Source organism: Glandiceps talaboti, chromosome 17 (genome assembly GCF_964340395.1).
Source record: "Glandiceps talaboti chromosome 17, keGlaTala1.1, whole genome shotgun sequence".
NCBI lineage: Eukaryota > Metazoa > Hemichordata > Enteropneusta > Spengelidae > Glandiceps > Glandiceps talaboti.
Window position 1 is genome coordinate 15,185,174 of NC_135565.1, and position 72,089 is coordinate 15,257,262.

Sequence of the window (72,089 nt, forward strand, 5' to 3'; positions counted from 1 at the left end):
GAAACTTAAGTCAAAAAGTCATGAAATTTAGATGACAATTTACCTGATATATTTACCTGTGTTAGATAATGATATAAAAGTAATGTAATACCTTCCGGCTTACAAATCCTTTGCTGATACAAATGAATTTAGTCACACTTATGTAATCAGCAAAATATACATTTAAGAAAAATTATATCAAATATACTTTTGATGGATAGCAATTGCTGTTGGCAGGTAAGAATCGAACCGTGGGTTCCAATCAAATGCCCAACAGTTAACTACATCTGTGACATTATACTTGGTACAAGTCACTACGAAATATTTGAGTCAGTCCGGCTAACTATCAATATTTTGTCGAAATTAAATTAATGAAACATGACCAATAAATTGATATTCAAATGTTTAACTGTCTAATATAATAGAATATTTTCTTTGATTTTATGTCCGCATTTATTACAGGAATACAACTCTCTACACTTTCTGCCCAAGGATTTCCGTATGATTATTCCTCTTTCTGCTATCCACAACCCAGTAACTTTGCAGGCATCTGTCATTAATGAAAGGGATAGTAAACCAAAACTTGGTGATTTAGAGTGTCTGGAATCTGACGTCATCAATATCTCACCCCCTAACTATGTCTTCAAAGACCCAGTGAAGCTCAGTTTGAAGTTGACACCTGATGATGAATCACGAGAGTTTGTTTTCCTGAGAAGTGATAATGGTGCTAAATGGGAAGAGTTATGTTCAACTCAGGTAAGCTTCTCACCAGTTTAACCCTTAAAAGCCTGACAGATCTAGAAACCAAGTCATTAGCCTGACACCCTACATTTAGAGTGTAAGACAGAGTTACAGAAACTAAGTTATTAAAAATCTGATACCCTATATTTAGGGTGTAATACATAGAGTTACAGAAACCAAGCCATTAAAAAGGTCATTAAAGGGTTAACTTAAACATATTTCTGAAGTGATAGCTGTGAATTATTAATACAATCATTATCTCAAAAACTAAGACATCATACTATTTTGATGTGGTTCGCATTGTGTCATTATGTCTACATGAATTAATTTCATACGTAAATTACCATTCTCAGCATAACTGAAACAGATTTAATATCGTTTTAGAGATAGTGCTGCGTCACTCTGATGTCTGTGTCACTGTTCTTCGCGCAATGTCTTTGAAACGACGTATTCCGATTCACACTCATAGCGTGGGTCTTCATCTTTGAATGGTGAGGCCAAAAAAGAGAGAATTGTTCCTGGTCAGCACGCGCATCACTTAAATGATAAATGACCCCGTGTCGGTTTGTGTGTGTGTGTGTGTGTGTGTGTGTGTGTGTGTTTGGCCAGCCCATGTAGTCTGCACATCCATGGGGAAACACAGAAATAACCCTCTCTACTTCAGTGAAGACAATTGGTAATCATGAACAAGCAAATGACATCTAACCCACATACATATGTACACTTGCTCCAAAGTACTAAATAAAAAAGAACTGTAACTGTTATAAACAGTAGACTGGGTGACAAGTTTGTTCAGAGTTATAAAAAAGAATTGCATCGTACACCATTTTAGACAAACTGTTCTGACCAGAAACAAATATCTTTTTTCTGGCCTAAGATGTGTTCTTGTTTTGCAGGGAAAGAACGAAGTGAATACTGAAATCTTAACATCTGGCTTGTATGCAGTGATTTCCAGAACATACAAAAGGAAAGTCACAATTGACCACACTGGTGGAGAATTTGTGATTGGCGGGAAAAGACTGGCTAGTATCAAGGTCCCACTGGGTGCAGTCAAGAATCCTGTTGCCGCATCTATTGAGGTATGTAGCATGTTTTGCCACTTCTGAATCCAGTAATACCTAAAACTTGGAAAAGTTAATTGTGTTAGTGACGTGCGTAATCAAAAACCACTTATATAACCGATTGCCTTAATGTAGAAGTCGGCGTTATGCTTAAGTTTAGGTGCCTAGTTTGGCAACTGAGATTGTGGAAGAAATTGTAAACTATGAGGAATTATGGAGGCTCATGAGAAATGAAATATGCCATTTTTGAAAACTAAACACAAATAATATGAAGATGTCATGGATTTATACCATTTCCTTCCGTGGATTTTCATTTTGGCTTTGTATTTCTTTGTAGGTATGTGGGCCATCACTCTTACCACAACAAAACAGAATGGGCCATGATTTGTATTCCTGTGGTTCATTCATCTACATAAACAGACAGGGAAGAAAAATCACCAACCTACGAAAATCGGTCTCCATTACTCTGAAATTACCACTAGGTGGAAAGGCAGTGTTACGAGTCTTGAAAGATGAGAATAATGACAGTGACTGGGTTGATATCACACGAGAGATTTCGTCATCGATGGTAGTCAGGGATGACTATGTTACCTTTAAGGTTAAAGGTTTCAGTGGGTGAGTGAACAATAACAATTGAACTCTAAAATCAACACTACCTTAAAATCAATGTATTCAGTTGCTGTAATCAAGACACAGATTATCCATAATTTTATGAGTGATTTGATTTGATTTATTCGTATTTTCGTAGATATGGTGTAATAGAAAGGATAACGTCCTTCATATCGAAGATACACCTGAAATTCGGTAAAAAGCATACAAGTCTGTTCAAAATACTCCTATTAAATTATGAATCGGATACCTGTATGTTTGCAATTGATGTTTGTCCACGAGACACAATGAAAGACAAGATTCAGGAATGGAGGGAAAGGAAATACAAGTTATCCTTTGACGCTCCCAGCTGTGATGTGGAGATGAAGAGTGGAGATAAGATATCAATAACCTTGGGTGACGACTTTTGCTTTGAGGGAGAAAGAGAACAGAAGATTTCTTTTAAGGGCGACAACAATTGGTCTATTAGAATCACAAAGAAGAATCCATTGCACAATAGTATGACATATGGATGCGTTACATTTTATAGAATTACCAATGACAGCAGAGAAAAAGTTGCTTCTTTACCATTTGAAATCGAGGTACCTTTGCACATACTGTAATTACACGTCTTAGATAACATGCTAATGTGGTGTTCGTGTAAATTCTGTTCTACAAACACATTTGTTAAGTAGAAAATATGGCAAAGGTTTCCTTAATCACTAAGTTATGAATAACACCATTGTAGCTTAATTAACGGTATTGTTTCTAAAAAGGGACGGGACAGAAATTACGGGGGGGGGGGGTGTTCAAAAGACCGAGTCATGAAAACTATAGACCCCTCAAGTCGTTGCACAAAAAATCCTGACCCACCTTTCTACCATGCATGAAGAACGTGACCCCCACCCCCATCGGCGATACGTCCCCGAGTCGATACTTAGTTGAACCTTGTGTTAAGACGTTTTGGACAGGCTGTTCCTTCATCAGTCGCAGTTCTGCCTCACAAGACAGTGTTCCCGCATATGGTTAGCTTAAATCTTAATTTTGTTCATTAAACAGAGATGTTAGTATTTCGACCATAATATGATCCGAAAGGCTTTTTTCAGCCTTGCGTTAGAGGCAGAGGACAACCTTTACATTAAAGACTCAACAGATTTCATAAGAAAACTTGAATCTGTTGAGATCAATGAAAATGTAACACTGGTTACTATTGATGTGATATCAATGTACATGTACACCAACACGTTCCACAGTGACGCAATGCAGTCAATAGAGGTGGCATTGAACTCTGTAGAATGTCAACAAGCCAATTTTACGATTCCTAAACCGCCAACAGAATATCTCCTTAAAATATTAAATGAGATCCTAACACACAACACATTTGAATTTAATGGAGATTTCTACAAACAAACCTGCGGTTGCAGCATGGGCTCGCCAGCATACCCAGAGATAGCTGACACCCAGTTTACACAAACTTGAGTGTCGCATTATTGAAACGTACATGCATAAAATATCACTTTGGACACATTTCAGAGATATTATATTCATGCTATTCCATGGCACACAAACTGAACTCAATATTCTGAGTGAAAATATAAATGGAATGCACTCAACAGTGACCCCCCCCCCATCCTTTGCACAAAAAATAGTGACCCACCCCTTAAAAACACCCCCTGTAATTTCTGTCCAGTCCCTAATTTGGATGTTTATCTACATGCAAATCTACCCCGGTTGTTTAATACTCATGATTACCAATGGTTTACTTACCATTGGTTAATTAGTTGTTGGATATATTCACTGGCCTACCCATCCCTGTTTGTATGTTTGCAATATGTATCATCATTTAGCAAGTGCCATGGGCTTGGTCTTGTTGTTAGGTATATTTGCATATATTTTGTAATGTTTATTCACTTGTCTGCCCATCCCTGTTTTTTATATTTGCAATATATAACATCATCTGACTATTGTTAAGGGTGTGGTGTCATTGCCAAGCACATTTGAATACATTTCAAAAAAAGGTTCTTCACTTGCCCACCCAACATGTTGGGCAAGTGAATATACTGGCAATTGGTTGTTGCCATTGGTTGCTGAGGGCCAGTTGTGTCAGTATGATTATCTGCACATCCCTAATTGCGTCATCGTTAAATTTCTGCCAAATCTTCCAAGTAGTTTTGGAATTAATAAATAACAGACATACAAACGAGACAGCCATTTCACCATGCCTATTGCACCACTGAACCTCAGTGCATCATTGTGCCAATAGGTATGATGTAACTCCATAACATACTTGAATAGATGTTGAGATCACCAATCTGATATGATGTGCTTTTATTTCAGCCGGATAATCAGGGGGACCAGTCATCAAGCTCATCACCATCACTGCAAATTACAGGTGCAATATCAACACCGCGTACGAGAAGACAAGGTCTTTCATCTGTCCTGACTGAATTAAATTCAGATCTGTGTAAGACACAATTTTGTCTCTTAATTGGACATGGTTATAGGTGTGTGTGTGTGTGTGTGTGTGTGTGTGTGTGTGTGTGTGTGTGTGTGTTTGTGTGTGTTAGTTAAGTTTGTGCGTGGATGTGAGGATGGGTATGAGTAAGTGACTTAAAAGTCAAATTGCTTGAATAGGAGGTGGAGGTTGTTGAATGAATGAATGCAATAAGATGATTTTTTAATGTTTAATTAAATACTCAACTCTAAATTTTGATATTATAAACTAAACAGTATTGCATCACCTGTGGGTAAACATTTTTTTATGATTTATAAACGATACATGAAAGAAGATTAATTTTTGGCTCCACACCCAAATGTCTGCACCCTCAACAGCAATCACGATCGCAACCCGTTTCTTTACTGCTTATGTAGTTGGGTTGATTGGAGTAAGAGGTTCACGTCTTGCCTACCCTGGGACTTTAGACATAGAGTTGTCGCCATGACATTGAATTAATATTATTATGAATATGCCAGCAACTTTTATCATCCTGTGCCATACTTCTCAATGTGTTTTATATTTGGTATACATACAGCCAAGGAGGATTTGCTTCGTGTATCCAAAAGAATTTCAAGTAGAAACTGGAAGTTTGTGGCGAGATACCTTTGTTTGGAAGAAGAAGACATTGTCGATATTGAAAATGAATATAGAGGAGTAAATGAACAGAAATGGCAAATGCTACTACTCTGGATAACAAGAAAGGGAAAGAAGGCAACAAAGAGAGCACTTAAAAGGGCACTCAAAAAGGCAAACAAGCAATTAGCAGCATCTCAACTCTAATTTGTGTTACCTTAAAACTACAACAAGATGATACATCAGATACAGATGTGTAAAAAGGCAGCTACTGTGGTAGTTGTAATTTAGGAATGTTTATTTCGTGGACTAGTTCAGTGCTGAAATGTTTGATTCAAGTCCATTTTATATAGAAATGAACCTAGGCCGACATTGGGGTAACTTTTACCCAGTGTTTGATATATTTGACTCTTTTGAGTCCTGACATGTCTAAATAGCAGCATATCTGATGTGTCAGGATACATGTTGTCAGAGAATTCTATTGTAGTATTCAATCTACTACTGTATAGTCATATATTTATGCTTGCATGTTATCAGATCTAATGGTATATAATATATATATATAAGACTATATAATCTAATAGTATATAATATCTAAGACTATGTAATCTAATAGTATATAATATCTAACACTGTATCATCTAATGGTATATGATATCCAACACTATGTAATCTAATGGTATATAATATCTAACACTATATAATCTAATAGTATATAAAATCTAACACTATATAATCTAATAGTATATAAAATCTAACACTATATAATCTAATAGTATATAATATCTAAAACTATATAATCTAATAGTATATAATATCTAACACTATATAAATCTAATAGTATATAAAATCTAACACTATATAATCTAATGGCATATAATATCTAACACTATATAATCTAATAGTATATAATATCTAACACTGTAATCTAATAGTATATAATATCTAAAACTATATAATCTAATAGTATATAATATCTAACACTATATAATCTAATAGTATATAATATCTAACACTGTATCATCTAATGGTATATGATATCCAACACTATATAATCTAATAGTATATAATATCTAACACTATATAATCTAATAGTATATAAAATCTAACACTATATAATCTAATAGTATATAAAATCTAACACTATATAATCTAATAGTATATAAAATCTAACACTATATAATCTAATAGTATATAATATCTAACACTATATAATCTAATAGTATATAATATCTAACACTATATAATCTAATGGTATATAAAATCTAACACTATATAATCTAATGGTATATAATATCTAACACTATATAATCTAATGGTATATGATATCTAACACTATATAGTATGATAGAGTATAATATACCTAATGCTGTGCCATGATTCGCTAGAATCAGTCACGTGATAGGAAAATAGAATCAACTATTACATGGTCACGTGACAACCGCGCGTTCACAGCAGGTCAAAATGGCAGCTTCTGACGATGTCGTCACAGCATGAGGCATATCATAAAACACATATTGCCTGGCCTATATTCGGGCTATAGCACCCGTTCATTTCCCCCTCATGACTGTGAGTTACCAGAATCACATGCTATTTCCCTCGGACTTCGGCCTCGAGAAATATGTGAATCTGGTAACTCACAGTCCCTCGGGTGTAATAAACGGGTGCTTTAGCCCTCATGGCCAAGCAATATGTGTTCAATATAATATCTAAAACTATATAATCTAATGGTATATAATATCTAATGATATATTATAGTAACATGATTTCTTTGGTCAAGAAACTATGATTGTCAACTCATTTTCTACAATTTCTCTCTCTCCATGTATAGCCAAATGGACTAATTCTGCTGAAAATCTAGCTAAATAGATAAATTGCTGCTGGGGAAAGGGTGAACAGTGCATGTCAGTAGTAATCCATCACATACTGACAGGTGGTTGTAATTGGTTACTTTTCGGTTAACTACATACTCAAACTCCAGTCTTAAAGTAAATCATATGAGAACAGTGATAACATCAATAGCATTAAACTACTGCTGTCGTCGGTGGTGAGAACAGAATATTGGGGAAAAGATATCCACTTGACTATATGAATGAAGATGATTGTAGTGTGTCTACTTACTAGACTTACGATTTCACATCAGACACGGTCTGTATTCTGCGAAATTAATGTTGTAGAATTTGTCCAATTGACTACACATGGAGAGAGAGACCATGGAGAATGACTGCACGTATAGTAACTAGATGGACCCCCCCCTCAAAAAAAAAAAAAAAAAAAATTGTTTGTAAACTAAGTTACACTACCACTGAGAAATGGTAGTTTTTGATAATTGTGTATATTTATTCCAAACATACAAAAGAAACTTATACCCCAAGATGTTCAACTGAGTACTTCATATGATGACCAACACAGGCTGTAGTGCTGTCCCAAATTTCAGGTACAGTAAAGTGCAGATATCCAAACTGGAATGCTTGAATTTCTTCAACATAAAAATAAAACATGGGCAATTTTTATATACCAGTAACAGAATATTGTTCTCTGGTATCACATGATATGGAGTAAGTTCGACAGTCAAGATTACTATGGTGCCCTCTAGTGGCCAAATCTATAATCACATAAAACTTTTGTTTTCAGTTTCTCCACATCTACTACAAAAAAGGGGCAATCACAGGAAAAGAACTTATTTCTTTTCATGATCTTTATCGTCGCAAACCACGGCCTGTTTTACGGCAACATTCTTAACGAGCCTCCCACAGCCGTAACTCCCGATGCTGTTAGACTTGTATGCACATGGCATGGCCATTGCTGTTATGATTCTGTAACGTGCATTCTTTGAAAGACTTTGATTGGTCGGATTATCATGTCATCATTGCTTATGAATATGTATTACGTATACGTAAGACAACTCTTTGCTTGACAGCCGTAAGATGCCAGAGTTATTTCGAAATGTAGTGGTAGAAATATTAGCTCTGGCTTGCGAGAATGATGCTCTTTAGCACAATTGTATGAACAAGTGCCTACATACATTGAAGTATTTGTCAGTTTACTATTGTGCTAGACCCCCCCCCCACACACACACACACCCATCATCATCATTCACCGTTACTGGTGGTATATTTGTCTTTAAAAGATGAATATTCATTACACTCTCACATTGTTTGCTTATATAAAATTTATTGATAACTTGGTTTAACAATTTTATAGTTCCAGAGTTTGCTATGAAATTGTATGGGTGGAACAATAATGTACAGTTACTTACAAAATAACAAACCACTGCAACTGTGTGTCGTGTCAATTCATTTTGGTTTCCAAGACAACAAGCTCTGACAACAGCTGTATATTGATAATGCAATAACAATAATGACAATGTTGATTTATTTTCTTTCATTAAATAAATATAAAATATGTGATTGTAAATCAAACGATTTCATTGCTAACCTCCAAACTCCTAATAGCTTTAGCAATGGTTTATTAGGCAAGACCCATGTTCACTTTTCTAAACAAATTCTTGAAGAGTGATTGATTAATACAAAGGTTTGATTACCAGGAACATTCTGTGAACACTGAACAAACTGTAATTAAATAGAAAGCACAGTCAACAGTTAATATTTGCAAACAATTTGCACACAGTGATGGCAGTTTATCACAATTGAGTCAGACAAAACATAAATATAAAACAGTATTATATTTTTATTTTTAATAATATTGTCTGTATCATAACATCTCCAACACTGGAATGTATAATTTTTCGGTTCTAAGAATCGATTAGACAATGAAATATAGTCGACTTGGAACAGTATACTGTGAATTAGAAATAGATGTACCAGTTTGATCTGTCCTCTACAGACCTTAATCACAGAGATATTGATACTTAATAATGCAATATTTGCATGATCAAGGTAGCCTGTAGAGTAGGCAATGTCAAAAATGAATGTAACAGTTTGATCTGTCTTCCAATCCCCTTAAAAACCGAGATATTAACACTAACTATTTCATGAAATAATTGCATGATCAAGGTAACCTGTAGAGTAGGCTATCTGATTAAACATTGTCAAGCCACTCTCCAAGGCTTGGCTATGATCAAGGTCCATAGTAGTCTATCTGCTACACCTCGGATGTTCTTCCGATACAATACGACACACGACCGACCATCACTATCAAGCCCTCACTGCGAACTTTGTTTGCTTATAGTATCGAAAGAAAGCCTGAATGTCTAGCAGCAAGACTAGGGCCATAGTAGACAGATGAAAACGTCACATTCATTTCAAATTTACTATTCCAAACTACCATATTTTTTATTGTGTAATTGCCTACTCTAGTAGTAATGTCAAGTTCATTGTGTGTGGGTTGAAAGCAGCCTACAATTCATAATGTATTGGGACTAGTGACTATCAATCAAGTTATCTCTATTACTGACATTTAGGAATGAATTACACACAAAACTATTAATTAAATGCAAACTGCAACAAACACACACAAATTGAGATAATGCTAAATTTAGCAGCAAACAAGGAAAAGTTGTAAGTATTAAAAAAACCTAACATTGCATTAACAACTGTATTACTATGCAAGTGCAGAACACAAAACTGATAATATCAAATATGCGATTTTTCTTAAATTCAAGTATTCTGTGCAAACAGCAAATTATATATTCAAGCATTTCATATAAAATATATTTTACAAATCTAGGGTATATCTTAGTATTAAGCTTTCCACTGGTACATAACTGTTAGAAAAACAGAATCTCTTCAATAACAAACAAATGAAAAATTATGGAAGCTCCTCTTATTTGGAAATGAATGTAAATTTGAAGACTCTGAATACAATATTTGTAATCAATGCATTGACAAGAAATGTTTCTATATCTGAGTGTATATATGTGAATTAATTTTTACAGTAAACAAATAAATGTGTTCAAAATACTGGCAGGAAATTGCATTATTAGCAAAGGTTAAAGTGGTCATATGGATGAAAATGTGGTATTTATTTTGGATTTTTATTTGATAAAACAGCTTCATTATGTTTTTCTACTTGAAAAAATAATGTGAAATAACATATACCAAGTCTATGTTTGTAACTCAATAAACTACAAAACATTAAACAATGTATAAAATGTTTGTTATTGTACGTACAATAACAAACTGTTTGCACTTTTTGCATCTTTTTGCAATGTATTGAGTTGCGAACATGGACTTGGTATATGTTATTTTACATAATTTTTTCAAGCAGAATAACATAATGGAGCTGTTTTATCAAATACAAAACCAAAATAAATACCAAATTCTCATCCATATGGCCACTTTAATATGTATATGATTACTAATTAATTGGTGTTATGTACTACATTAATTTTAGCTGAAGTTTGACAAGTATATATATATAATATATATATATATAATACGATTACATCAGCTTGATACAGTCATGGACGGATAATTTGTCATCAAGTTGTAAAAACTTTCGCATTTCATTTTAGAAGAGTAATGGGTGTTTGTTGTTTGAAGTTTAAATATTGTTACTTTTTGCTTTTAAGAAGACAGATAAAAAAATTCATCATTGTGTAAATTCCTTTAATCTCTTAATCACTTTTAACTAATGATTTTTTATTTAGTCATGTAAACAACAATAAATTTTTCAGTCTGTTTAGAAAACTATTCGTTCAAAGTTTCAACACTTTCAATTTTTACATTTTTCTCCTTAGGCAAAATAAAAGAAATTGCGTTTCCAATAACCCGACCCACCAAAGTTTAAGCCGCCGACCCTAAACATTTTTTAAAACATTCAAAACAAAAAATATGAAATTCTTTGTCTTCTTGACCTTCATGTATGTCTGTTTTCTTTCCGAAGTGATATCTGTACTTTTTTTGTCAAAACTATCACAGAACCAACATTCCATTTGGCTTTGGGTCGAAGCAATATTTTTCAAAAATAAAAACGATTAAAAGGTAAAATAAAATAAATTAAATCCTAACCTACCTACCCTATTCTCTGAGGCCATGTTATTGGAAAAACAGTTTTCTTTTTTGCCTTAGGCTTAGATAGTGATGGACAACCACTGCTTTATCAAATTGTAAGAAATTACAGTGTTTCCATGGACGGCAATTTTTTTATTTTTGAAAATAAAAATGTAGATTTTTTGCTTAGGCTTAGAACAATGATGGTTTATCATCATTTTATCAAATTGAAATCACTTTCCATAGATCACATTAAAACACAATGGACAGCTATTGTTTTATAAAAGTACAAATATTCAAAGGACGGAAAGTAATTAAGTACCATATACAAATTGTGATCATTTGTAACTTTTCATGAATTATGGCTGATTCACGTATATTGTAAATTACAAAAATATTGTTGATTATCATAAATGAAATACAAAACTTATAAATAGAAGACTTTGGACTGTGACATTATTTTGTACAGAGATTTACATTAATGGAAAAATCCAGTCAAGCTTATATCTGTCTTTAGTACACTTCAACTTCTATTCACAGTTGTCAACTTGTACATGAATTTTGCTGATAAAATGCAGTTCAGTAACTTATCCAGTACAAAGAGATTGTGACAAATGTGATGTCATCACCAAAGGTTTTCCCATAAACCCTTGCTGGAAACCCTAAAAAAATGGCTGAACACATGTCAAGTGCAGCAGAGCTTCTTTACAAGATTTCAAAGTAGAGTAAGTTACCAAGGTGCTATTTTACCACCTAAAATCATATGTAAGGTGATAGCAGTTATAAATAAAGGTGTACTAAAGGCAGAAATGTGTTTGACTACTTTTCTTTAGGCAAAAAGTAAGTTCAAAATAAATTGTCTTGTTGCACTTACATTTATCAATCTAACTGAAAGCATGTATCATTTCAAAATTATTAATTTTCAATGTCCGACATGTAGTCATTTTGATGTGTCTTCCTATTGATTGCTTAAATCTATTTTTTATGCAAAATTGAAAGCTGATTGGTAACGGAAGGGTTTTCTACTGATTGTATATTTACATAATAAAGTACTGTTCACCTGGAAATTAACATGTTAAGAATTCAATTTGCATACTGACATCCGTAAACCTGGGAAGGATGACATGTCAATTTGCATACTGAAGTTATTATATTCAGTTGGATTTTATGACATAAATCGGTCTATTTAATGTATTAACCTAAGCTATAAATGACATTAATTTGCACCTTGTACACCTGGAAATGATATTAATTTGCTTAAAAAGGGTGCTTACCTGATACACCTGGAAATGACATTAATTTGCATAATACATGCTTTTCACCTGGTGGTTTTGGTTATAACAGTATACATATGTATGTAAAGATTTTGCACAATTATCGTTTAGATTGATCAGATATTGGTAGAAAAAAAGTACATCTATTGACTGAATTATTATTTGATTACACCAATAAAAGAGATTAACATTACATAATGTTTTCCAATTGACTGAATCCTTCTGAGGGCCTCAAACCAGCCTTGCTGCGTTGTACTTGCTATATTTTCTTGTAAATGAAAATGATATAAAGTGAACAAAAAACTTTGGTTATTCAATTTCTAACAAGATGAATAGTTACAAATTATTCCCAAATATTTTCGTCATTTAACAAAGGAAAATATGAGTGACCTAAGGGGTCTTGTCATTACGAGTCATAAGACAAAGCATATCTATCAACGCATACCCTCTCTAGAGGGCAGTATACTCTGTAATCTGGATTTGTTACATGCTTGTACATGGTATAATTATGTAATGTACATGTACTACGCCAGAAAACTGACCTGGTATGATTATTTCTGATGCAGTGTAGTACCAATATAAGATTAGTAAATTTTTAATTGTTAACTCTCGACAGCTTTCTTTCAAATGTGTATAATTAGTAAACACAACGTTATTTTTGCCGACTAGCTTAAGTACAACTACTTAGTATTAGAGTTAACTATATGACAGGTAAGTTTATTCACTGGGGGACTGCTTAAGTCGAATATTTAATTTCTTGGAGTCCACTAATTGTTTCATCTTTTTGTTGTTTTTCCAGGATTTTTTGGCAAACCGTACTTCATTCTTGCCACGTTGAAACTCTTCACTGCCTTCAGTGCCCTCTGCCCCTTGACCTTTACCCTTTTCAGGCTTGGCAAGTGCAAGTGAGAGCCTCTTCATGGCACTGGCGGTTTGCTGTTCTTCGTACTGTGAGGATCTATTCGGTGGTGTTTTAGATCGTGATTTCACTGACGATACAGGTGATCTCGAACTCCTGGATTTAGATTTTTTCGCTTTTTGTTCTTCTCTGGAAAGAACCGTAAATTGGTCATATTCACTTAAGTCCATTCCGTTGAGTTTAAGCTCATCAATGTTGCTCATACGGTTGCCAAGGACACCAATATGACTGAACCTTTGACCTTCGAGATCAGACTGTCGTCTATCGAATTCAATCCCATGATCCTCATCATCACTAATTTGTCTGAGGTATATATCTCTCTCTGCTTCTTTGGCAGTCTCCTTCTCGATCAAGTAGTCATGTAAAACGGCCGCTGTTCCAACACGTGCACGCTTAAACTTCTCCAAATCAGACCTTTCTCTGTCCATTTTTCTTGTCTCTAAATGCCCAGCCATCCGTGATGAAAGTAAATACGACTGAAGTTTCAGTGAATCTGTATAAATGTTGCCTGACTCAATACTTCCCAGATCTACACTGTCATTCCGTAGATGTCTACTAAACAGACGGTCGTGTTCACTTGATGCTGCACTGTTTCGTTTTGTATCTCTTGGTGTGGACTGTTTGCGTTCTCTCTTTCCCTCTCTAGAGGGAGCTATACCTAAGGATCTTGCATCACATTGCTTTTCATGTGTTGCTAGGTATCCTCTGTAATCTGGATTGGTTAGTCTCTTGATTTGCTCCTCTGTTAAGCCTTGCTTTTTCCTTCTGACCTGTGAAACGTGAAAATACACAAATTTAAACCATTTTCTACTTCATACTCTGATAACAAATTTGTAAAACAGACTGTGTCATCATGTTTAGTCAGAGCAAAAACAGAAATTAAAATAGGTCTACTTATTCAGGGAGAACAAGCTGAAATTACAAGAGGGCTCAGTAACCCTGTTACCTAGTTCAGCGAGAACAAAAATTTTACAAGAGGGCTCAGTAACCCTGTTACCTAATTCAGAGAGAACACAGATTTACAAGAGGGTCCAGTACCCTTGTTTCAGCACATCCATTACAAGAGCTAAGGCTCAGTGTCCCTGTTACCTTGTTCAGAAAGAACACAGAAATTACAAATGGCCATATCACCTTGGTTAGTAAGAATACTGAATATACTATATAAGGGCTTGAAATTAAATGTTGTCTTTGGTAGTCCTAGTAGCCTACCCATTTCAGAAAGTGGTAGCACAAAGATTGTGACCAGTAGTCTCAACAATTCCTGAACTGAAAACAGAGTTCCTCTATCGGAAATATGTGCATTATCAAAATACTTGCATGTCCGTAAATCTTCCAATATTTAAATCATTGCATAATCAGTGGTAGCCTGAGTGAACTACCAGCTACAAATTATGGTAGCCACATGACAAAAATTGGTAGCCTGTGGACACAGGACTACTGGTAATTTTAAGCCATGCACATGAAAAAGAAACATACCAGTATAAAAAGCAGACTAGTTTCCTTCAGTACTGCTGCATTGCCGTCATAGTAACTCTAATGTTTAACATCTAACACACACACACACTCTCTTTATATCAAGTCTACAGGTAAATTGCCACTGATCATAAATTGAAAAATAATTGAGTTTATTTTTGGACCATAAATTTTAAAAGCTAACTTTAGTCACCCGGGGAGATTTTCAAAGAGAGAAATCATACAGTTTCATTAAGGGTTTCAATTGTCCAGGAAGTAATAGTCCTGAGTAAACAGTTAATGTACAATTAGTGTCAATGAAACCCAATAAATGGTTACCATTTTATCATGTATAGTGTTTGTGATACTGTAAATTAATACATTTCAATTACCAGATTTACTAGCGTCATTTATTGCTATACATTTAGTAATTGAATTCTAATATGATGTAAGATGTTGCTATGGTAACTAGGTTGGATGCTCTGTAGATAGAGAATGCCAATATCTAATAATATAAAATACACATTATCGCTTCCACGGTAATTAAATGAAGAGTGTGTGGATCAAACAGGACAATAATTTTCGGTATTACGCCCTGTACACTTGGCCCAAATATGGTAAGGGGTATGTTTGACGATATCGGTTCGCTCAGTGATTTGGTTTTGATATCTGCTCACTGTCTTTATGTTTGAGGCATAACATAAAGTTACAGTATCAATTTATGTGATTTAAGTAATCTTGCCATGCCATTACAAGGGTATATGATAAAACCTTTACTGCTTGGATATGGGTTTTGTAGACCTCAGTAAGTATGGCTTACATTCCTTCCTAAAGTCAGACCAATCTGGCATCTGCTGTACAATCTCAATCCACAAAACTCATATCCTGACTGGATTCAAGGAGTTCAAGGTTACGAGATATTTTACCTTTTGCTGTCATCATTTAAGATAATAATTAAATAACAAAGATGAAATAGTTTACCTTTTTTGGTGGCAGTGGTGGTTTCCGGTTCCTCAATCTCTCATCTCTCTTTTTCCTGTATCCTGGCAACAGTACATCTATTTCCTCATTCAAGACCTGGACTGTCCTCTCTTCCTGTAGAGCAATAAAAAAAATGTATGACAAAAAAGAAATCATCCAAGTAACAAAACAATTTAAAGCCACTCACTAAACAACTGTTCCTGTATACCAGAGACCATACTATTCTAAACCCCTGGACACCAACATACCAAACACGCTAAGCCCCTGGACAACATTCTAACTTCAAGACTAGACATCCACAAAAATATTGTCATCTCCCTGGAAACTGTAACTGTTTACTTTAGGACTTCTGCCTATACCATAAGATCTTGGTCCACTCCATGATCTATGCCTGGTCACATAATTAAAAGTGTTTTTTTTTAAACTTTCAGATATTCACAAATGCTCTCTGTTATCTCGCTGGACACATAATTACAGTAACTGTAACTGTAACTGTTTATTTTTTAGCACTTCTCTCTGTACCATAGACTCTAGTCTGCTGCACAATTTATACCTGGACACAAAACTAAAGAACTAGAAACTTTAGGACTTACGAAAGTTTCAGCTATTCACGAACACTAACTCTCTGTTGTCTTCTTGGACACATAACTGCCTAGTTTAAGACTCAGAAATTTACAAATACGCTATACTGTACATCATCTCCATGGACTACAGCCCCTCGTCTGCTCCACTATCTATACCTGGAGGCTGACACCTGGACATGTTATATTTTAATGGTTTTCACTTGGACTTTCACACAATCGCACATACTGTCTGTCATCTCCCTGGACACACAACTGTAACTGTTTTCAGTAGGTCTTTTAGACATTCACAAAACACTCTGTGTCATCTCCCTGGACGCAAATAACAGTCTGTTGACTATTAGGATTATCAGACATCAATAAATACTGTCTGCTAACTATTGAGACAATCAATAGTCCAAAAAAAATCCCAACCTGTGTCATCAAAACTCACAAAGTTCCATACTTAAAGTTTAACATCAGAAAACACTGCCTATTGTTCCTGTAGTTCCTGCAGGCTCCAAACACTTCTGACTAGCTTTCATACCAGAGCTTCATCAGGTCTGCAACACATTCATACAAGCCAACAGATCATCTTCTGAATGATCACACTGACTGCACTGACTGTTATTAACTGTTAACAATCTTTCACCATTTTAAGACTACCCACAAACGGATGAAAATGGAAACTAGTAGATGTCTCAACCAACTCAACGCAAAAGGTATCCACAATCCTCACCAGTTTAAAGCATAGCACCATCAGATTAGCAACACATTCATGCATACAAACCATAGTGTCATCTTCGGAATGATCAAGGACATACTACACTCACTGTGTTTAACATTCTTACTCACACTAGAAAACTAGATGTCTCAACCAAATTCAACTCTCAAATTTAAGGTATCCAAAACTTCTGACAATCTTTCACAGCACAGTATCATGAGGCCTGGGGTCAACAAAACATCCACACAAGTCACATCACAGTCTTCTGGAATCCACACAATACATTTAACTGCTACATTCAACATTCTTTCTCCATTTTACGACTACAGGCATAGAGGATCTGAATGACACAGAAGATTGTTTTCCACAGCTATGGTTTAGTCTTTGTCTTTAAATTTCAAAAGAATTAATTACTATACCTACACCACTTAAAGCAACAACAGAACAAATAGTTTTAATCGGAAATGCAAATCAGTTACAAATATTATTTATAGTTCTAATTTATTCCTACTTTTATATCTATTTTACAGTACTTTTTGTATTTGTCAAGATGTGAGCCCATGACAATCTTGCCTCTACATTTTGATGAAGATCTGTTATTTAAAAGTCCATGATACAAACAATTGATAAGGACGGTATATTACTTGTAACTTTTGCACTATAGAAGTGTAGATATATTCATTAAATGCAGATATCCATTCCCCACCCCACCCTACCCCAACCCATGGTTCTGTACACTACACTGTCACTGTCAACTGCTTTTACTAAACCAGCACACATGGTATTTCATTATAAAGTGTGTCATGGATCACACACTCCACAGGAATCCAAAGTCTGCCAATATTGACAATAGGTCGACTTGCGTCTTTCATTAAAGAAACTACTTACAATTTTAATGGATTTTCAATCATCCCTAAAATAAATTGTAACCCGAAATAGCAACTCTTTCTCCAGGCTACTCTGTTTTTTCTTCTCAGTTGTGTGTACTAAACTTGTCAGCCCTGCAGGCAAACACATGGTCTATTGTCTTTCAAATACGATTTTATTTCAGGGACCAATTCTACTGCTGGAAACAAAGGCATGTTTTCTCCATGTAAACTTGAATCTAAATACACAGGAATGTTGTTAACTTTAGGGTTCTTTACATCAAAACTTTACGAGGAATTACAAGGGAATACTCAGTCATACTGGGCTTGTTGCTAAGACAATAAACTCTGTAAACAGACTTGTAAGTGATATAATATTGCCTCAATTCTGTGCTTTCCTAATTGTTTTCCTGTATGTTGTCATGACAACATGAATTCCATTCTGCTCTACCTATTCTCTGGATATATCAAAGCTAGTAATAGTATACTTTACTGGCAGATTTTGACATTCAACTTGTCTTCCACTATTCATGTAAGCAAAATGCTTGTAAATTAATTTTTTTCAGAATGCATACAATCTATATTAAGATTTTACATTTACCTACCAGAATTGCAACTTCCTTCACTCTTCAAGTTGTTGGGACACATTCAACTTGGACAACTGTAGCCTGACTCAAGTACACAACAGACAGATGGATAGATAAACAGACTAACTTCTCTACCAATCAATCACAAAGCTAGGACTTAACTGGATGGAATCCAGTTACATAATTCCATTCACAAAATTATCCTACCAAACAAGTTCAGTGTCAGGACTTATAACTGGCTGGAATCTCAGGAAAACTTCATTTTATACCAATCATATAAACTGTTACATGATTCCAATTACTGCTTATCCTATCAAACAGTGGCAGAGTCAGGAATTATAACTGGACAAGAACTCAACAACACTTCATTTCACACCAATCATATCAACTATTAGAACACATAATTCGTAAAACGTTTGGAGACAGGACATTCAGTGTTCAAGGTCCTAAAAAATGGAACGCATTACCACTGGACCTTAGAAATGCAGTCACCTATGATAAGTTTAAGGCGGAACTTAAAACTCACTTGTTTGGTAAATTCTAGAGCGGACAATCACTAGCTGGTATCGAGAACATTGCTACACACCATGTCCATTGTCGGACTGTTATATCTATTATTACGAACCCTGCTTAGACTATTTACATTTATATTCTTTCTGAATGAGTTTGGTTACTTCTGTCTTCTTTTACATTTGCGTATTATTGTAAAGCGGTGTGGATAATGTTTTCGTTGACATATCGCTATATAAACAAACTAATTCTAATTCTAATTCTAATTCAAATCACAGCCTAACCACCGAACAACAAGAGTCATGACTCGTAATTGGGTAGAATTTAAAGAACACTTCAGTTTACACCAAAAGATGTGCTCTACTTCACATCGAATCTACTGTACACAGCACATAATCACATTAAATGTGAATGAATAAAATCCTTTTAATTCTATAAGCCAACTCAAATCAGATTAATGTGTATTCTAACTCTCTTTACGCTCTGTGTGATACACTTCATATAACAATGTACATTTTGTACATTCAATCTCCTCATAGAGCAGCTCACTGCCTATTACAACAATGGATATATATACACCAGACAAGTGACTTAAAACAGACATGGGTGCCATGGCAACACTAAACAGAGGTTGAAATGCAAACTTTCAAAGTCTGACAACATGGATTATTGAATTGATTTCTTGGTGTTAGTATGAATAATAACTTACATGTCTGTGGCTGAGTGCAGCTGGGGTTTGAGCCAAGTCTGAGTTTGATTAAATTTACCACACTGTATTAAAGTAAGGAGAATGTCATTCACCTACCAAACAACACAGGTTTTTCCCCTAGGCACTCCCTGCACTATTAACACTAAACCTCCAAGGGTTGGCCCCTCTCTGGAGGCAAGTTTATACTACAAAACCAGAGTGACTATAGAGTTTCAATTAGGCAGAGACATGGTGTTTTTAATGTCTTACACAACATTTTTTGTTACCAATAAAGGAAATTACAGACACATCATGCACACAAATAAAGTGTTACATTTTACCTCACTGTGAATCTGTACATGATCATACAGTTGAACACATGTATAACAAGCAACAGTACTATGAAAGCAATGTGTCCACATTTCTGTACGTGAACTCATACAACTGAACATGTCAAGAACATCTTCTCCAACTTCAAATACACATACCTGTGTATGTGATAATCCATACTCGGACGTTTACACAGTATTCTACGATACAGATACAGATACACTTCATAAAGTAAACTTTGGTATACTCACTTCTAATATGATCCGATAACATTAACAAATACACCAGGTAGAGTTTGTACACTGAATGGGCAAACAACTAAACTGTAACTACCACTAGTACTGGGCAGTTAACAAATACATTATAACTACCACAGTAGTTTAGTTCCTCTACTTCATTACGATTTACACCTCCACTCATGGCATCCAGACTACTACCACAGTAACTGCATTGTAACTACCACTGTGTGACAGTAAAGTTATGTGGTACATAATAGATGAAACATTTGAGAAATAACATCTGTGTTAATTGCCTTGCTGGTATCAGGTCATGGTATGTCAAGCTTGGTCATGAATAGCATTCTTTTGATACTTTGACAATGTAACAATTAAGATAGCATTGTAATGTATTGATCTGATGTCGTCATTTGTACTCTATGCTTGATTAGATAGACAAGGTGACTGCACACACAGTTTGAACTATTTAAACATTAATAATATGTACCATTCATAGTAACGGAACACCTAGTAGAATACTGTACCACCTTAGCTTTGATGCACACAGTTAAAGTTCAAACAATGTATGATGGACATCCAGTAGCTTCCTCTTACCATCTTAGATTTCATACACACAATCAGAGTTCAAACAATTGACTATGGACACCCAGTAGCTTCATGTACCATCTTAACTTTGATGCACACAAAGTTCAATCAATATACCATTCATGATACCCGGTAGTTTACTGTACCATCTTAGCTTTGTTGCAAACAGTTAGAATCCAATCAATATACCATTCAATGATTCATGGTCATGAACACCTACTACTAACTAGTAGCTTACTGTACCAGCTTAGCTTTGATGCACACAGTTAGAGTTCAATCAATAAACCTTTCATGGCAACAGAACACCCACTACTAACCACTACTATAGCTACATGTACACCAATGTACCTGTACTATCCAAACATTGATGCACATGGTCTGACAATGAGCTGGAGCAATATACACAGGAACGTATGACATGATTCATGGTAATGGAACACCTTTTAGCTAGAGCTCTCTGTATCATGTCCTAACTTTGATACATGCATGTAGTTTGGGTTAAATACATTATTCATGGCAATAAAAATCTACTTGCTACCTGTATACCATCCTAATTTTTATCATACATGCACAGTTTGGGTTTTTAATACCATTGTTCATGGCAATGGAACCCCTATTAGCTAGCGCTCCCTGTACCATGTTAACATCTACTGGCTACCTGTAATATCCTAACTTTGACACACACACACACACACACACTGAAAATGGCCATATGGATGAGGATTGTGTATTTATTTTGATTTTTAATTTATAAAACAATTTGATCATACTATAGCTTCCTACTTGAAAAATCAATGTGAAATAACATTGACAAAGTTTTGTGTTTGCATGTAATTCTATCCTTTGCAAAAAGCTACCTTACAAAACTTTTCTTAATCTCAAGTTTTGCAATTTATTGATTTGTGTATGTATGTATGTATGTATGTATGTATGTATGTATGTATGTATGTATGTATGTATGTATGTATGTGATTGAAATACCTATGTGTAAATGTTGAGATATGTGCATAGAAGTCTTTATGTATTTAGTGGAGTTTTCAATTTCTTATTTATTACAACATATTACATGTACATAGTTTCCTTACCACTGTTTCCAGTTCATACTGTAAGCTGTCAATCAAGTATTGCCTAGAAACCGTGTCTGTGTAAGTGACACACTGGGGAGTTTCAGGTCTCTGGTAAGGCACACTTTTCATCCAGGGTGGCAATGCATGCTGGGACTCTGACATCTCACTGGAAGACTCTTCTGAGGTATAGGGTAAGGTATTGAAGTGCATGCTCGGAGGGAATGGTTTGTAGTACTTGGAATCAGACGTTGTCATCTGTACACCTACAGGGGGCTCACTTGCCTCAACATAGAGACTGGATGGTGCCGACTGGATACCTGTGCCAGTGAAATAAGTATAACCAGATGTTATTTTTGCTCAAACACCACTTAAGTAAGGGACAATCGCACAATTAATTTATTTATTTTCTAAAGCGCCTTTTCCATTTATTAATATTCAAAAGCACTGTACATACAATAGATTTAAAAGCATGGTAAAACAACATAATAAAGCTAAAAACAACAAATTGTTTACAATAATTACAAAAAGGCTAAAATGACTACTTAGTAAAAGATACATGGTAATACATCAATACAGTTTATAATATTGTTTAAAAAGATCTGTTTTAAGTTCACCTTTAAAAAGTTCAATGTCAGTGATCAGCTTTAGTTCTCCAGGAATTGAGTTCCATAGCTTTGGTCCACAAATGGTAAGCGCTCTGTCAATGTCGCACAAGCTCAGTAAATTTGGTTATTTATGTGGACTTATCAATATTTCAGAATACATTGTGACTACTTACCATGCCTGTCTCTATTCTTGGTATATTCCAACAACTTCTGTAACTTGTCAGCCATTGGGTAGCTACCGTCTCCCTGTATAAGGGGTCAAACAACAATATACATTACATTAAACTCAATATAATATAAGCCATTAACTTTCAAGTGAATGACAGCTGTAGTCTACACTAATGCTAGTTGTAAAGCATGATGGGTAACATCCATTCAATATTAGTAGCAAAGCATGATGGGTAATAGTTAAACGCCATGGATACAATAGTAGTGGCAAAGCATGATGGGTAACAGTTAAACACCAGTGATACAATAGTAGTGGCAAAGCATGATGGGTAACAGTTAAATACCATGGATACAGTAGTAATAGCAAAGCATGATGGGTAACAGTTAAACACCAGGTATACAATAGTAGTGGTAAAGCATGATGGGTAACAGTTAAATACCATGGATAATATGCTAGTAGCAAAGTGTGATGTGTAACAAACATGCAATACTAGTAGCAAGGCATAATGGGTAACATCAATACATCTAATAGCAAAGCAGGATGGGTAACATCGATGCAATACTAGCAAAAATGATGGGTAACATTCATACACCTAGTAGCAAAGCATGATGGGTAACATATATGTGATACTTGTAGCAAAGCATGATGGGTAACATCTATGTGATACTTGTAGCAAAGGATGATGGGTAACATTTATCAGATACTTGTAGCCACCATGTCAAGCAGCACTACATGTAACTAAGTGGAAGTCAAGCCAGGCATTAACGTGGGTAGAACCTTACTTTGATCATCACTCCATGCATGTGTAAAGTGGGTTAACATAGAATTAGCTCTGTCTCTAAACAGGCACACTGGTACAACTTATCCAAACAGACATACAAATTCAACAGATTATATAAATATCAGTACACTGTAATCGTGTAGTTATATTTACTGAAAAACTTATATGCTATATTTTATAACAGAAAACAATGATGTATTATACATGTACCAACAATAACACTATCAAAAACATGCACTAATCATGTAATTATACACCCATACTGGCACAAAGTACATTATTCTAGAAAACAAAGCTAACCATGCAATAGATTAATAGAGTATGACAGACTTAAGGAGACAGTCATGTATTAGAGGGATATGACAACAGATGAGGGGGAGATAACCATGCATTAAATAGATACAAGACAGGAGGTACGAGGAGACAACCATGCAGGAGTCAAATATGACAACAGATGAGGGGAGATAGCCATGCATTAAATAGATACAAGACAGGAGGTACGGGGAGACAATCATGCAGGAGTCAAATATGACAACAGATGAGGGGAGATAGCCATGCATTAAATAGATACAAGACAGGAGGTACGGGGAGACAACCATGCAGGAGTCAAATATGACAACAGATGAGGGGAGATAGCCATGCATTAAATAGATACAAGACAGGAGGTACGGGGAGACAACCATGCAGGAGTCAAATATGACAACAGATGAGGGGAGATAGCCATGCATTAAATAGATACAAGACAGGAGATATGGGGAGACAGCCATGCAGTGGAGTGATATGACAACAGATGAGGGGAGATAGCCAAACATTAAATAGATACAACACAGGAGATATGGGAGACAGTCATGCAGTAGTCAAATATGACAACAAATGAGGGGAGATAGCCATGCATTAAATAGATACAAGACAGGAGATATGGGGAGACAGCAATGCAATAGTCAGATATGACAACAGATGAGGGGAGATAGCCATGCATTAAATAGATACAAGACAGGAGATATGGGGAGACAGCCATGCAGTGGAGTGATATGACAACAGATGAGGGGAGATAGCCAAACATTAAATAGATACAACACAGGAGATATGGGAGACAGTCATGCAGTAGTCAAATATGACAACAGATGAGGGGAGATAGCCATGCATTAAATAGATACAAGACAGGAGGTACGAGGAGACAACCATGCAGGAGTCAAATATGACAACAGATCAGGGAGATAGCCATGCATTAAATAGATACAAGACAGGAGGTACGGGGAGACATCCATGCAGTGGAGTGATATGACAACAGATGAGGGGAGATAGCCATGCAGTACGACAACAGATCAGGAGAGATAGCCATGCATTCAATAGATACAAGACAGGAGGTACAGGGAGACAATCATGCAGTAGACAGTTATGACAACAGATGAGGGGATACGGTTCAAAGAATGACAATACAAAGAAGAAAACAAACCTCAGAGTCAGAAGTTTGACAAGGAGGGGGATTATCAGTTGTTGATGTAACCTTGACAGGTGCTGATGCTGGACGTAGTTTCCTCTTTGGACTTGTCTGTCTATGCTGGTAATTGGCTGGATTGTAATGAATCTACATAAATAAACAAATAACAACAACACAGATAGATAAACAACACAACAAACAACAACCAAATATAGGTGAAACATACGTCAGTAAGAAAGATATTTACACTGAAATAATGAACAAAGAGTAAACAAAGATTACAAAAGGTATTGACAGAAAATATACAAAATTGACACATTTAAAGATTCAAATACACAATTTCCATGGCTAGAATAATTTCATGTATAACAAAAATTACAGATGCATACAGGACACACATACACCCCCCCCCCCTTCCAACACACATACACACATGCATACACACACATACTGTATACATACATGCGCAAGCACACACATACATACATACATACATACATGTACATACATACACACACGTACGCACACAACACACACACACACACACACACACACACACACACACACACACACACACACACACACACACACACACACACACACACACACATATATATACATCTAAGGAGCGTCCATGTGCAAGACCGACATACACACTACAGTACAGTCTGGAGATATAGCCAGTGTATATAAAGATTACAAGATTACTTCCTAGCTTTGTGACTCTATCAACTAATGACAGCCTTAGATACGCATAATCTATACAATTATAATACAGTACAATTCAATATAAATATTACACATTAATATGTACATGGCATAAGTATAAATCTTTAATGTCTTTAACTTCAGTATAATAATATGCAGCAACAAAGAAACTTAGTCACAACAAAGAATGACCCTACCCCTTGAAGCAGGTATAAAGATAGTTTACAGGCTATCTGTGATAGGCTTCATAGTTTTCCCTTCACTCCCTCTAGCTAGATGTGAGTAGAGATTTGACAGTGTTTTTTTCTAAGGGCTGGTAAAACTGGCATAGTTTCCCATACATTATACCAGTATAGTATTGGTATGGAACTCCGGTAAAATGACTGGGGAACTCAGGTAGATTTTACCTACTTACCACCCTTTATAACAATAACACTGTTTGAAGCCAGCCTCTAGACTTGAATGAAGTATAAATCTCGATAGATGATTCATCAACAACAGACTGTTTATTCTGGTTTTATCCCTAGTACTGCAGGTTAATAAACCTTAAAGTCACTTTAATCTTCCCCTGGAGCCTTACAGTAACTTACACAATACATCAGATTAACTTGTGACTACTTTTAGTATGTAAGATTAACCTGTTAGTACTTTTAGTGTGGAAATTTACAACCATAAAAACACGCAAAACCTTGCAATGTTTATTGTTACCATAGCATCTAGCATATACATGTACACTTATTATATGCCAGCTGAGAAGTTTTGACAGAGTCTCCTACATCATACATTTAAATAAATCCAAATTTTGGAATTCTTGGTACGGGTCTGGGCATACCTTATGTTGCATATGTCTCTTTAATTATGAGTTCATTGGGCTGGGCAATTCCAATAAATACAACAACAACAACAACAACAACAACAACAACAACAACAACAACAACTACATCTACAACTATTATTATTACTACTACTACTACTACTACTACTACTACTACTACTACTACTACTACTACTACTATTACTACTACTACTACTACTACTACTACTACTACTAGGTCAAAATAGAAGACACTTGCTTTATTAAGTTGATAATTAGGAATCGACATAATTAGCCACAGGCCCCCCCCCCCCCCCAAAAAAAAAAAAGCTGTTAGTAGAATACCTCAATAGGTGATTAAATCACAGTGGAGAGTGATTACATAGTTTTGAAAATCAAACAGTCTTCCATATATAATCACTCTTCACTGGATCTAATCAACTGTGGAAGTGTTCTGATAATGGCTTTTGGGGTGTATGGCTATGATTTATAAACTGCATTGATTTTCAAACCATAATGATTTATTTTGTATACTTAGAAGGACAAGCTGAATAAAACGAGTGTTATCAGAGTCTGTCATTCAGTGCTGTAAACAGGCTATGTATGTATGTATGTATGTGTGTGTGTATGTATGTATGTATGTATGTATGTATGTATGTATGTATGTATGTATGTATGTATGTATGTATGTATGTATGTATGTATGTATGTATGTATGTATGTATGTGTGTATGTATGTGTGTATGTGTGTACGTACTGTATATATGTTTTCAATAAATAAATATTCATGGCATCTGGGTTAAACTTACTCATTAAACAGAAATTTCTACACAAAGTGTTAATCAATTTATTGGAAGACAAATCTCAAATTACTACTGATCATGACTTCTTACCATTATTGTATGGACTTTACTGGTTCACTGTGGAAACAAAATGAAACTATGCAAACAACTGTGCATGGACTAACCTGGCCTACTGTATGGGGTCTATATGGAAATCCTGCTGCAAATGCCGGAGTACGAAATCTGTCATAGGTAGGTGCTGAAATGGGTCGTGTTCTTATTGTACCTGCTTTAGTCTTCTTCACTTCTCTGGTAGAGCCATCTATAAATCTCTGTAACTCTTTATACCTCTGACCATGGTAACGTACCTATAGACAGATAACAAAACAACCAATGATCAGACAAAGAACTCCTGGAATCACGTGTACACATTTCTTACTAAGTTTTCAAAACTTCTCTGGTACAGCCATCTATAGACTGTAAGATATGTTGTGTTGATCAACCCTATCAGGCTTCTAAACCATGTAACACTGTACTAAAAACTGCCAAATGAGTGGTAGCTGATAGCATGGTACACATGTCAAATCTCAGACAACCAACGGTCGGACCAAGAACTCCTGGAATACCATGCACACAGTGCTCATTAACCTTTCAATTTTTTTCTGGTACTGCCATCTAAAACGATATGTCATGTATGCCATATCTTACAGACTAATCCATCTATAAATCTATGTATGTCTTTGAACCTTTGACTACGGTATCTTTCCTAGGCAGGTAACAAGACAACCAATGCTCTGCCAAAGAACTCCTCGAATAATGTGTACACATTTCTTACTCGGCTTTCAAAACCATGGCAACAGAGTAGAGTAATAGGGTAAAATCTATATGACTTTCAGCAGCCTCTAAATAGTCCAGTCATTTTATGCAAATAATTAAACTATTACGAAGACTTAATAGGGTGAAATTTATATCACATACAATGGTCGCTAAATATAAAATCATTATGCAGACTACATTTATTTTACACATTACATCATTTTCTTTGTTCCTGTGAGTTCAAAACTTTGGTAAAATGAAAATATTTCTCCCATTTTCAAATATTATCAAATAGCCTAGAGACTAGGCTATCTGACTGTAAGGAAATGACATTTTCAAGCTATATAGCCAAGCTTAGTCACTAGGGGTACCTATTAGAATACTTGCAGTCACTTACTGACATTACATATTAACAATCTCACTTCAACCATCAGTCAAAATATAGCATAGAATATAGCTACACAAATATTAGTAAAAACGTTATGTAAATGTTTCACTTAACTTACTTGTAGGTAGGGAGTATATCAGAACAGCTCTAGAGATACAGTGCCATGGTAATCTATGTAGATAGGCAATGTGCATGTACTACACTATAGGACGTTTTACGAAATCTTCTATGTAGAAAGGCAATGTGCTACTACACTATAGGATGTGTACGTAGTCTTTTCTCTAGATATGCAATGTACATGTACTACTATACTATAGGACATTTACGTAGTCATCTCTGTAGATATGCAATGTACCACTACACTATCTAACAAGGTTTGTGTAGATACTCCAAACTCTTTATAGCCTTTCTGATAGACTGTTTAATCAACTTGAGCTTTATGGTATTGTTTGATGTTGACATTTGCTAAGTGAACAAAGACAGGATTGGAATGTACAAACAAACATAGATTAGTAGCAATGCTATGTGATAACTATGTTTGTTTTAGTTAACAGCATGTGGCAAAGTTTATAGCTTTCAAGATCAAGTACCACCCTCAATGTTATACTGCATTACAGGGCGCCCTCTGGTGGCGTAATTATGTAAACAGCTTTCAAATTCAACTCTTAGGGCAGAATAAATCCTGTTAGCAATCTGTTAGGTAGTACTTCCTCTGAAATGAGTAAACTGTTCCAGTTTTGACAAACAAACGATAGAAGTCTCACCAGCCTGTCACTCCCCAGATGGCTACATTTGACAACATTATGCTAGCTGGCAAACGATAAAACTCTCATCAGCCTATCCCTCTCTCTGTTGGCTGTATTTGACCATACTCAAGACTTCCAAACAACATACGCCTCACCAACCTGTCCCTCTCTCTCTCTCATTGGCTATATTTGACCATACTACTCAAACTATTAGTTTAAAAGTCTCAACAATCTGTCTCTCCCTAGATGCCTATATTTGACCACGTTATTCAAACCAACAAAAGGGAAAAGGTTTCGTCCTAGATGGTGCATTGGGTCACATCGATCTTTTAAAAATAAAAGTCTGACCAACCTGTTCTTTCCTTGCCTCTGTGTTGACAGAATTATCTTTGGGTAATTTCTTGTCTCCAAGTTTTACTTCTCCGTAGTCTAATTCTGTTTTAATGAAGACTTGATTCAAGTGGTCTAGTACTTTCTCTTCTCCCGTTACAAAAAGTGGATCAAAAGCATCCATCTATAAGAAGAAAATTGAAAGATTATCAAATGAATTCTGTAAATTTGATCACTCGGCATAACACATAATAGTTTTATACAGATTCTTATCACATCATGTAATGCTGTGTATGTACTTTCAAATGTGAAAAGCTAACTGCAGTGGGTAGTATTACCATATTTGGATATATGGAAAATAGTCTGCCCTAATATGGCGGTGAATGCCTAGACCAATCAGATTGCTGCTTTTTGCCTTACAGAGCTCAGGACCACTTGAAAAATACATGCCTTTACTTTCTAGGTTGTGACATGAATTCTGATTGATAAGCAGTGGTACAATATGCCACTGACAGGAAAAACTTCATACACCACATTATCAATGGATCTATGCCAAGTTCCAAGGTGCAGCACACGTCTTGTAAAATACAAGACGTCAATATCTAGACTGACTGTTATTAAGCACACTATTTTTTGACATAATGGATTGAACCTAAGACTGAATACAAGATATCTACAAATGTATCTTTATTTATTTATTTATTTATTTATTTATTTATTTATTCAGGTAAACCAACGGGCATAAAGCCCATTTACAGGCACCTTTAGAAACAAATAAGGAAAAACAAGCACTAAAAAGATAAAAACAAGGGGTAGCAATAACAATAACAAACCCCTGTTAGAAGATACCACACTTGGGGTTGATTGTTGACTTTCCAAAGAGTGTAATTCTTTATATACAGGGGTCTTATCAATTGAGTTTATCTTGAAAATCACAGTTGTGTCTATTCTTGGTCATTTGAATTTCACTGTGTAAACTATAGTGAGGTCAATGGGGTTCTGTTCACTCTTGTCTTGACTGATTGTCATTTTCAATTTCCTGTACCTAATTGTTTTGAAGAGGTCATAGGTCGACTTACCTTAAATAAATTTCTCCAATTTTTATCTATAGCTCCTTCTCTGTACTCTTCAATGTTAACGTCATCAGAAAGATCACATCTGTAGTAAATCAGGAATTAGACAAATTAATAGTTACAAACAACTGTGTTCTAAACTCCAATTGTAAATTGACCAATATGAATCAACAATACTTGTATTGTGAAAGAGACATGGTCTGCAACTTGTTAGTATTTTTCATAATTTTTGTTTCCAAATAAACGATGACTTATATTTTACCCTTCACTGTCACTTGTTTAACGACTAGTAGTCACTGGCAAAATTCCCATCATATTAACTACTGTGATACTGTATTCTCATAGTATATAAATAAAATGACCTCATTTTACTCATATATATTAGACTACAGTATCACAGCAGTTTATATACATGTATGGTAGGAGTTTTACCAGTGACTACTGGTTTTTAGACAAGTGACAGTGAAGGGTAAAATGTAAGTAACCTTTCATTTGGAAACAAAATTGAAGAAAACTACTCAGGAGTTACAGACCATGTCCCTTTAGGTATATGAGAGTACAGTACAGAACACATTCCTTTTATTCCAATCATCAACACAATGTCATAATCCTGTGTTTTTGTCAACTGCAGTTCAAATTAGTTCTTCCGACAAGTTTATAAACACACAACTATTTAATATGTTACAGAATTTTGTTCCTTCAGTGTCAAATTGTTTGTAGAAACTACTGGCTCTTACATTGTAATCCTTTGTATAGGCCCACTCTATTAAAGTATGTGACATTCTGCTAGCATTAGCAAACTACAGTGACTGCTTGGGTGTCATTCTTATGTAGGGCGCCCTCAGTGTTCAAACTTAGATATATTCACTACATATTTCAATCCAAAGAATTTAATATGGTCTGTTCAGAAAGTATTATAAATATTATCACCATAATTTATGTCAGATTCTGGTTTCTTTTCAGTTTGCAGCTAGTACACACAACCTTTTTAGAAAAATTGAAGTAAAATATGTTTCATTTGACTCAAAATAATTTGTGAAGTCACATAACCAAAACATAATTGTGTAATAATACTAATTTCAGCAGTAGTAGGTATATTTATGTTACTATGACAATACAAATTTGACTTACAGCACCAATAAATCCATGAATTCGTACAATTGTATTCTTCCCTTCTCATCAAAATGAACTTTCATGTGTTTAACTCGATGCATTAACTTCATAGGGGCTACTACTCTACCACACATCTGAAAAGTAAGAAATGACATGTTTTGAATTTGATAAAATGAACAGTATTATTTGAAGTCCATGGGAATCCACTACATACAATAGAAAAGACAACATGTTCGTTGAAACATGGTGTAACAGAAAATACAGAGTTGGAAAAATGAAGGAATGAATAGACTCAATCCTGAATGACTCATGTTTTTTTTAAACACTAAACCATGATATTTATTGTTTTATACTTTGAACTGTTTAGTATTATGTTATCTGTAGTAGATTAAAAATACCCGGAGGGAATGACGTACTTCACTATGCGCGAGTGCAAAGTTTGGCATACTCTGGGTATTTGCAAGAGTGCTTGCAGTTTTCTCTGTGGCAATACTTTTCACAAACGTACAATAGTGCACAAGAAAACACTGCAAGCATGAGTGCAAACATATGTAATAATATCTTGCATCAGGCAACAGCTTTGATAACATATTTACAGAATTTTACGTGGTTGGAGTACAAATTTTATGCAGGTTTTCTCCTGCTTTTGAACACTTGGACACTTTTCAGTGGTAATCATTCAACAAATTTCCAAATTTATTAAAAAGATGGCATCCAGAAAATACACGCATGTTCAGTGTTGTTGCTACTTTAATTCGAGAGAACACTGCAGTTGTACAATTTTAGGGTGATAGATAGCAGAAATATAGTTTATGTACCAACCTACCTTTAGTGTTCTGAGTAATGTATGTTTATCAATAATCATTCCTTTCATATCACCTGCCTCATATGCTTGGTAAGCTATCCGTACATCATTTAATTCTGAAAAACTGGGTAAATAATGTGTATTTGTTATTTACTATACCCAAGGCAGTGTTTTATTTAAGGGCGGTAAGTAGGTAAAATCTACCGGGGTTCCCACATCATTTTACCGGGGTTCCCCACCTAAACTATGATACATTGCATGCGAAGCACTACCAGTTTTACCTCTTTCCCCCTTTCTGTTACCGGGGTTCCCAAACCTTAGCAAAAACACTGCACGGTAAGCTATCCGTACATCATTCAATTCTGAAAAACTGGATAAGTAATGTATATTTGTTATTTACTATACCCACGGTAAGCTATCTGTACAGCATTCTATTCTGGAAAACTCACAAACTCTAAATTTGTCAATGTAACAAGTATATACCGCCCTCAGTGGTGAAGATGGACAATTATTCTGTTTGCCTTTATGGATGTGTGTTATACTCAACTGTGGTAATGATATGTCTCTTTGAAGTTTGAGTTGAAACATTTCTCAATCCATTAACAGCATTTAATAAATGATTTCTTACCTTAAAAATCTGTGCTCTAATAGTTTCAGTGATTTACTAAGAACGTTGACATTGTAGTCAGCAGTGTGCATATTAAATGTCCTATCTAATGATTCATTGAAGTACTTTCTGTCAATTAGTCTAAGTAATTCCTGTAGAATAAAAACACAACATAGCTAGGTTACTATTGGTTACCAATAATTTATACATTTGACATATTATACAGTATAATTGTAATTGTCAAATATGGTGCCTGTTCAATATTCTGTTCACATGACTCATGATTCAAAATTTTAAAGCAGTCATGATAGTCAAATGAAATGGTCGGCTTGGAATCTGGAGGTTTTATTCGAGCCTGGCAATTTTTTCTGAATAGCTATAGTCCTTGGTGCAAGATTTTAACAACTGTGCTCCATCAACCCCTGTGCAATTGGGGAATCAGATGGAGGTTGCTACATGTATTGTATGTGAACACTTTCATTCTGTGTGCTTATAGGGGTTGCAATGAATTGTATCCTCCCCAGGGAGTTGAAGTTTTATAAGGCTGTTGTGTAGATATAGGTCTGTGCCATGGGGTAATAATTGTAGTGCTGTGATGACAACATCTACTTTGGAAGGCACTTTATTATTGACATGTATTTCACTATTATTCTAAAATCACAACTGTAAAATTAAAATTCAGTGAACAATCATTAATTGTAATTGATACAACTGTGCTACAAACAGTGAAAACACTTCTCTGCAAACAAGGAAAATGACAGTTGTCTAGAATTCCCAATGAGCTGTTATTTAATTGGGTGTACAATGATGTCATCAATTTCTGGAGTACAATTTTTTGTTTTCAACAACTTTCTAAAGAACAGTGATATCCTCAAAGTTCGGAGTCAAAAAGTAACTATTTACTGTAGTGTTAGATACAGAAAACTAAGGGCATTATAAAACAAATTACATAAAATATAGAAAATCAAAACAGAAAGATATGAATCCTAAAACTGTTAGCATATAGACTATATCCTGTATTTACCTTTAGTTTGACTCCAGGCTCTATCAATGTGATTTCTTCTGGGATGCATTTCTTTAGCGTTTCACTTTGGAACTGTTAATAAAAAGTTAAGAGTAGATAAGTCTGTGTAGACAGCATTAGGTAATCCAAGTGTGTGTGCATCTGTGTGCATGCATGTGTGTGCATGCAGGCATGCATGTATGCGTGTGTGCGGGCGTGCGTGCATGTGTGCGCGTATATATATATATATATATATATATATATATATATATATATATATATATGTGTGTCTGTCTGTTGTGTGTGTGTGTGTATATGTGTCTGTGTCTCTGTGTGTGTGTATGTATGTGCGTGTATGTGTGCAAGCTTCAGCCACCAAACATAAACAGGACTGGGGAAATTACAGTTATCAAGTGATATCTCTTCATACTTTTTTGTAAAATCACCAATGATCCCCACTCTATTGTGTATTGTCTATTGTCTATGCTACCATGAATGTACATGCTATGCTAATATATGTAGTAACGCCTTTTCAAGGTCTATTTGCTTATCAGGACAATATGTGGGTAAATAAAAGTTAAAGTGTCCTCTCATTCAATGTTAAGTATAATAGTAAAATTCCTGTCAATGTTATAGCCACATACAATAGTTATAGTGACTATACCATGGTACAATAGTTAATGATGAGTACAAGTACATCACAGTTAAACAATAGTTAATAATGAGTTCATCACAGTCAAGTACACACTTCACAAGTCTTTGTCAAAGTCTATACTGTACTTATTAAGGTCATTAGGTGGTATTGGTAATGATGGTTGTGATGACTACAGTCACATACAGCAATGGATTCCAGGTAACCATGGTGTGTGTAAACAAAAGACCTCCTGAACATACATCCTCCATACTTCAAACTGTAACACACATACAATACACTTGTACATGTAACTACAAATGTAGTAAGCAATGTACAAATACAATGTATATCCCCCCCCCCCACCCCCATCAGCTTTGAAATTAATAGCAGTAGTCGAGTGTACATGTCCCATACATGTAGGCTAAGCATTACATGTATGTCTAGACTAACAAATTTATAGGTGGTTGTCTCTTAGACCAATATAGGTATATATAAATACTATAAATTCTGATACTAGCCTAGGCTTATTGTTATTTACACAGCCTTTAAAATCAGATCCTCATCTGCCACGTAATGAGAGGAGTGTGTGTTCATCAGTATGCCCTCTAATAATAGCCAAATTTTGTTGTTGTGAATCAAAATGAAACAAACTGGGATTTCTTGTGGGTCACTACATAGTAAGAGATACAATGTACACAAAACCAAATTTTGGTGCGTCACTAGAAATCGTGTGTCAGTGGCACGCCAAATTGGCTTAGATTCCAAACTTAGAGGGCACATGGGTGTTGATATCTAAGGAGATTGGTTGGGAATAGAAATCATTAGAAAATATACTGCATGCAGTACATGTATGTGTCATCAAACTTTGAGTACACCTCTATCTCAACAGTCAAGGTAAAATAAAATATGCATTGTGCAAAATCAAAATGACAAATTTCCCAAATAAACTGACCAGCTAGCTTTGTCCAAAACTTGCACCCTTAGCAAATACACATATACTTTCCACACACACTTTAAAAACATTAAGAGGGCTTCCAAATTAAACAAAGGGTTGAACAAAAAAAAAACAAATAAAAGTTGAATCATGATGTGGCCTGACAGAGAAAAGCCAGCCAACCATAAATTGTCCGATAGACACATAATAGATAACTTTAGAAGTGTTTAGATGTGAACAATGTAAGGTATTGTTATATCACTGAATACCATCTATAAAACATATCACTCATTCCTGACAGTTTTAGGTGGGTAAATCGGCAGTCGTCCTAGCAATCATATCATATCCATGACAACATGAAATAAACACTACAAACTACTGTAGCTACATGTACATACAGTGTATTACTTAGCTATTCACTGGTAAACTCAACATGAATTCTCCTGGTATTTTACCAGGGTACCCGATAAGTGTTTCTGTTAAGGGTATTATGTAAAATCTATATGAGTTCCCAAGTCACTAGGGTTTCCAATCAGTTTTTACGTAGGCAATATCTACCCGAGTTCCCAAGTTATTTTACCAGGGTTAACCTACCAGTGTTTCATGTACCAGGTATATCTGGCAGGGTCCCCTCCAAGATCTATGGTTAGTTAAAATCTACCTGAGTTCCCCAGTATTTTATCAGGTTTCCCTACCAGTGTTCTTGTTATGGGTGGCAAGTACATGTAGGTAAAATCTACCAGAGTTCCCTAGTCATTTTATCTTAATCCCCTACCAGTGTTTTTGTTCTGGGTGGCAAGTACATGTAGGTAAAATCTACCTGAGTTCCCTAGTCATTTTATCTTAATCCCCTACCAGTGTTTTTGTTCTGGGTGGCAAGTACATGTAGGTAAAATCTACCGGAGTTCCCTAGTCATTTTATCTTAATCCCCTACCAGTGTTTTTGTTCTGGGTGGCAAGTACATGTAGGTAAAATCTACCTGAGTTCCCCAGTATTTTATCAGGTTTCCCTACCAGTGTTTTTGTTCTGGGTGGCAATTACAGGTGAAATCTACCTGTGAGTTCCCTAGTCATTTTATCTTAATCCCCTATCAGTGTTTTTGTTCTGGGTGGTAAGTACAGGTGAAATCTACCCGAGGTTCTCCAGTATTTTATCAGGTTTCCCTACCCTTGTTTTTGTGAAGGGTATTCATTAGGTAAAATTTACCTGAATACCCTAGTATTTTACCACGGTTCCCTACCAATGTTTTTGTTAAAGGGCAATGCTTTTGTTAGGGTAGTCAGTACATGTGTGTAACATCTACCCAAGCTTTCAAGGTATTTTACCAGCTTTCGCTACCAATGTTTTTGTCACTAAAGGTAAACCCCTTTACTTTACAACTGTTGTACTACTACCTGTGTAAATAATATATCAATTTATACGCAATCTACTGGAGTTCCCTGAGAGTTTTCCTTGAGTTCCACCGCAACATCGTGGTAAAAGTTAACAAAATCTATGCAAGTTAAAATTTAAGTTGTCTTAGTTCTACCCATCCCATCCCCTCTCCTAACCCTAACATCACAACAGCAGTGTTCTCCCAAGGGTGCTAGGATGCTGCACAGTGATGACCATTCAACAAATTTCCTTGAAGAAAGATCTTGAGATGTATTTTCCAACTTTACACACATTTATTCATACAAATGTAACTTCAGCATTTAGTTTCGGGTTTCACTAGAACTGTTGCTTGGTTTGACATGCTAATATGATCCTGGGACAACACTACATACATATGATGACAGCATTGAAAAGACAGGTGGTGTCATTGCACAAGCAGTATCAATCTTATAAACTTTGTTTTTATGGGCATACATTTACATGTATACATGTAAATCAATCTGATTAAAATCCGATGTAGATGTAAAATTAAAATAAATTTATCAATATTTACAACTGCATGTAAGAGAGCATTGCTTTTTCACTCCATGGTGTGGCCATGTTAAATTAACTGTGAGGGCACAATTTGCCATGTTCACTCCAAACATCATGTTTGTTTGTCTGTTTTTTGTTTGTTAGTTTAGAAGGATATCTCTGAAATGTCACATGACAAATCAGTGATACAAATAACCATGTGACTTACTCTGAAATGTCACATGACAAATCAGTGATACAAATAACCATGTGACTAACTCTGAAATGTCACATGACAAATCAGTGACACAAATAACCATGTGACTTAATGTCACATGACAAATCAGTGATACAAATAATCATGTGACTTACTCTGCAATGTCACATGACAGCGCAGTGACATGTACACTCATGTGACTTACTTTACGATATCAAATGATGTCTGCGTGATGTAAATAATCATGTGATATTCACACTGTACTTTTCCTAGAGTAAAACATTCCTGATATCCTGGTGTTAGCATATAAATAGTACATTTATAAGAAAGAATTTAGTCTGCTGGTATGTATACAATGTACACTGTCACATGACAAATCAGTGATGCAAATAATCATGTGATATTCACACTATACTTTTCTGAGGTTACAACTTACAAAATTCTTGACATCCTGGTGTTAGCGTATAAATAGTACATGTACAAGAAATAGTTCAGTCTGCTGGGACTTTGCCAAAGGATCTCAATAACTAATCAACCTACATGTATGTATGTATGTATGTATGTATGTATGTATGTATGTATGTATGCACAGACATGGCAGAGTCAGCAGGATATCGTCCGGTCCATCTCATGGATGAAAACCTGCAACCTCACAAGTAGTATCATACATGTATGTGGTGACTATATAGTATATACATGCACACATATCAGTCATAAACCCCAAGCCTCTCTACAGCACCAACATGTTTGCTTCATATTTCCGTTGCTTTAGCAGAAATATGTGCTCTGGCTTACAAAAGTGACAAGTACATGTATTGAGAAGTTGAAATAAAACAACTTGACAATTTAAGATAAGTAGTTGACTGGATATCTGTCCTAGCTCGCCAACATTATAGAGAAATTCTATTTCATCATTTTGATAAACTTAAAAGATTCATTGTTGTGTAAATTCATGTAATCACTCATTTAGACCTCAGTTTACAGGAGTGTAAGCACTGGTTAATCTTTATTGGACCGTTTTAATCCACAATGCCGTTTTCAAATGAAAGTATTGTGTGGGGATATACATGTAAACATTAGGCTGTAACGGATGAACCCAAACCATATATGAAGATGTGTTTTACTTTGATTTTACACAGTGTATATCTATAAGTTATAACAGGACATTGGAAATCATAATGTCATATCTTGAAATGAGAGACATAGATATGTGAATCATTGAATGCATCATCCGTGATACTGCCTTTCTGGAAGGCGCGTTTTGGACGGTGTCGTAAAAGAGGCCGTGGTTTGCGACGATGGAATGCATAGTCTTGTGATATGTTGATGACACAAATAATCATGTGACTTACTTAAAATATCACATGATATCAGTAACAAATAATAAGTCATATGAATTCAGTGACACAAATAATCATGTGACTTACTCTGCAATGTCACATGACATACCTATGACTTACTTTACAATATATCAAATGATGTCTACGTGATGTAAATAATCATGTGATATTCACATTGTACTTTCCTAGGTTACAGCTTACAAAATTCTTGACATCCTGGTGTTAGCGTATAAATAGTACATATACAAGAAATAGTTCAGTCTGCTGGTATGTATACATTGTCACATGACAAATCAGTGATGCAAATAATCATGTGATATCATATTCATACTGTACTATTCCTAGGTTAGAACTTACAACATTCTTGACATCTGGTGTTAGTATAGTGCTAAGTGCATGTGTAAGAAGTAGTCCACTCTTCTGGGACTTTGCCAAAGAATCTCAATAACTTATAAGCAGCTGTCTGGAAAGTCATTTGATCTACACGTACATGCTATTATAGCAATCTAAGAAAATAGAAATGTTTCATCTTAATGTACTTTGCCTAGGAAGCCATGCAATTAACAATTATAATCATTGCATCATTTAATTCCGACAGTCTGTGATGAAACGTTGGATTGAGGATTAGCCATTGTATGATGCAGAGTATCAGAGTATCCCAGTGTGATGTACAGTACAATGTACATGAGTCTGGATGCCAATGTGGTATCACTCTTAGAGAGATTTTGAGATTCAATGAAGGATAGTACAGCCACAAGACTATATAATATGTACATGTAAGTGTGGCAAATTACGAAGGTGAAATCGTATTTTTACCTCGTGATCTTATACACATGGTCACCTTATTTCCACCATTGTGAAAGACATTATCTTTAATCATTTGTATGATTTCAGCACAGAAAATGAAGAAATTGAAAGACTACTTTAACTGAAATGTGTGTTATGTTATACAGTAGACCCTCAGGGCCTGAAATTAACTTTATTCTTTGGTACATGTTGTAGTCCCATGGGCTACCAAATTCAGAAACTAGTTGCCTAAGGATGGTGACCAGTAGTCCCATATTCTTGAACTGAAAACAGAGTTCTTCTATTGGAAATGTTTGTTATTAAAATACTTTCATGTCCGTATTAAATCTTCCATCCTTTAAATCTTTCCATAATCAGAGGTAGCCTGGGTGAGCTACCAGCTGCAAAAATTATGGTAGCCCTATGACAAGATGGTAGTCTGTGGACACAGGACTATTATTAATTTTCGAACCCTGACCCTCCACCGGGTTTATGGTTATACACACAGTCACCTTTTTACATTGTATTTCACCATAGGAGGGTCTATGGTTTGACCACAGCCTGTGCTTCCACCTTTGTGAGAGTCATAACTTGAAAAATTGTCAACTGAAAATTTTACTATTGAGTAGACTCATGTAACCAAAGCTTATGGTTACAGGAATGCAAAGAATGAAAAAGATTTTCTGATCAAAAAAAGGTTGTTGGTGATTTTACTACTTTGTAGAGACTGTATTATCAATTTAGAGGTGAAATTATCTTTCAACAATTAAATGATTTAGATTGGGTAATTTAGCTAAGCCACACCACTTTACAAGGACTATAGAATTGGCCATAAACATGGTCTCTACTTGAATTCAGCTATAAAAATACCTGACACTACAATTTTACTTAGTAATGAGAACCAACTCTAGACATAAATGAGACAATAAATGTCATTCTATCATGTTTAAATTCTTTAAGTCAAATCAAGTAATCTCTGTGCTTGAAGGTTATTGGTGACTTTCACAAACATTGACCTACACATGTAGTCCATTCCAATAGACTAAATTAGTAAAAAGACCATGCTGTACTTACATGTATCCTACAGCCAAGTCACATGGGGATTCTGACTCATCCCCCCAATCTCCCCCCCCCCCATTGGCTTAGAGCTTAGCGGGCACACTGATGCTACATGTACATGTGGAATGGAATCAAATCAGAGATTCTTAGAGAGCTTGAAATGTGATGCATAAATAGCGATAGATTAGCGCAAACTGTACTACTCTCAAGATGATGACCACAGTTGAAACAATATAACTGAAGTAATTAGAGTAACTCTGTACATGTATACCAGAGTGTAATCAAATTGTATGTGTAGCGACCACTTGTAAGGTTTAGCATAATTAAAGAGTATCTACACTGAAACAATCAGTCTACCTTCATACATACATAAGTAACTGCAACAGCATGCCTTCTGCAACAATTTAACATTCCACTGATGCACACACACATTTGTGAGCAAACCAAACTTTGTTCCGTATCCCTTATGATGATGTGGTGACTCAACTGAGAATTCCTAGACTGAATGACTCGTCATTGTGTACGTTTGTTACAAAGTAATTGTTGAAAGCTGTACTACCTGTAACTGGGGCATTTCTTTTTTTATCAGACAACCAAAAATATGTTCACTGAAAATAGTTAATAAAATACCAATAATTAGACATTGTACATGATGTCCATTAGATGTCCATTTTATCTCTGAGTAGTATAGTAACAAGTGGAAATCAAGATTTATGGGGGGGGGGGGGGGGGGGTGCTGATTTTTTTGGGTGCATGACCCAATAATCAACTTGATTGGATATGTGTATGCTGTTACACAAATTTGTTTACCTACAGTTGATTCATCATGGTTCAGTGTATATCATGATTTGTTATAGCTACAATTTGTACAAAAAGATTTTTTTTTTTTTTTTTAAGTTTTTATCATTTTACTAAATTAACATTTATAACCAAAAAGTATTGTCTTTTTACTAGAGCCACACTGAACAGGTGGGATGGTTTTAGGCTAGTAATAAGATCACTGTTGACATTGGCATCAATTAAGTCTAATTACATAGCATGGATAGTACAAATGTAGTAACTAACTATGTAGTGTTACATCACCTGCATCTATTAATCAATGACAATAGACTTCTGAGTCAATAAATACATTGTGATGCAAGTTGTACCTTCCTGTACTGTATCCACAGTCACTTCATTAGTGTACATTTTATTCCATCAAAAAGTGTATCTAAGTTGATAGTCTATTGTAACTATATGTGTGGTTGTTTTCTATAAATGATATCTCTCTCTCTCTCTCTCTCTCTCTCTCTCTCTCTCTCTCTCTCTCTCTCTCTCTCTCTCTCTCTCTCTCTCTCTCTCTCTCTCTCTCTCTCTCTCTCTCTCTCTCTTTCTCTCTCTCTCTTTCTCTTTCTCTCTCTCTTGGAATGGACAAATTCTATTAAAAATCTAGCTAAATCTCCTGCTGGGGAAAGGGTAAACAGCACATTTCAGTAGTAATCCATCAAACACTGACAGGCAGTTGTAATTGGTTACTTCAATCAGTTTACTACAAACTTGACCTCCAGTCTTTAAAGTAAATCACATGAGAACTTTTATATCACGCTCCAATTGTATAAAACTACTGCTGTGTGTGGCAAGAATGGAATGTTGTGCTAAAGAAAGCCATTTGACTATACCCGTATGGTGGAGAGATATAGAAAACAACCACATGTATGATTAAATTACCAGACTACTATGTTGACAACATACTAGCCAGGAATCTATCATATTACATGAATATGGATTCTCAAGGCTAGCGCGTTGTCAACATAGATGTGTCTACATGTATATTTGCACGATAACATCATTATCTCCAAATATTTATTTCATCCAACTTGGAAATACTCACGACATAAGAGTTTTGCCACTACTTATCTTCCACTAGTAGTAGTGATAAGGCCCCTTATGTCACTAGTATTTTCTTTGGATGGATGAATAAAAATAATGGGGAATGATACCCACACGTTTTGCTGGGATATATGTTACATTGTTACAGTGAGTTAGTCTGTTGGACTGCGTCACTTTAATATGAGTGGTTACTCAGATGTATTTGCACTGTGCTTGCAGTGTTTCTGTGGCTAGGCACATTTAGAAGGCAGGTTGCTGTGAGGTAGAGGGTGGGTAACGGTGGATAGACAGAGGGAGAGAGAAGTCACTCATCATAGTGTGGCTAAATCGGAATGTCTTTATTTCAAAAGAATAATTAACTAAAATTTAGATATTACAGGAAATGAATAACACTTAATATTGGTATAAGGGATATACGATTGTGTTGATAGATATGTACAACATCTGTTTATGGAGAGTATTACAGATATTCATGAGAATATTCTTGAAGTGACCTTTGATGTCCGCAACAGTTTCTGCTGCATCTTTTCTCACTACTACTACTACTACTATGGCCACAGAGAACACCACAAGCTATCATGAAAATACCCTGCAGTAAGCCACACTTACCTTCACACATCATGGGGCTCTGTCATAGTATAGAACTATACAAGTATTGGTATTTCAACTAACTTTCTTATTTACTGTCACAGTAGTAAAATTTATGGCTGGGAAACTTTGTCTAGTCTTACTGTTGGTATTGTCAATGCTTGGTCTTACTATTGTTAGCTATCAAAGCCACACAAGAGTAAGACCATGACAATTTTCTGAGCTACAAAATCTACAGTTCAGTCACTATAAATTTATTTCCAACAGAAACCCTGTAAGAGAAATGAACCCTTCGTTTGACAGTTTCACTGCTGAACTCTTCAACAGAACAGCTGGGTTACAAACATTGATAACACAATAGAGAGTGTATCCCTGGTTTGCCTTCAATTTCTTTCACTGGCATGAGTTTTAAATAAACTATATCAATAGCATAGGGTCTGGTATTTGAGACTTTCAATATTGTACCACACTCAAATCAAGTTATTGTCTTTGAACAGAAAATATGGATAATATACATGTACCCCTCAGTCACTCTATGTCATGACATTAACAACCCATGTACGTCACCAGTTTTGTGATGCTTGGGATATGAGTCAAAATGTTCCAAATTGCCATTATTTTTTCTAATTTTCCATAAATTATGCTTGAGGAGGTATAATAATTTTATTCCCCAATATTTATGTATGGCTATATGATGAAGGTATTTTTTAATTTCAAATGAAAGTAACTTGAACATTTAATTCCTACATGTAGCTTTGTTTGTACTACCTGAAGGAAAGTATACAGTTACAATAATATTGTCTGTGCTTGACTCTTCAATGTGTCAACATTATGGTGACAGTATTATTTAAGACAAAATACTTCTGTTACAAAAACAGAAAACAACTCAAATGACTGAGAGTTTTACATCTGAGTCGAGTGGGTTTCTTCAAGGTGGTACGGTAGTGGAATTCAAGACTTAGTAGACACTGTCAATGAAGGTTGTGTCATAATTTATCACCCAATAATCCTTTTACATGCAGCGATATAAATGGTTATGAGAACTCACAAATTATATTGGAATGATGTAATTTGTACTGACACCATGAACACAAGGTTTGTTGAAAACATACCACAGGGGACTTGCAAACATACAAACGTAACAGCTATATTTTGTGTCTAAAGTAGAGTTTTGTAAAAACACACCACAGGGACTCGTGAAGACAACTGTATTGTGTGTCAAACTCTATACCAGGATTTAGTAAAAACACACCACTGGGACTTGTGAATGAATCTACATTATGTAGCAGGCAGAGTTTAATAAAACATACCACAGGAACTCATAAACATAACTATGTTGTGAGTCTATGTCACTGTTTTTCACACCCAAACTGGAATAATAATAATAATAATAATCTGACATTGGTCACTATAGCCCAGAGACTTGTCTTGTTGTTACTACATTCTGTATTTCAAGAAGCTCTGGAGATCTTCTTGACATGGTAACATCAAGACAAGTGTCTTGACTCTACATGTAGTTATTTAAGAATATAGCACTATTTCTAATTCCCAAGGAAGACACGATATTAGACTGTAACTTGGTGTAAGAGATACATCTTGCTGTTCTGCCCTATCTTGCTTCTCAACAATATAGAGTAGATACATGTACGATGTAGCTGACAGCAATAGTGGCATGACATGTCGTATTTTAAAGAAAAGATGTATGAAACTTTATTGTTAAAGTTATTGGTAACTGCCACTTTTATATCAAAATATTTTGGCTCTTTAGTCACACGTTTATTCATAATTGTACTGACTGAGGTATATGCAAAGGTAGGGTTACATTTGTTGGGTGGTGTCTGGTGTGTCTGTATCAGTTCAAATTTCTTTAGCTTCATGTTTACCTTGTAGCACTGATGAATTTGTTTAAGTGGGAACGAAAGGGTGTTTAAAATATTGTCTTCGTAAATATTGCCACATTGTTAACTGTCTAGAAAAAATATTTCTTTTTCTGTCAAACCATAGACCCTGGCATAAACATTACACGTTTTATTGTCAAACACATTAATGTTTAATTTTCAGTTTCAGAAGAAACAATCTTTGTAGTTTGATCATGCAGTTCTTTATCATTAGACATTGTCATTTGATAGTTTTTACAAGGCAAACATCTTTTTTGTGAGTACAGAAAAAATATAAAGTTTACCCATAGCCCACAGCACTGTTGACAGTGCCCCCAGCACTGTCCTAGTAACTCAGTCATGTCAGTAACTGGGGTATTTTTAAAGACATGGTCTTATCTCTGCAAAGGAGTTCCACTGATCTACACCGTTTAGAAGGAATATGAGAGGTATATATAAACCTTTTCAAAACAAAACTAAAGTGAGGACAAATAAGTGATTGTTTACTCGAAAACAAATTTGAAACTAGAGCTGTCGCCCACAAGACAACAGGTTGTACGTCTGTGCATGTGTAAACGTTACATGTATCATGCTACACTCGTATTTCTATTTGTAGCAACGTACATTCCTACACGGTATTCCTGCGCCTTGAATTACGACACTTCAGATATTACAAATTAACACGGAAACTTACCCCTATCGCCCTTGAGAGACAACTGTAAAAGAAAATAGAGAAAATTGTCATAAAAATGCACTGAATATAGGCGATAAAATATAAAGTCAGTATTCCAATGTTTTGGACAGTGGACAGCTGTGTATGAATATCTATTCGACCGTGAAACTCTCAATCTCGCAGTAACCACGTACCTTAGTTCTTCCCACGAGTAGAAACGTCGATCTTTAGGAAATTTTAGATGCATGGTGTTAAGAGATTTATCACCTGTTTGTCATCGGAATCATATTATTATATTTTGCCGATAACTATGGATATTTCAACCTAACTAACTACCCGGTAAATCCTTCGATACGGAAATCCCGCTTTGATGTGTGTATGCAAGGATTATGGCTGTTCCAACTTACGTCCAGTCACGCCGGGAAAATTTCGAAATTTAAAATTTGATAATTTAACGTAAAGTTGAATATGTTACCATATCGTGAATACAAGTCTTATTAAAATCCTAGTTATGCTACTTGTTCTAATTATTCTGGAAATATTGGAGAAATTCATTGAGCAGTGAGTTATTATGAATAATACGGGGAAATAACAAATGGCAGAAAGCCCATTCACAGTTGACCCAATCGGCGACTCTGTTAGATAAATATCTTGGTAATTTCTTTCGAAAATCTTAATTGGCTTTAGCGTTGCCAATGCCAACCAGAAAGGCAAGACTGTATGACGTCAATTATTTGCATCGACGTCAAAATATTGACATTGTGTACAAGGACATGACCCACTTAAACTGTCGCAGAATCTAGAAACGTCTAGAACCTTACCATATATGGTATATATGTTTCCATGTATGGTAAAAAGGGTATTTTCTGACCTCGGCACCATGCGACGTGATATACGTGCAACATTTTCATTCACACAGCCGGTTTGAAGCGGTGGCGAGAACTACGCAAATCAGCGAGACTATAAATACGGGTAGGACTCTCTGTTCATTCATAAAGTTGCTGGAAAACGAAGACGGCGGTCCTGGGAAAGGAGAAGGAAGAAGAAAGCAGAGAAGATTCCCCAGCTGGGGTAGAAGACTGAAATTACTCACAGGGAATGTCTCTCGCTCGCTAGTTGCCGGAGTATACGAGCTACGGATAATGATATAGTAGTCGCCGCATGCTTGTATCGCCGTGCCTCGCGGGCTTGAGCTCCTTGATTGGCCTGGTCGGACTGATACCTGAACCGAAAATTTCCTGACGAATATCCCAGAAGATACTGCAGTTAATTTGCACGTTTTAACTGGACATGTCATCGTTTATTTTCACTCTGTATAACTGATCACATGTTTGTGTGTGCTTCTCTTTCGTCAGATTTCAATGTGAGGCGAGACGGCCCAACGGCGTTTCGTGCACCGTAGACCCCCGGACGCGGAACTCTGACGAATTACACTTTTGTGTTCTCGTTTGTATCGGACGGGTGTGTTTATATATTAATCGTGTGTGTTTGACTGCTTCGCCAATTCTCACGGACTACTTATTGCTTTACCTAATAAGTTGAGATTTGACGAGCTGTGTGAGCTCTATACGCGGACATACTACAGATAGAAGGACGCCGTTGCCACACCGCACAGCAGTGTTGTTCGAATATTATGTTGTGCGTGCGACAGCGACTTCCGTCCGTCTGCTGTTAACGAACGCTGAGTTTACGCAACTCCTAATCTTAAAATAAAGAAAGTCCCGAATAAAGATATATGTTGTATATACTAATATAGCCCATTGAACGCCATATTTTTGCAACTTTTAGTAATGCCCCAGTGTAATTTGGCAGTAGATTCAAAGAAGTCTATGAGACAAGGAAACTTGAATCATTCCACCCTATCATTATGCAATTTCTTTACATTTTTTGACAGTCCAACAGAGCAATTTACTACCAATGGTCACTTAAAGTCATCCAGGCTTTAACATATATTCCAAAAATAATATCTCACTCTGCAAACAAACATGGATGTATCAATCTTAAATTAAACACTCTAAATTTATATTTACATGAACAAAATGTGAAACCAATGGATTCATTTTCATAACAATCTAAATTTATGTGATCTAGATGTCGAAAATCGAGTAATAGTGAATAGACCAGCTTAATAACCCTCACTTCAATCCAAAAATAGAACAAAGATGTTATTTTTGAATTCAAATGTCGCATGTACTGTCTTCGACATGAGAGGCGAGTCACATGCTTCAAGCATTGACGTCATCAAGGCAACTACGTAAATGTATACGCCGACGACATGTATATACGTCATTGTTGCCATGGGTGCGCTACCTCATAAACCTGGTGACAACAGGTGAACTCGATTTAACCTCTTAGGTTGGCCTACTTTTGTTCTCAAAAGGGAGTGAATGTTCGCTATAGTACATAGTACAGGAACTACGTATTTATACGAGAAATTGTCAATACTATTAATAGTATTATTATTAACAATGACTTGTTGACTATTTTGCTACTATATACTATATATACTACCGAACATTATTTGAATGATGACGTCAGCGAAGTTTAACGTTCTGTTTTCGGCGCTGAGCACTCTCAATGTAACACGTACACATTAGCACCGAAAACTTGTAATAGCAAATGGAATAACATGACGCTGGTCATACAGTGAATGACTTACATGTAATTATTATTCAAGGCCCGGTTTTCTCATTGAAATGTAGTTCAATGGTTTTGTCCCATTGTTGTGACACACACGACAGAACAACACCCAATAGACTTTACTGTCCAAACGAGTAATCAAGTATATATTTGATTATTTATCTAGGGCCATAATGAATATTCAAAGAGGGCAAAAATCATCGTTGTATACCGCAGCCTCTTTTACGGCACTGTCCAAGACGCACCGTCGTTCAAACCACAGCCTCTTTTACGACACCGTCAAGGCTGTAAGTTTAATTTTCAAGAGGTTTCGGTTTGCAAGAGTGGCCAAATAAACAACTATGAATAATATATGTAGGCCAGGCTATAGTAAAAAAAAAAAAAATTTAAAAAAGAGAGGAAAAAAAAGCAAAATATACCGTACATAAAATAAATTACACTGTACAAAGTTGCAATTATTGAAGGTTTCCTATAAGGGAGTGTAAATTTTCATCTTCCAACGGCACTGGAGTATTTGTCATCAAAGCAGTATTTTTAATTTTTCAGTGACCCCCAGCTAAACATTTCAGACCACAGTGGTCTGAGTGTATAAATGTGGCGAGGCAAGACGTCTTATTAGCTCTGTTAGAGCTAGGCGATATTTATCATGTCCATCACTATTGTAACTTTAATGCCTGTAAGTGTACGTTATTATTCATACATTTGTGATAATAAAGCTTAGCAATACAATACAAGTAAAACACATCTATTTTACTAGTTTATTTGAAAAGTTAGGTTGATCGAATGTGCAGCTTCAGTAGCTGAAACTATAGAATAATGTTTGTTCTTTAATTTATTCAAATATTTGTCTAGTGATCAGAACAATCAGAATGCTATATACAACATACCACTGGTACAAATTTACAAATGAACGATTGGTTCCTTTAATTGTCCGATTCATGACAGTTTACATAAGGCTTAGGACGAAAAAATTGTGTGGTTCCGATTACGCTCAATTTTAGAATAGGCGGGGTAGGTGTTTTTTTTTATTTTATTATATTTTTTTTTCTGTGTGAATGTCTACTTTTGGTTTTCCATTGTTTTCCAAATGGTCTCTGTGTTGTTTATTTCTTCCTATCAGATGTACATGTACAGCCATTACAGATTGGAAGAACAGTTTATATTGTCTTTTTAAGTTGATGGCAGTTTCCGCATCCACTATTTCTCGTGAGGCTTCACAATTTTTGCAATTTTATTTATTTTACTCATAAAGAGTAGATGGGTGGTAAGCATAATGGAACAGCGCCACTAATACCAGTGGTTAAAATGTGAAACAGATTCACATTACTTTTTTTGTAATTTTTTTGTAAGGCCTTACAAAATTTAAAAAAGACTGAACTATACATTTTCACTGACAATATTCGATGTTGGAGTACAGGTCGCCCAGCGTCAACATAAACAAAGTAATACAAAGATATCACCACTTGGTGGCAAACTTCACTGTTGAGCGATACATTTCTGTATACGTCATTACCGTTTGTAATTGGAGCAGCTTTCGTCATATCATGGACTATAATAGTAACGTCACCTTAATTTGCCGTATTGAAACAATAAGTTTAAAATGTGGCATACGCCAAGTTTGACAGAGGACGATAGTATAAAACATATATCTTCAACTGTTGCCATTAGGTATGGGGGAGGGGGGATGGGTTCGCCATCTTTTTCACGAAAAATTCCTGCATGGGTCCACTTTTCAGTCTAAAATCATCCCTAATCACATAGCCGATAAATAGGTATATCTATTACATACGCTTAAAAAAATCTCAAATATTGAGTAAAGAGTATAAAGTAGGGGGAAAATTGATATATACAATAGAGGAGGAGCTTAAACAATCCTCTTACACCACGTATTCCACAACATACTCTGAGACAAAATCATATTTGACACAACAATTGAAACGATAGGATTACACGATAAATAAATATGATAAATGATATAATAAATATGATAAATGATTTGAACTCAGTAATTCAATGAATCAATGACTTTGCAAAACATGCAAAAGAAATTGCTAGTATTTATTAGTTACTGTAGTGGAGTTGGACCTCGGCATTGCTGTGGTAAGCACTTCTATCTGGATAGCAAGGTAGTGAGGCCCCCTGTTTAGCTAGGAGACATCCCCCGGTTAGTCTGGGGTAGACCGGTAGCCCGTCCTGTGAGGCCAGGAAGTTATTCGAAAGCTGGTTACCGGGATAACAGGATTATTGGTTTACCAAGTGATTGCCATAGTGAGTGCGGGTACCATAGATAGTGCGGGATGGTGACGAAATAGCAAGTTCATTCAGGTGAGTATACTATCTTGGTGTCATAGCCCAGTTTCACTTCATTGGCGACGAGGATAAACTGTGATTTCTCCTGAGTTTGCAAAAATCGCTAACTCAGAACCTCGTTTATCTTTATCCCTCCTATCGTCGTTTTAATCGGCCAAAACGGCGATTACTTGTTTCTTTACAGGAAGACAAACTTTTATTTTGTATTCCGGTGGTATTCTGGTTAATTTTGGTCTGAGTGTATAGGGCAAAAAACACTTTTTGGGCTCGTTTTTGGCGTGGGTAGCTGGTACACTTGTACAGTCATGCTATGTATACCAATAGGAAATTTTTTCAAAGTTTTTCAACTTCGCAAATAACTTTTCTTTCTGGTCATCCGCTTGCAACCTTTCAATATCTTTACTAAGAAACATCTAAAGATTGGATATCTGGAAGTATTTGTCCATTTTGTCTAATTTTTGTGGGCAAAAATCACACTTTCTAACTTCCGGTGTAAATTGCATCATACGGAGGTCAAGTTGGCACTACTTTTTCCGAACGAAATTCTGTGCCAGTCTTTTCGTTTTTTGGTGGTCATTTCGCCCGGACAACATTTTTTATCTCAGCAACTCTTCTAATTATACTCCTTCCTTAATTTTAAGAGTGGGTTGGAGTTTTAGTTTGGTCATTTTCGGCGTTTTCTTGTCTGATTGTGGCGTAAGTATACACGGGGTAGTAGTAGCTGTGTGTGACAAGGTCGCCCATGCTGTTTCTTCCTTCGGCAGTCAATGATAACCTCTCGATTCAAACTTTTTCTCAAGGAAGTTTTTGGTGTAAATTTTTGTACACGTTCATAGATTTGGTCATTGTGGCCAGTCAGTGGTGCTATTTTTCTGTCTAAATAGTATTTTAATGGGCGTTTCTAGCATTTTTTTGTGGTAATGGTACGGCGTAGTAATACATGCTAAGGTAAGCTTACATACTCATATCTTACTATAAAGTTTTGAGCGCTGTTCTAATTACTGTCACTGGTGGGTAGTATTGGTTACGCTGTTCCATCTATTGTCAATTTCCCATGGGAATTGAAATAAATTGTTTTTACTGGGATTTTCAAGTCTATTTGAATTTCTTGGGTTGCAGGTTCTTTTCTTTATTTGATATAAATTGTTTTTAGTGGGATTTTCAAGTCTATTTGAATTTCTTGGGTTGCAGATTCTTTTCTTTATTTGAAATAAATTGTTTTTAGTGGGGATTTTCAAGTCTATTTGAATTTCTCGGGTTGCAGGTTCTGTTCTTTATTTGAAATAAATTGTTTTTAGTGGGATTTTCAAGTCTATTTGAATTTCTCGGGTTGCAGGTTCATTTCTTTAACTTTTTTCTTCCTAATCATGTTGAAAGTAAATTTAAATATATGTTCTAAGGAGGACGTGTAAACCTTACCTGGGATTCGGCAAACGATTGCTCAAGCAATAGTGAATTTTCGGCAGGACAAGAGACCTCTCATGTTAGAGCTACCCTACACAATTAAAGGCTTTAAGAATCGACACCACAATGTAGCTGAGGCTCCGTTGCAAAAAGTGGACCAGCCTATTATTGAGAAGGAGGGGGAGAATGGTATGGAAGCTACAGGTAAAACAACAGACCAAACCATAGTAGATAATATGGCCAAGGCAGTGGATGAAGGGGTCAAAAGATATGGTCAGCCCCTGCGACTATCACAAGTCTTCCACCAGCTAGGAGCAATACCACATGCAGGTAACCCTACACAACACTCGTGCACAGACACAAGTGAATGGTGCAACTGGTTTGACACTAGACTTGGGACCACCCTACCTGTGGCCCATGGTAGGAGAATTGCCTTCATTGTCCCCACCGAACAGTTTCAGTGGCCAAGAGACAATGGTCGTCACCAACAACCGTCACGACTGCTTGGGGTTGGGTTACAGAACACAAAAAGTAACTATGGGTTTCATGGAAAACTGAATCCCCTACCACCCAACCACCACAGTCACACAGTTACCATGGCAACCCTGGGGCCACGACCCAGTATACAGTGGGGAATGTCAACAGCATGGACATCTTGGGGATCACCATCCACATGGCAACAATGGGGCACTCCACCACCACCATATGGACAACCAGGGTGGACTGGTCAGGAAGTGAACACTCCAAATTACATCAGAGATGTAGGTGCAGCAGTTGCCCAGTGTCTCGGCCATAGAGCTTAGATCCTTTTGGAAAGGACAGTGAATAACGCCCGGCAGCTATATGGTTGGGAATGAATCCTGATGCCCGAAGAAACACGTCAATTCATTGTGGGCCTGTCAACTGCTGATAGTAATACTGCTGATAGAGTTCAAGATAAAGAAAGGAATAAATCGATCCATTCACCTCTCATTTGTTATTTCTAATTTCTACTGTTTCAGAGTGAGATAAAGAATTAGAGAGCAACATTCATTCTAATCTATTTAGGGTGTAAAGTATGTAGATTACTATCAATATTTTATTGTATAGGATTGTGAAGAAGAGTTAATTGACTATCAAACTATTGAGACACCATATGGTAATATCCAGTTTTCCAATTGTGAGTTCCATGTCAGCTCTGAGCTGTGGAATAAACTGATGGTGGGCACCAAACTGTTATCACAAGGTATGTGACTGAATTAAAGACTGTGACTTCCATGTCAGCTCTGAGCCATGGAATAAACTGATGGTGGACATCAAACAGTTATCACAAGGTATGTGACTGAATTAAAGACTTGGTGATCTGTTGTCCACAAATCATGTGGTATTTGTTTTTGATGTTATTAACCAAGGTTAAATGCATTCCTGATTTCTTTCCCTGTTAACATAACACAAATGCACATACTGGTCACAGACTAAAAAAGAATTACAGTGGTCTGAGTTGAGAGTACTGGTACAGTACCTTCAAATATACTGACATATAAATACATGATGTATTGACAGTTAAACACAAATCCGACTGCAACAGAGATTACTTACTGTAATATTTTTTTATTTCTATGTGGATGATTCAACTTTGAGGAGTATGTCAGTGGAGACCTTTCAGAAGGCCCTGCTCAAATTCTACACATCAAATCCAAATGAAAGACGATACAACTGTGACAAACTGGAAGAGTTTTGTGATAACACAGTCCTGGACTCTTCCAGGTGGTGCTGCATTCAATCTGTCAGCATGACAACAGGTTATCACTTGATAGATACCATCTACAAAGGAAAAGAACAGTATCATTCCTTCACATAATGTCATATTTTAACCCTTTGCGGCCGGCAGGCGCCTGAGGGCGTACTTCACCCTAGACTCCGTTGCAGCCGACAGGCGCCTAAAGGCGTATGTATGCAATGCAACCTTTGACTCGAACGTATGATGTCATTGTTCGTTATAGGGGGGTATTAGTAATTCAATTGCCTAGAAATTGCCGCCAAAAGTCCATTGATATGTATATTGCTGTTTACCATAACACGACGAAGAGGTCAACGGTCAAAATTCGTAGTTCACGGAAAATTTATCAATGAAAATCTAAATATGGCGACCGAAGTAAACAACGAACTGTCAGTGGGTGACATAATCGCTGATATTTTTGATTCTTCATCTGATTCTGACTCAGAATGACAGCGACTCCAGTAGTAGTGATAGTAGTAGTGACGACGACTCGATCGAGTGGTCGCGTGACATAACTGATGTTGATGACTTTGAATTTAACGAAAATTCAGGAATAAATTTTGATTTCAATGATAAATCAGCGAAAGATGTTTTTGATTGTTTTTTCACTCCGGAACTTATGACCAAAATAGTAACTGAAACTAACCGCTACGCTGATCAATGTCGTCGTGATCCAAACAACCGGAAGTCTGCGTGGGAAGGTATATCCGTCGATCATCTTGAAGTGTTTTTAGGTCTAACTTTAGCGATGGGATTAGTTGACAAGAAGGGGTCGTTCAAGGAGTATTGGTCTGAATATTGGCTAACGCAGACCCCTGCTTTTGGAAAACATATGCCTCATGACATGTAATGTCAAATCTTAAGATATCTACATTTTGTTGACAATGAAGCCCTACCCACTGATTGAAATGACCCTAACTTTGACAAACTTCAGAAAATAAAACCTGTAATTGATGTCGTTGTCAGAAAGTTTAGAAAAGTGTATACTCCCGAGAGACAACTAGCTTTAGATGAGACCATGATCAAGTTTAAAGGAAGGTTAGGAATTAAACAGTATATAAAGAACAAACCCAATAGGAAAGATACTAAGTACATTTGTGGATCATGTAAAGTTAGAATGTGCCCAGTACCCTGCTTCCAACGATATCATTATATGACTGATTACCAGTATAATGATCCGGAGTGTGCAGGTAGAGATTTAGCTAGGAAAAGGAGGAAACTGTAGAGTAGGGTAATTGCAGGGAAAAAACAGAGTAGGGGTGAGTAAAATAAACTTTATTCATAGTTTTGAATGGATTTTATTTTAAAAAAGCAGTGAGTAAGAAGAATAATCAATAATATCATTTGCATAATAATATGCTAATTTGCATAACAATACACTTTGATACACTGTAACATGTTAACTTTACATAAACCACATTTAAGTTGGGTCAGTTGTCATAGAAACAAAGTCCTAAGCATATGAAAGTTATAATGTCTTGACGAGTAAGTCTCTAAAATTTATTCAGGCCCTAGGGGGTCCTGTATAGGGCCACCTATACAGGAAGTAAAGGGTTAAGTAACTTTTTCACACATGGTAAATTTTGTTAAGACAACATCACATGGTATACGAAAATGTACTATGATTATTACAACCAAGAAAATAATCGATAATTATTTATTGCATAATATGACAGAACCTCATTACACGCGAGTGCAAGTGCAAATGTGACATACTCGGGGCATTTGCACAAGTGCTCGCAGTGTGTTCTGCGCCCATATTTTCATGAGCGTGACAAGGGAAAATGTGGCATAAAATACTAAAAGCACTCGTGCAAATACCCCTGAGTACCTAAACGAACTCTAGTGACATGGGAGTTCTGTTATTGTTACATATGTTTATCTGAAATGGCAAAAATCATACATAATTTTGTGTCTAGCAAACAACTGTGTCCTTATTTGCATATCATTTGCATCCAGTAATGTTTTTGATATTGCACTGCAGTGCAAATACCACTAGTATGCATGCACAATGGTGTAGGTAATATAATCTCTGGTAATAATTTCTACAACTTGGCATATAGTCACAATAAATTAAAACATGTTTTATTCTTTATTTAGCAAAATTGCAGACCTCAGAAATGTTCAGTCCTTGAGAAAGACTGTGGAGTATAACTTCGTCAACATGGACTCTCATTGGAGGGATTGGTATTGGGGAGAGTCATTGGTTACGCCACAAGTCAAAAAACCATCACAAGGTATGAAAAGTAGTCGGCTGACAGAAACATGAAAACAACAAACTCTCCAGGTCAACCTTAACATCAATGAAGACCATGTAATGATGTGCTCATCCCTATATGCCCCTCTGTACAAGGAAGTTTTAGTTAGAGTCTCGGCTACCACAGAAGCCTACACGTTGGCAGGTTAAGATCATCCTGTGTATAGTTTTCCTTGGCTGGAGGCTAGTCAGAGAAGATATATTAAGTAAGTTTTTCAACTTTAAGTAAAGATCCAGTAGTTGACTTTGTTCTTCATGCTTTGATGTTCTGCCCACATGACTTCTTCTGTATGCAGGCGTCTTCAGGTCTTGCAACTATGCTTTATATCAACAAGTCTTGACAAGAATCAGCATCTTTTTCATTCAGTGGGGAGGACATAACTATGACCGAGCATGTTTGTCATATCTCAGTGATTCAGAAAGTTCACGGTGAGTCTTTTTCTGAATTATATCATCAGTGCTTAGTGACTTGACTACTTAGTTGCCTTCACTGAAGCTCGAGTATAGTTTTTCCACTCACAGGTGAGAAGACACTCAGAAGATCAATACACAACATACCAACCTGAAATCTGTGGATGTACAGTAAACAGTAAGGAGTCGCAGCTGTAATGGATTCCAGCAACTGTTCACCAGTGTGTTTATACCACCAACATCAGAGGGTATACAATTCCTATATGTTTCCCTCCCGCATTCATATCTTTCATAATCTCATCACCATCATCAAGTTGACTATTTCCTAACATTTCTTTAACAATAATGTTAAATTGCAATTCTTTTGCAGCAGGTCATGTCAATTCTTGTCTTACATTCGCTCGAGCCGAAATCTGTTTGCAATCTTGCTGTTTGAGATAGGAAAGAACCATAGTGGAGGGGAGAAGATGTGTTGAAACCCTGCAGCGTATACATCCAGAGCTATAGTAGTTAATATACAATGTAAAGTACTATAAATAATACTATGATAGCAACTACTTACTATCAATTGCTTTAAAAGGCCACTATTTTCAGTGTCAGACAGACGACTAAATGCAGTCGTACACAATATTCTCGTCCATGTCTCTGCATACAATTACGAGTCTAATCAAACATGCAGTACTTTTTTTGGCAAATCAACAGTTGAAGTATAGGTATAATAATTGGAGCAAAGAGTCATTTTTCTAGGCAAAATCTTAAGTATTTTCTTTAATGACAGGTGAGAAGAAATTCGTGTTACAAATGGAATGTACCTCAAGGTGCTTTGGCCATTGTCTGTGACCTCAGGGTTAGCCATATGGGTTCACAATGGGTTATTGAATATTTAAATTAACTTTTCAAATTAGTGTGCCCGGTTGGTTTAAACATCGAACGAGATTGTTGAAAACAACAAGATACAACAGAGATACAACTCAGAAATTGTTGGAATTGCAGCTTATCTGTTGATTTTGATGTCAATTGCATCAGATAAATATGTGAGCTCTAAGCATGCTCAATTGAGGTGGGTTTTTTTACCAGTCGGAAGTCAAATTATGGCATTTTTTAGGATATGGAAAATATACTACTCGCATTTGGTAGTGATCAATCTCAACCCTTATGGGGTATCTACATTTTTGACTGAGGGGAGAGGTGTGTGTCAGTATTTGTTTGTTTTTGTTTGTTTACTTTATTTGTATGTGTATTCATAAACAAAACTAAACTTAGCCTGAGCCCCCTGTGGTAATGATAGTAAATCTAGAATTCATCCAAGGGACTCTGTAATTACCTGAGGTTTGGCCCTTCTACTCCAAAAGTTAACCACTCCTGTTCAATATTTCACTCAACGTTAATTGTACATACTATATCACAACTCTAATTTTACCAACTACTTGGAGATACAAATAATACAAAGAATTGACAATTTCGTTTTGTGTTTGCAAAATAAGTTTTATTTTCTATCAAAAAGCATTTGAGTATTTACAAAATGTTTCTATTCCATTTCAACAGAAATCTACTTAAATCTGGATATGAACAAATTTCTTCTAATAAAACCAAAAATAATATTATATTTACAACTTGTAAATTTGCATATCGTGAATTTTGATATCTTTGATGACATTTTGGAACTGCTGGTATGTTAATGTTGAATTGTTAAAGGTTACCAAGGTGATAGTTGTCGAGGTGATTGTTGTCAGGGTCATTGTTGTCAATGTGACTTGTCAAGGTGATTGTCAAGATGACAGTTGTCAAGGGGATTGTTGTCAAGGTGATCAATATCTGAATAATTGATGTCAAAATGACATTACCATAAAGTGCATACTGTAAGTAAAATAGTAACTATTAATATTTATTATGCCAAGTATCTGTTGGCAAAGATATGTATATCACTATTAAATGCAATAGTACATTGTCAGAAATGAGAGATATGCATCAATTTCAAAATGAGATATGTGTCATGTTCATTTATAAACTAGCACTACCTCTAATGTTTTGAGTATTGATTGTCTGTTTTGAGGTTCATTTTATATGCAAATCAGTATTACGTTTTTTTGAAAATCATATAAATTTTTGTGTAAAAATGTGAAGTCAGAAAAAAGTGCATAGAAATTAATTAGACACAACAGAGTGTCAATAACCTGATAACATTGATTTACTAACTTCAAGATCTTGGTTGCTGTAGTGATTCAATGGCAGAGATAGATTGTCTTTTCAGACCTATAGGGATAGTTATAATTTAAACGACTGAAGGGGAACTGATTAATAAGAAATGTGATGGCTGAAAATATGTAAAAACAGAGATGTCCTGATTAATAAGAAATATGAAATCTCAAAACTGTATACAACCTGGGACGCCCTGATTAATAAGAAATGAGATGGCTGGAAATGTGTAGGAAGTCCTGATTAATAAGACTGACCCATATTTCTTACAAAGCATGATATGTAGTACCCTCATCAACTTTATAAAAAAATTCCCAGTTTTGACTTATTAAAGGAAGATAATATCTTTGAAATGAATATACACATACAGACTGGGCAAAGCATAAGTTTGGAATAAAATTCTAATATTTCTAAAAAATATTGTCCTTCAAAACTTCAAATGTGTCGGCACTAGAATCAAATGTACCTGGTTTATAGTCCCACATCTATGACATGACCTCTGACACAACTTGACCTATGACCCCCTAGAAATTAACACATTTTGTGGCCACCTAGTTCATAAACAAAAAGTGAAAAAAGTACAAAAGTAATACTATATGTGAATAATTGTGATTGCAACTAGTTCTACTTTGGCACAACAACAATCAAAAAAACACTCGACACAAAATTGTAAAAATTCTGTCGATTTCTAGACTACTGCTTTTCTAGAAAATGTAATTGCGATATTTTTTACAAGTTTATCTCACAACAAACCAGTGACAAGTTTTGTTATGGAATGGAACCTGGATGACTGTGAGCTGTAGCTAGTCTGTAAGGTATGTTGTGCTTGGGTGCCCTCACACTTGGGTCAACCCTTTATAGAGCAGGCCAGTGATGGCAGAGTGACACAACAGGGGTATCTTACAGTCTAACTGTGTGCTTGATGATCAAACTTTGAAAATACACAAAAATGACTATACAAGGCTTCGTTGTGAGTGTAGGACAAACACTGATAATAAAAACTTGTGGAATGGTGAATTTCAGAAGAAAAACATTGTTATATATGTGTTATTTTGTATAACAATTAATTGACACTATAAGTTCATTAGTTTGGCACAATGTAGCCATTTCAAAATTCAGTGCAAAAATTCATATTTAGTGCTGTTTACCAAACAAATGGTGCTCCTTTACTTAAAAATATATACAGAAGATTTGTATTTAGATTTACAGCGGAATGTCCATTCAATGTACTATATGTATGTATGTATGTATGTATGTAGGGATGGATATATTTGTGTGTGTGTTTGTATGTGTCTGACTTGTTTGAAATTTTTACATGTTTGAGTACATTTTGGAACTATACAGACTCTCAAGCTACATTTTCATTATTCAAATGTGTTTGTTGGTTTTCATGTGCCCACTTGTCATAGTTCAAATGTTTCTTTGTTGATACATTGAGTATATAGCTGACATGTCTATACCAGCCTACAAGGATATGCTTTTTAGCTTCATTTTTCAATATGAGACATATCACAACTGTTAGGGGCTTTCCATCTTTCTCCCTACCTTTATTTTTAATTGTAAACATTATCCTTCAAGTTTGTTTATGATTGTGTCAAGTATATTTGTAATATACAATATGTCAGATAGGAGTTCTCTTTTCTTCCTCCCAAACTTTGTCTTTGTGGAAAACAAATTATCTTGTGTATGCTTGTTGTGATTGCAATGTTGGTGATATATAATAATCGTTAGATAAGGGTTCTTTTTCCCTCACTCCCTAGCTTTGTCTTTAATGCTACATATTATCATGTGTATGTTTACAACAGGCATGATGGTGATATATAATATATAGATAGGGGCTCTTTTGCTTGCTCCCTAGCTTCTCTTTAATTATACACATCATGTGTGTTGTTTGCTGTAATAACATAGCACAACGTGATAAATGATGTACAGTTAGGGGCTCTTTTTCTTGTTTCCTAGTTTTATCTTTAATTGTACACATTATTGTGCATGTTTCTGTGATTGTAATATGCATGATTGTGACAAAGTTCACTTGAAACATGTTCTGATTTGCTTTGTTTGCTTGATTGATTGTAAAATGAACAATTGTAAATGTTTATAAAGAAAAAAATAAAAAGATTTGCTTTTTCACCAAACTTGAGATTGTACGTGATCTCAAAACAAACTGTACTTCTTTAAATCTTCATCATCCACTTACTTCACTTACAATGGAATGTTCCAACATATGCACAGAGTGGACAATTGAACTAATCCATTCACATTACAGGGGTGGGTGGTTCTTTTCTTCAGGTCAACAAGCCATGAATTATTAATTCAGAAATGCAAGTACAGTATTTAGTAAATACATCAAAACTTGAAAATGGACGGACTATTTTTAAAGCTAAACTTGTCTAAGAAAATAAATTCTATTTTTTAGTTATCAAAATTTACAAAATTTCAATAGCTTAATGCAAGATTACACAAGAAAATTTGACATCTCTAATATGCAAATTTTTAATAATTTTTTTATAGAAAAGATCTAAAATTGTGAAATTTTGACAAAATATACTACCAAAAGCGTGCACATTGTTATGTTGCATAAATTTATGTAAATTTTTTATCCCATGATTTCAAAAGTAAGAAGTGGGGTTTTCCAATAAAACAATGTAGCCTTTTAATTTCATGATTTTATGTTGCCCATGGTGATGTTACCATGATGACACAAGAGGTGGTCTTGGCATCGGTGGCTGGAAGGAGACGTGATGACTAGCATTGATCTTGTTCACAGTTGCGTACTTTTGTTGGTGTGGTGACATAAAAGGACTGGGCTGTGCACTCACTTGATTTCTCCTGGAATCACTCTGAAAGAAATCCATCCATCACAAAAAATAAATATACAAAAATTAATGAAAGTATCCTTAGAACGATCAAAAATCGAATCAAATTTATAATTTCTATGAAACTGGTAAATCTCAGAATTAGCAAACTAAACTAATGTGAAACTCTCAGTACAACTAAAACAAGAATTATCTACCAAAACAACAGTTCAAACACATTTTTCATTTCCATAAATTTTTGGTGAAATTCTATTGAATTTTAGAATTAGATCACAAAAATTAACCTTATAAATGAATTACAATCAAAATTTAATTGAAAGTGTGTTCACAAATTTGTAAAATTCACTTGAAATATTTATTTGCTGCAATGCATAATTTTGCTGTATATATATTATTATTATTGTTATTATTATTATCCAAGCACAAGTATAGCATATATTGGTATAATGTAGGTATGATGGAGATTTGTTGACAATGAACAGATGAAATAAAGTTTAAATATTTGTTTGTTTGGGCTGATAATGTTTTGCAACCCACTTTTCTTGAAACTTGGCACTATGACCCTAATTTTCACCACTTAGAAAATGTAATTTTTACATCTTAAGCTAGTTGTCAAGACTATATTTACTAATTACCAGACAGGTTCATTGTGTCCATATACAAGAAGGCATAGTTACATTTTGTTTTCTAGCAAACTAAGTTAAAAGTCTTTATTGAACATTTTCAGGTTTAAAGTATGTTACACTGACTTGCTTTTTTACAAAAAATTGACAAAACCAAGTAATAGCTGAGGTGAAAGTTTGAATTATGATATTGACAACACAGGAACACATTTATTAAATATTAGTATTACTAATTATCACAACATAAATGATGAAACTGACATGGGAGAATATGATGTACATGTAGTACTCATGACAAGTTTCCCTTGTCACAAAATATCATTGTTGTCATTTTGCGCTGGTTGTAATTAACCAGCACCTTGTGTATGTTTTCAATTGAATCATGGTGGTGTTATTGAAGATATTATTTACAGTAATATTCAAAATAAAATAAGACAGGGGTATTGAATTTACAGATTATCTTGCAAATGCTATTAAACAATGTATCAAGGTCAGTGAAACTGATCACAATGTTTTATGTTGAGATAGACACAGTAAAGATAACACACAAACATCACTTACACAGTGTCTGCTCTGAAATTTGCTACTGATAACAAAAACAAATACATGTTACACATTACGTTTGTGTGTTATCTTTATTGTGTCTGTTATCTTTATTGTGTCTATCTCAACATGAAACCTTGTGATCAGTCTCACTGATCTTGATACATCATTTAATAGAATTTGCAGATTAAGATGAAATCTGTAAACTCCAATGTAATACATGTATGTGTATTGTCACAGTATCTGGATGAGATATACATGTATAGCACAACACAAAGTAGAGCTATGACATTGTTCTCTGTTAGTCAAAATAGGCAGTATTTACAATGTACTACCAAACCAGAGTGACTATAGAGTTTAAAATTAGGCAGCATGATAATTGTTTACAAATTACATAAAACAAAATACAGACACTGATAGTGCACAGGCATATAAAATGATACGTTTTATCTCACAATGAACACAAATCAACATCACAGAGATGAAACAAAAAATTCAAATTCGAAACTTTATTTTTGTTCTCGGGGGAGATAAAATGTAACATTTCATGTGCATGCGCACTATCAGTGCCTATATTTTATTTGTGTAATTCAGAACAAAGAAAGTTGTGTTTGATATAAAAAAAACACTGTCACCTAATTGAAACTCTATAGTCTTTCTGGTTTGGTAGTAAAAACTTGACAAATGCTGGTACTCAAAATTAAGAGAAATTTCATTGGCAGTTGATAAGAATAGCATCATCATCATTAGCACTGATTAGTATTATGGGATATCACACTGGTTAACATAATTATTGATTAGTACACACTAATATAGAATGTTTATTAGTACATACAGTAAGACCTACGAGAAGAACTGACGACAACAAATTGTTATGAAATATGATCAAATCGAATACTTAGAATCGTTGAAAGTGATCTAATGTCAAAAATCAAATGTCTGGATTATTATCTACATGTATTTGATGATGATATGAAGGAGGAAATACTAAACTTTGAATTGTGAGTTATGGAAATGAGGGATCATATCAGAAATGTAAATGCCCAGAAGATAAATGTAGATGCAGGTACAAAACTTGTAGTTTAGGTCTAATACCCTTGGTATCAATACTGGCTCAGCTTAGTTCATCATAATTTTATACGTGTGTTTTACTATGAAATCTACTAATACAGTCTAAAATGTAACTGCACTTGATAGATGCCACCTCTAAATATAAAGAAAAAGTCTGATCAGGCTTATTTTGGACATTATCACACTTGTATTGATTGCTGCCTCCAACTTAAATATGATTTGGGTGATGTTATCCCATAAACCCATGCAGGAAATACTTAAAATGGCTAAACATGTTCTCAAAGCCACCTTTACAAGATTTCAAAGTTCAATGAGTTACCAAGGTGCTATATTATTACCCAAATCATATGTAAAGTTGGTAGCAGTAACCAATACAAGTGTACTAAAGACAGAAATATGTCTGACTGGACTTTTCCTTTAAAGTTGATAGCAGTAATCAATACAAATGTACTAAAGATAGAAATAAGTCTGACCAGACTTTTCCTTTAAAGTTGATAGCAGTAATCAATACAAGTGTACCAAAGGTAGATATAAGTCTGATTAGACTTTTCCTTTGAGTTGATAGCAGTAATAGATACAAGTGTACCTAAAGCAAAAATAAATCTGACTGGACTTTTACTTTAAATATCTGTAGACCTGTACAGTGTTATGTTTGAAACTTCACAGTATGGTGCTGTGTGAGTGTTCATTGTTGTTTAGGAGCTACACAAATTCTAAATTGATATTCTCGTTTGTTTCATTAATATGACAAAACAGCACAAACAAATATATAAACATCAGAAACAGAAATGGACAAAAATAAACCTTTGAAAATGACTGGAAATTGGTGAGGGGAGGGAAGTGTGGTGTTCGTCCATACATCAAAATGAAGGATGTGAATTAATTATGTTAATGAGATGGAGTTAATGTCTGATGATTAAGGTTGCATACCACCTACATTATATTGACAAACAATGACTTGGGTAATTGACCAATCAACTTGGACTCTCAATCTGATCGATCAATGAACGAGGACAGTCAATTAATTGACCAATGATCTAGAAGTCAATTAACAAGAAATCAGTCAATTGATGAATGAACTATCAATCAATCAATTGACCAATCATCTAGGACTTCTGCCAACCAATTGACCAATCAAATCAGACTCCAATCAATTGACCAATCAACTAAGAGTCAATCAATCAATAAATGGAAAGACTATGTAACAAAGATAGAACATGAAGACTAGACCAAACAACACACAAGTATGATGAACTTGATGAGTTATTATTTGTTAAAAATGATTTTACCAATCACCATGCATATATGATGCATTTTACTAGATTTTATCTTCCTCCATGATGCATTTTTATCATTTTCCCTGCATGCATGATGCATTATCATTTTCCATTGATATTCATTTTATGTTGCAATGTATATTTCAATGCTCCATATTTGCCTGTTAACACCAAAGCACACCGTCTGGCCACAAACAAACTTGACAAAGTGACATGAACATACCTCAGAACTAGAAATACATGTAGAGAGATGACATATCACATTGGACAAAGCAGGGATAAAAACACAAGAGTAAACATTGATCAATTAATCAATTAATACTTGGTCAATTTAGACAATTCATACACAAAATAAAACAAATTGAAAAGCAGAAGTAAAGCCCCAGTTGTTGCAACTATGGTACATACTTACCAAACTGTAGAAAATTCAACTAAAATTTTATTTTAAATCTTCAATCCCCAAAACACTATTTTACTTGTCAATAAATGATAAATCCTATACCCATAGCAACAGAAATGTTTAATTTCTTTTTAACTAATATCTTGTTCATTTTGCATTGAGAGTACATTGCATGGGAATGTTAGCATGTACCTCAGAAATATAGATCTTGTTATAAACTCTTGCTATTACTTTCTTCAAGAAAATTAAAACGCAGTCTGAGTTACGGCCATGAAAAAAGTCAGGGGTCACCACGCAATTTTTTTTAACTAGAAGTCAAAATGGTATAAAAATTATAGTGTCATTTTAGAATCCAATATGGCTGCCGAATACTGTCCCATTTAATACTATGGGGAGAAAATGATTGTCAGTTTCCTTGAAAACGGGTTGGTGGACTCCAAAGTTTACTTTATTTATTCAAAATGGATCAGGAACAAACTTTCATATGACAAAGAAATTTTAAGACCTTTGAATTTTAGGGAGATTGCCCTTGAGGAACATTTTATGTTAACAACAGAAATGTTACAGATATAGCTATGGTGGCTTTACTAAAACAATCATGTTATAACAATTCAGTCCAGTGTCTGCAAGTCTAATAATTTGAATCTAGGCTAGTTACACCATTTTATTTAGGCCTCATGGAAAGAGGTCCAGTTGAATACTGTATCATTTGTCCATCACATTGAAGTTATACCATACCACACTCTCTCTCTGATAGTGTGTGTAGAGTTAATCATGACTGATTAACTGAGTAACATTACATATTGATTGTGTTAACTACACAAGTATACAAATTTCAGTTAGTTTTCCTACTTATTACTTACCGACATAATTTTGGCTGATGTAGATTTCCTGAGTGGGGCTGATCCTAGTCTAGTTCCTCCTGCACCTGACCCTGCATATAAATCTCCTATCAAACAAAACACACAACATTTACAGATTATGAATAAATGATTTCTCAAAAATAATAATAAAATATGGGGAAATGCTCCCAACGATTTTCTTTATTTATGCAGACATATACACACAATCACACCAAACTCTACAGAGTTCCATTCAAGTTTGGGACTATATGACAGTTGCACACTCACATCATGTCGCTGTGGAACTGTCAAGGCTTTCCCAGTCAGTTCACAGGCTATCCCATAGTCACCCAGGCCCAGCAAACATAACGCAATCATGTTTGTAGTCATCAAAGAATTTTTCAAGATGCTCAGAATTACTATTAAGTATCCAATTTTAGTCAAAAGATTATTTATGAGTATTTGAGTGATACTGATTTTGTTGCTATGGTAAATTATATTGCCATGGTAGCTCACCAGGATAAGGCATCCTGTCTGGCACTGGTTTGGAGTTCTGACTCCTAGTTTGTCTGTTGTAACTACTGTTGTCATTTCCTCCAGTCCTGACTCTAGATGCACCTGTTGATGGATGGGGATCTTCCCCTGTATATAATCCATGGGGATGTTTGGCTGCAGACAACAATGGCTGCTCCTCCTTCTCTCTGTATTAATCAAGAATTAGTTACAAAAAAATTTAGTCACTTTTCAGAAAGACAATATTTTTTAATTCAGTGTAAACACAAAGTGTGCAAACGTAAAACTTGTAAAACCTGGAGAGTGAATTTTATGTCGGCTGGAATAAGAACAAAATAAATGTATGTGACAGTTAACATAAAACAATAACAATGCAGTGAACAACACAACACAAAACACTGTGATAAATTAGTTACTATGGCAACAATGATAAAACCTGGAGTGTCAATCGAGATGGAAATTAATATAATAAGAACAAACCGAGGTATGTGAAAATAAATATAAACAATAACTATGGACACAGTAGCAACGGAGTTGACATGATACATATAGCAATTATAACAACACAAAAGACTGTAAGACCATCACCATGGTAAAGATACAAATACAAATGAGAAAATAAGACCCATTGTTAAGTAAATCAGTTCTCTCACTTAGAAACAATTTTAGTCTCAGAAGAAAAACCTTGTGCGAATCAATATGCCTAATTCTGTCATAGAAGAACTATTAGTATCATTCAGTCTTACAAGTCATGGCATTTTGGATGTGACTCAATTTTGATGGAAGTGAAATGAGTTTTTAGAAGTTAAGTGCAAGCCACAGTGAGTCTAACCGTGATACCACACATCACAATATGTAGAGTGACAGTCTTCTAGACACAACAACAGTGACAGTTCCCTAGACACAACACATCACAACAACAGTGACCGTTCGCTAGACACAACAGTGACCATCACCATGACACTGCACATCACAAACATATCGAAACATATACAGACTTTGTTTACAGCTTTCTTGCATTAAGTCTGACATATCGTGTTACTGCGGTGTTCTTCACAGCATAATTAATTCCTACAAAGACCTTACTCAATGTGTGTGCAGAAACTTGGCCAATAGCAAAGATACTGTGTACATTGCATAATAATGAGGAATTGTTCCTGCCCAGACTATTTACATGATTTCTGATGCAGATTTTTAGAAAAAAATGCTTAGTGTACTGAGGATAGTGATATACATCATTTTCCATTTTCATTATTTTTACAGATATGTCATTCTGAGTGTAATGATATCAGAGTCAACACATAACATGTACAGAACATGTAAGTAAACGTATAGCAACAAAGAAATAGTCAACAAAAAATTTCAACGAACATCAAAGCGGCCATTTGGATGAGAAATGGCTATTTATTTTGGATTTTAATTTATAAAGTTATACATTTTTACAAAACTCATGACTTTTTTTAAAATCAATTTCAACAATTTTCATCTTCAAATCTGAGAACAAACCATTTGGTGATTTTCTGTAACATGTAAAATGTTCTTGATTGCAAGTTTTTCTCTGTTATTTTGCTGTAATTTATCATTTATGCATGTGGGAGGAAATCTTTTATAGTAAGTAAAATCACTTTCAACCATTGCTCTGACTCTTATGTGAAGGAATTACATAACTAGTTTTCTCTGTCACTTTTAAAGCAAATTCTAACATGACTGATTTTGCTGATAAAAGTTTAATGTTTCTGTGGAGATATGCCAATTGTAAATTTTACTAAAAAAACCTGGAAATTACCAATAAACCCCAAATGTTATTCCTTAACTTTGATGAGAATCAGAAACTGGTATTTTGGTATAGGAAGAAATTGATTTATTTTCAGTTTAAAAAACCCAAACTTAGTACAAATATATTTTCATATGGAAATTCATCAGAAAGTTTGATAGTTTAATACATATAAATTCTTGTCTGATTTTCTAAACTGAATTATCTTCAGTAATTATTATTCTTTGTATCAGGACCAAGGTTTCTAACTAATTGTGGGTAACATTGTCTGTTCAGGTCGACTTCAATTGTCAATTTGCTGGCTTTACCACCAGGCAATAATTTATCTTAATCTGATAGTTTCTATGTTGTTATAAAAATGGAACTATTTTTTATTCAGAAGATTTATTAGTGTGGAGGGAGGACAGAAGAATACAATTTTATCTCTTCTTTTATCATCTACTTGTTTCTTTCTTGGTCGGCTGAAATGGAAAGAAGTGACATTCACAAGGTTGTGACAAAGGTTAAGACTATATGGCACCCTCTATAGTTCAACTGAGGTATGAGAGAAAGGTGACATTCATCAAAAGTGAAGGCTGCATGGTGCCATCTATAGACTAATTTTGGTAAGGTTGGCCTAAACATCCATTTTACAATTGACAACTTTAATAACATACAAACAAATAACATCCAAACAAACAAGCAAAAACAAATAAAGAGAAACAAGCAGAAGACAGTATGCTAATAGTTACAATAAATTCACAAAATTCGAAAAGACATCAGTGTGTGTTAGATCTGACTTACATTTTCAAAGCAGTTGTTGGTTTGCCGTCGACTTCTACGATGACCTCTGGGTTGGGGTTACTCTCTCCATCGTCACTACTAGTCTCACTTTTGGCATCAAATGAAATGGCATTTTTTGTAAACCTATGGGCTGCAGTTGTCCATGCAATTGCCTATCAAAATATATCACAATTCAAGAAATACAATTTTATAAATTTCAAATTTGCATGTTGTAAATTCCACGTAAATTTTCTACATTTTGCCGAAAGTAACAACTCTTATATAAGTTATATTACCCCCTGGCACAGATCTATGATGGCATACTACTTTTATACTGCCTGAGCTCTGTGGAGAGCATACAAACCCTGTGAATGCATGGGATTAGCTCCGTCATAACACAACCTCTATCCTACCAGGTCCTTACCTTATTTCTACAGCTGGGTCAATTGGGGCACAATGGTGGTTCATATCTTGCCCAAGAATAGCCATTCAGAACAACCAACAGTAGCATGGGTTGAGATCAAACTTGATTAGTTATCTTGTCAAATATTTTTTTTCTTCAAATCCACATCTCCTCAAATGTACTTTGCTATTTCGTCATTTTATAGTTTCAGTCTTATGATTTTTATTATTATTATTGACACCGACAATTTACAGAATCCAAGCCGACCACTCAAACGCTTTGACATCGTCACTCCCAATATATTTTGAGTTGAACTTGATGAAAGTACGGAAAAATACAGATCGAAGTGACAGTTATATGGCATGAACATACCTGTCCAGTGGGTTTACAGAGTATTGTGGTGCATTCTGGGCCAGTTCCCCATTTATGTTGTTCTTTCCATAGGAAGTCAGTAGGAGGGTTATGGTAGCCTAATCCACCAGCTGCCCAGATCTGTAGAACAAAGTCAAGTTAGTTTGGTAGAAAATAGTATGTACAACTATATAGCTGGGAAAATTTAGGAAAACTTGGCAGAAAAAATTGTGACCTCACGGTCAGAATTCATATGCATTCATATGATTGTAATCTTAACATATCTAAATAGGATTAATTCAACATGAACTGGTTCAATTTACTGATATATGTTGATAATGACTTTGAAAGTGCAGGTATATGTATTCAGGGTACCGGTATTTGCACTCGTATCATATATCATACCATATCACATCATATCATATCTTATCCTTTCATATCATATCATATCTTATCCTTTCATACTATATATCTTATCATTACCATAATTATCATATATCGTATATCCTTTCATACCATACCATATCATATCATATCTCATCCTTTCATATCATATCATATCATATATCATATCATATCATATATCATATCATATATCATATCATACCATATCATATCATATCTTATCCTTTCATATCATATCGTATCGTATTGTACCGTACCGTACTGTACCGTACCATATCAATTTCACAGACCAAGGATACATGAGTACTGTGTTCTCAACTGCACTTTCCCTGTCTTGCAGATACACCACTGTACTTTCGTATCATTGGTCTGTGAAATTACTATTCATATGTCTACCTTTGTTATTGCTACCTTTGAACCACACCACACACACACACATACTTACCGTAATAGTGGAGCCTGCCCTGAACTTTGTCCTTGGTGGGAATCGATAAACAGCGACAGGATGACCTCCGACGTTCTGCTGTATCATGTAACCTCCAAACTCTTCATCATGATTGGCTGATGAGTTAAAAAGACGTACAAAACGACCGTCTCCGTTTACTTCTAATATCTTGATAGGTCCAGTTGAACTGTAGAAAAGCATCATAATAGGAGGTATAATGTGAGTTATGATGTTATTGCTACATACAGTAAACCTACATATTTTTGCTACTAGAAAATGTTACATTTTTGCATTCTTTGACTAGTTTTCAAAGACCAAAATTTACTAATTAACAGACTGGTATAGCGTTCATGTATAAAGAAGCCATTTTAGTCCCTACTTAATTTTTTGTTTTTCATTTCCAGCGAAATAAGTGATAATAGGTTTTTAGCAAAAATTTCCAGTTTACAGAATTATAAAGGGGATGGCATCTAAAGTAATTTTTGTAAACACGAGTTCTGGCGAGTCATTTCATTGGTCAACATCACATATATGTATATTAGATATATGTGTTTGTAAAGAGAAACTGACAGAGGTAATACTTGTTCCACGTCTATAGTTCTTTGCATGTCTTTCAGTGGACCCCATTACCTCATGGGAGCCAGCAGACATGAATATGCAAATGTTGAA

General features: G+C 35.3%; 2 protein-coding genes across 4 annotated transcripts in view; both read right to left on the reverse strand.

The window, feature by feature from the left end:
- Positions 1-10,599: 10,599 nt before the first annotated feature.
- Positions 10,600-46,744, reverse strand: LOC144448339 (uncharacterized). Of its 2 annotated transcripts, none has more exons than XM_078138545.1 (14): positions 46,626-46,744; positions 46,240-46,261; positions 34,375-34,446; positions 33,372-33,502; positions 32,765-32,867; positions 31,957-32,072; positions 30,832-30,910; positions 29,775-29,936; positions 27,658-27,840; positions 25,184-25,315; positions 22,951-23,023; positions 22,191-22,489; positions 16,020-16,133; positions 10,600-14,356 (listed from the first exon to the last, which is right to left on the reverse strand). In XM_078138545.1, the coding sequence occupies exons 4-14, from the start codon at positions 33,440-33,442 to the stop codon at positions 13,385-13,387; spliced, it is 2,304 nt and encodes a 767-aa protein (XP_077994671.1). In that variant the 5' UTR covers positions 33,443-33,502; positions 34,375-34,446; positions 46,240-46,261; positions 46,626-46,744; the 3' UTR covers positions 10,600-13,384. The 2 variants fall into 2 exon arrangements, with proteins under 2 accessions (XP_077994671.1, XP_077994670.1); XM_078138544.1 differs by having other exon boundaries at positions 46,413-46,738.
- Positions 46,745-58,471: 11,727 nt separating this feature from the next.
- The window catches only part of LOC144447997 (prelamin-A/C-like), a 36,282-nt gene continuing 22,664 nt past the window's right edge, over positions 58,472-72,089 (reverse strand). The window contains exons 10-15 of one of the 2 annotated variants that reach the window (XM_078138139.1): positions 71,421-71,607; positions 70,592-70,711; positions 69,838-69,989; positions 67,284-67,468; positions 66,793-66,874; positions 58,472-62,033 (exon numbers count right to left, since the gene is read on the reverse strand). In XM_078138139.1, the coding sequence (XP_077994265.1) occupies positions 61,883-62,033; positions 66,793-66,874; positions 67,284-67,468; positions 69,838-69,989; positions 70,592-70,711; positions 71,421-71,607 (877 nt within the window). In that variant the 3' untranslated portion in view covers positions 58,472-61,882. Of the gene's footprint in view, positions 62,036-66,788; positions 66,875-67,283; positions 67,469-69,837; positions 69,990-70,591; positions 70,712-71,420; positions 71,608-72,089 lie in introns of both variants that reach the window. The other variant, XM_078138138.1, reaches the window with a different exon arrangement.

What these genes read in the sequence shown, in the direction of transcription:
- LOC144448339 (XM_078138544.1), bottom strand. Translation starts at nt 46,465, where the DNA reads ATGCATCTAAAATTTCCTAAAGATCGACGTTTCTACTCGTGGGAAGAA. An exon ending in TTAGAGCACAGATTTTTAAG is followed by an intron (nt 32,868 to 33,371) that starts GTAAGAAATCAT and finishes TTATTTACCCAG; the next exon opens with TTTTTCAGAATTAAATGATG. An exon ending in CACCACTGCCACCAAAAAAG is followed by an intron (nt 14,357 to 16,019) that starts GTAAACTATTTC and finishes CACGTTTCACAG; the next exon opens with GTCAGAAGGAAAAAGCAAGG.